This window comes from Manis pentadactyla, chromosome 5 (assembly GCF_030020395.1).
Source record: "Manis pentadactyla isolate mManPen7 chromosome 5, mManPen7.hap1, whole genome shotgun sequence".
NCBI classification, from domain to species: Eukaryota; Metazoa; Chordata; class Mammalia; order Pholidota; family Manidae; genus Manis; species Manis pentadactyla.
In genome coordinates, this window is record NC_080023.1 from 31,998,000 (window position 1) to 32,070,088 (window position 72,089).

Below are 72,089 nucleotides of genomic sequence, written 5' to 3' on the forward strand. Positions count from 1 at the left end.
GACTTTATTTGGAGACCAGACCTTTACAGAAGTAATCAAGTTAAAGTGAGATAATTAGGGTCATATTCCAATATGACCAGCATCCTCATAAAAAGAGGGTAATCTGGACACAGACATATGCATAGAGGGAAGATGATGTGAAGAGACACAGGGAGAAGACAAGCCATTTAAAAAACAAAGAGAGATGCCTGGAACAGATCCCTCCCTCACAGCCTGTAACCCTACCAACACCTTAATGTCAAGACTTCTAGCCTCCAGAACTGTGAGATAATATATTTCTGTTGTTTAAGCTACCCAGTCTGTGACATTTTGTTATGGTGGCCCCAGCAAACTAATGTGGGGCCAAAGAGGAGGGCTGAACCCAAATTGCCCAGAGCAGAGGAAATAGCGGATGCTAAAGGAGCTCAGTTGGAAGGGTATCTTGGACTGGGTGGCTTATAAACAGCAAACATTTATTTCTCAGTTCTGGAGGCTACAAACAGTCCAAGATCAGGGTACCAGCATGGTTGCGTGAAGACCCTCTTCCAGCTTGCAGACTGCCGACTTCTCCCCGTGTCTTCACGTGGTAGAAGGGCAAGGGAGCCCTGCGGGGTCTCTGTTATAAGAACATTAATCTCATTCATGAGGGCTCTACCCTCATGACCTATGCACCTCCCAAAGGCCCACCTCCTACTACCAACACATTGGGCATTTGAATTTCAACATGTGCATTTTGAGAGGATACAAACATTCAGCCAATAACAGGGGGCAAAAAAAAGAGCAAAACTGTGTAGGCTGATTTCCCAATATTATAAAGGGGGAAAGAGATTTGGGGTTTCCTTGATATCCTTGCCCCACCTGCACGCAACATCCCAGACATGAAGATACTGTAATGGTTGGACCCTACAAGCCACGGCCTCAAATCCGAGAAGAAGCTCTGTGACAAAGCTTGCAGACAGCGAAGCGCGCCACTGTGAAGTAAGACCACCCGGTGTTCAGTGCCCCAGAGACAGCAGAGACTGGCAGCGAGAAGGACAGCTACCACCAGACATGGATGAGTGGTTTCCTCCCTCATTTCTGAAGCACCATGTAAGCTCCCAGAAACATTTCACAACCTTATACAAGAGGATGGTCTCTCCAAAATATGGTTTTGATAAAATCTTTCTAACCCTTGAAAGCAAAGGCACAGATAAATAGTTCATCTGATTTAGGAGTATAACATTTTGACCCAATGGTTGAGGGGCAAATTCAAAATTGTTAAAAAGTGTTAAGAAAATTTAAATCACCTGTAATTCCACCAGGTTATACCCTGCCAGTTACTTTCTAGCTCTCCGGATCACAGGTTGATTCTTGCAGATCATTTTACACTAGGCAGAATGCTGGCACCGGAGTCTGGGCTGTGGCACGCTTCCTCTGGGTGCTCTGTGCCAGGTGCGTTCATGGAGAGTCCAAAATCAGGACTTGAATGGGGAGTTTTTGCTTGAGGCTTCATCCAAGAATTGGGTCCCATTAGCCCAACTACAGGTAATTTCTCAGATCTTTCTTTTTATCTGCCCCAGTGTTCACATCCACTTTGCAGAGAAAAAAGCAGAGAACCCCCCGGGAGCACCGACACCACGTGAAATACTGAGCTGTGACCCCATCTGTCTTTTCCTGAGCCAGTCCCTCAAGACCACTGGATCATCACTGTTGATTCCAGGTTCTCCTTATCCCAGACTCTACCACTGTCCTGTGTCTTCCACAAGGTGGGTGCACAGCACCCAGGCCTCCTCATTTTTCCCATCTGTCAGCACATACTTGTTCTCACCATTGGAAGTCAAGGCTGAAAAAATCTGACTTGGTTACACCTGGTTTACTGGCATATTTTCTGGTGTGCACAGCAGATTTAATTTGCGATAAGTATGTTGAAAATGTCAATTTGGTGCTTTGAAGTGTGGTGGGGGTAAGGGAGTAGGTGCTGCATTGTGTTCTGGAGAAGACGGTAGAACTTCTGTCCATGTGTTTGACATGAGGAATAATTAAACCCACAGTTTGGTTCCAGAGTTAAATCAAGCCAGATAAAAAAAAAATCACACAAACAGACATTTGCAAGCCTTTTTTCTTTTCCAGGAGCACCTCGAGTTAGAGCTTTGGAAATGAGTGCAGTATTTCCAGGGAAGTAAAAGTGAGCCTTCCTTGTCAGTCCTCTCTCTTCTCCCATGTCTCTTCCTCTTTTCTCTTCTCTTCCTTCCCTTTTTCTTCTTCTTCAGCCCTTCAGCTGCCATTTGTCCTTCTGAGGGAAGAAGGAAAGACCTAAGCTAAATCAGCACTCTACCCTACTCCTCATAAACTACGGGGAAAAAAATCCTTTTTAAAAAGGTATCGAATGAATGTATGCAGATCCAGACCTCTGCAAAAGTTCTAATTCTGATAAAGGCAGAGTTTTCAGAGGTCGTGGGATAGCCCAAGTAAGGAAATTCAAAAACCCTGCCAACCACCAGTCTTGTTTCATGTCATGATTGCACCATTGGTTACCCTGATGTTGAATCAGCATTCTGCAGACCACAGAAAGATCAGCTCTGTCTTCACAAAGTGAAAGTGCTGAATTATACTGAAACTTCAGAAAAAAATTAACCAAACTTGCCTCAAGTCTCAGCTCTACAAGTTTTGTTTTTATCTGGAATGACAGTAAACTCATTTCAGAATGGTTGAGGAATGTGGTATTCTGAGTCATTTACTCTTCCACTTAATTGCAAGTTACCACATTTACTATCAGGCCCTTCCTCCTTTCCCTGGCCTTTGCCGAGCCTAGGCTAGATCTCCTAGGGTTCCATCCGCTTGCAGGCCCAGACATGCCTCGGTTTCTGGTTGGGGCAAGCAGTTAGTGGCCTCAGATACACCAGAGTGCATAGGACTTACTAATCCACTTGTAAAGTCAACCACAGTTGGATGGTAGGTACCCTGGGTGTCCTGGGGCCCCTTGTGGTGCTACTGCGAAGAGGGCGAGGCAGGTCTGTGTTCAGATTCAACCCTGGCCTCAGCTGCACCAGCCGCAGTGCTCTGGGCCACAGTCTGGAATCCTGACTGACTCCCACTTGGGAGATTGCATTTGCCGGTGCCAGTTCGTGCCAGTGCTGGTTCAGCCTTGGCCATAGTGTGCACTCGCCTCTGACCACTGTGCCTCAGGTCCCCCCGCCGCCCTCCCCAGCAGGGCTTCTACAGTCAGAGCAGCACCCAGGGCACTCCCTGGGCCCAGAGGAGCCCCACTTGTTGTGTCACCTCCCTGCCAACCAGCCCCCCCCAGGCTGTGGGTTCCAGCTGTCACGGCCAGCCTGCTTCTATAGTCCCATGCCCTCCAGGGATGTCTAATTTCCAAAGAATGAAAAACACACCTACGACTTAAATATATTGAGTCTAGTCATCTTCTTGATCATCTAAAAGGCACTTTGGGACCTTAGTGAGCCTTAGACTCTGCCTCCTAGGTGCCAGGGCTTTTGGAGGAGGGAAGATCCCGCAGAGTTAGGAGAGTGATCTGAAGGGTACCGATCCCAAGACACCCCAGAAACTTAGGTGACTTCTGGCAAATTGCTTAACTTCTCTAAGCCTCAGCTTTCTTATATGAAAACAGGACAACTATATTTAACTAATGAGGTTTCTGCCAGGGCTAAGGATCATGTATATAAAAGGACTTCATTAATTAAAAAATTCCTAACATTAGCTTGATATTTCCATTTGCATAAAAGCAGAGATTTGGGCTTCTTTAGCTATTTACATCCTGAGTAAAAAGGTTTCCCAAACTGTTATCCCACTAAAGTGTTCTGTTCACTGTCTGGCTTTCCCAGGAGACTGTTAAATAAACTTCTTGAGGCCAGGTAATCATGTCTGGTTCTCTGTGTGTCTGCACCAGCCCCAGAGTAGTACCTGCTGTGTTAATGTTTGTTGAGTACATGACTTCCATGAGCTATGTCACTCTCCTGGCCAAGGCTGGGGATGGTGTCTCTAATTCCTGGATATCTCTGAGAAACGAATTGTGCCAACTTGGCAAGAACTGCAATGAGTGGAGAGAACTGTTCTCTTCGGCCTACTTCCTACTGACAATAACATTGAGACAGGGTGAGGATGTCTGGCCAATGCAGGTGAGGTCAATAAAACCAAGGAGCTTTCTGATGCCTCTGGTGGCTACTCCCCACCATTCTGCTTTGAGCTGGGCCAACTGGGCCTAGGCCAAGCAGAAGGGCCCGCTGAGTGGCAGAGACCCCTTTTCCCCACCAGCCCAAACTTCTACCTCTTGAGCCTCCTTGCTTAAGGCACTGTGTTTCCAGGAGAGCCAGTTAAGTGCAATACTGCTTTTTAAAAGACAACTGGGTGAAAAAGAGGTCTTCCATCATTTCTTCATCAGTTCTTTCATTCAACAAATATTGATGAAACACCTACTATGTCCCAGTAACTGTGCTAGATATTGAAAAGGCAAAGTCCAGGCCCTCAAATAATTCCAGGGCTCCTGAAGGAAACAAACAAGGAAAGAGACAGTAATGATACAGTGTGATGAGAGCTAGAACAAGGAAAGCAGAGGGCTGCATAAACGCAAGGGGTGTCTGCACACAGGACTGTGTAGCATGTGGAGAGGAGGGCAAAACTCAAGAAAGCTTTTTGAAAGACGAGGAGGCATTAGGCAGGTAAATCAAGAAAGTGTGCAGAGTGGGGAATATTCAGGCAAACTCAGGTACAAAGACAACAGAATGTGCAGAACGAATGGGGGGTCAGGAAGTGGGAAATGGGGTGGCAAGGATGACAGGAGTTCCAAACGCCTGGGGACAGGGAAAAGAGTGGCCTTTGTGGAGACTCAGGGTACTAGAAAGATAGGGGAAGGTGATGTGAAGCCTTTATCTGCCTCCAGTTGTACACACAGGAAGCTAAAGTCTGGAGAGAGGAAATCATCAATGTCACACAGCATGTGGTCAGCATAGCCTGGAGCTGGTCGCCTGTATCTCCAGGAGTAAGAAGAAATCATCTTCCCACAAGGGTGTAGATCTCCAAAGAGCTCCCTTCTCCTCAACTTGTGAGAGACAGTGAGGACAGCCTCTGGCTGCTGGAGGTCATGGTGAAAGTTTAGAGAGATCCTTAATAAAAGAACTAGAGGACTGCCCAACTGACCGTGCAAAGCTTGCCAGGAGATCCTTTGGAGGCCTTAGAAGATCAAAGCACTGACACAGTCTCTCTTGAATAGTGTCCTTGAATTTACAAATGGAATGTCCACACTTGGAATCTTTTTCCTTTGCAATTCATTCTTTTCTAATATTGCTTTTACTACCCAAATGTATATTCTTGATGATATTCCTGCACCTTAAAGAGCTACTAATCTAGGTAGCATTCGCTCTTTGTAGAATTTTTCCTGCTCCTTTGTCCTTCTGTTTTCAGAAGTTATACTCATCTTTCCAATTATAATGAATCAGGAAAAAGACAAAGCAAATCATTCTGTACTAGATTTATTTTTAATTCATAAATGTTGTAGTGGAATAAAAAGTAATTTCAAATGAAAATACATCTCACAAAACAAAGTGCATATCTTTCAGGCATTGCTTCTGTTTTCTCATATGAACAAACAATATTTTAACAGAAAAATAGATCACAAAGGTTTCTGCATTATACATTTCAATTCCTTCCCCAAATATTTTTTCTTGTATGAAATTAGGATTTTAGAAGCCTTAATTTCCTTGGCTCAACAAATTTTGAAAATTAATATATAGTCATTCATTCATTTATTCATCCATGTAGGATCAGCTTCACAATCAGTTTGTGAGACCCAAAATGAAAATGTGGGGCCCCTTGTTCAAAGTTATCAAGAATGTCAAAACAACAATAGCAAATCATTAAACCAAACATTAAACTCACCTTTCTGAGCATGAGGCCCTGGGCAATTATATAGGTTGCATGGAAGTGAAGCCTACCCTGCGTCCACCCAGTTATGGGCCAGACCCTGAAATACAGTGGTGAGCCAGATGTGGTCTGTGCCCTCCCTCTGGAGCTCACAGAAGAAAGGAGTGAAGGGCATAATTTATGAAGTTTGATGAGGACTAAGATAAGGAAAATACTAGATCATCTAGGAGCTCCCTCATCTCAGGTCAGTGAAGAACTCCCTAAGGAAATGGCATGTCAGCTGAGGATGGGTGAGTGATCAGGCTTCAGCAGATCCAAGAGCACAGGGAAAGAGCTTTAGGCCAAAGGAAGCATATAAGTAAGAGACTGGAGAAAAGACGGGAGAGTGTGTTGTGGCTGAGGAACCGCACGAGTGTAGCAAGGCTGTAACTAACAGAACATGATGGGCTGTGGCTGAGGGCAAGACGGAGAGGAAGCCAAGGGCCAGCGCTGAGGGGAGGTTGGGTTTTATCCTACAGGCAGTGAGAATCTCTTACGGGTTCCTCAGAGTACTCTTCGTTGCACAGTGGGTCAGGAAAGGAAGGAAGTAAGTGGTGCTGTCAATGGAAGAAAACCAGGCTCTCCTTCCTGGCTCCTGATGAAGAAGAGTAAGGGGAAAACAGGAAGTTAGCCTGCAGAGTTGCATTGGCAGGAAACCCTGGTTTGACAAGTCCTTCAGCCTCTGCCCTGGGCCATGATCTTACTACCTTGGAGCTGGTGCTTCTCCGCAGCCTGATCAGCAGATCGGAAGGGGAGGAGAGGCGGATCCTTCCTCTTTACCACCAGACCTCTGTCAGTGGAAAACGTGCTCCAGGCCCCCTGGTTTGTGCCTTAGCAACAGTGCCCGTGTCCTTGGTAGGCTGGTAACCAGTGCTCTCTGGGACGGCTCCCTGGCCCTATTTGGCACCCACTGTGCCTAATGGCAATTATGGGTTTACTGATTTGCCTTCCGTACCAGACTCTAAGCTGATTGAGAGCAAGAAATATGTCTTATTCATCTTTGTACTACAGTTCCTCACAAGATAGGCAATAAATGTGTTAGTAAATTGAATTAAAGAATATCAAATATATGTAGACCCAGGTAGGAAGACTGAACTTGAAAATTATTAAACACAGAAAATTTTTATAAGGAAAAAAACTTTCTGGGTTCTGAGTTATTGGCTTTAAAATATACTTTGGGGACTCAAGATTTTTCTAACTTTGAGGATGCCCAGAAATGGCCAAAGCATATGTCCATTTGACTAAGTTCATTAGTAGGATTATGTGTTTTCAACCTTGATCTCCCAGAGCGCATGGCATACAGTATGTGGCTCATTATTCAATGAATGTATCGATCACACACACACATACACACCAAGTCATGCATATTTTTGCACCATTAAAGGGTTTTACTGGTACAGATTCAAGTGTTTTTCTTGTTTCAATGTACAATAAAAGTATAAACAGGAAAACATGCCATAGTATATATGATCTATATCAAAGGCATGTGAATGTACAGCTATGATGCATCAAAAATCATAAAGGTGGATGATATATCAGTTTTTTAGTAGGAGCATTTCTCCACATGGTGTTTAATAGAAAAATATATAAGGAAAGGAATGGGATGAAATGTCACATATCTCCAAACTTCAAAAAGAAGTGTGGAGTGATTTAGATAAAATGCTATAACTATAAGGTTGATAACAGAGAGGAAATACTCAAGAATAAGTGATTTTTCATGAAGTATGATTTTATGATCTGATGTCAGAGAAACAGCTGAGGTAAGAATTGCCCTACCCTGGATTGTTATTAATAAGCAAATGGGAGGATGTTTGGTGAATCACTTGTCACTAGAGAGCCACTGGAAAAAGAGGGGGTGGAGTTTCTGAGGCACCAGGCGGAACCCGGATTTTTTCAGCTGTGTTTGCAGTTTCACTTAGGTTCTGTTCAGAGTAATCTCTAACATTTAATAAAAACAGATGCAATTTTTCTTACCGCTCTTTAATGTGTGGAATAGAAATCCCTCATTTTGTCACTAAGTAGCTTATTCATCCTTAGGAATCCCTTCTACTTCTCCTTCGTCCCTCTGATCCATGGTTACCCACAGGCTTTGTTGAACTCTCCCCTACCTGATAACTGGCTTTTGTCTCCATGCCTACAGCCTCCCAAGGACCAGTATAATGGGCTCCTTGATCACCTGCCTTCCACTGGAAGACAAACACAACAATTCCTCTAAATTGGAAGAGACCTTGGAGATCAATTGATTAAAGGCCAGGAAACTTACAGGGACTCCCATGACATCACTGAGCTGTGTGAGTCACAAAGCCAGCCTAAGAACCTTCTTCCCCCATCTCCTGGGACCTCTACAACTTCTCTATGTCAAATGCAGGAGCAACAGGTACAACTGTCTTCCAAAAGAGAGTTTTCAAAAATTTCAGGTATTAATAACTGAACACTAGACCACTGTAAAAGGTAACTTTTAAATCCACCTGGTGTGTTATTTTCCTGGTGGAAATAATTTTAATGCTTCCTTGTCTTGACTAATCTTTATCCATGCATGAATATGATTTTTATGTTGGTATAATAACTCTCATGCTACTTTTGTTTCATCTGAACAATCATGTGTTCTGCTGAGAACCTCTGCAGCTTTCTAGAGAAGTGCTAATAGAACTTTGCTGCGATAATGGAACTACTCACTTACCTGTGCTTTGACAGTAGCCTGTGGCTATATGTGGCTCTTGAGCATGTTCAATGGGGCTGATATAACTAAGGAACTGATCTTTTTATGTTATTTAAATTTAACTCATTCAAGTACCCACTTGTAGCTAGCAAAGACTCATCATATCAGTTTCTTACAATGGATATAATATTTTATCGTATTGATATCTTGGTTTATTTTATTGTTTGTCTGTCCTTGGACATTCAAAATGCTTTTCACTTTTGCTACTACAGCAAATACAGCATTCTGTACAATTACATACACTGCCATAAAAATTGTTGCTCATATGGCATGTTTCTTCCTTTGATTTACTTATTTAGTTTAACCTTCTGCAAATGAAATTACAACTGAGTAATGTTTTGACTGAGCTGTCCCTCAAAATCCCCGAAGAGCCCCCATCTGTCTTCCTTATCCTCCCACTGTAGGCCCTTGGGAGCAAGAACTCTGTCAAGAACCCAGTACTTCTGTTCCTAAATCTTCTGGTGGGGCCTCACTCCCACCTCTTTTCCCTGCTTCCCCATCATCTTCCATTCCTTTTTCCCAAGCTAGTTTTATCCTTTTTTGTTGTCCTTAGGAACAAAGACACAGGCCATTTTGATTTAAGGGATTTGCTGCTGATCCAGACAAAATAGAAAGCACAGGGACGTTCCAGAAGTTCAGAGTCTGGGACCTGTCCCACAGCCCTCATCCCAATTTCCTGCTTCTAGTTGGGGAAGCAAAGGAACTTCAAATGTGGTGCTTGAAGTCAGAGACATCTGGTGACCCCAAGCAACCTCGGCTCAATGTGGTGATTGCCATATTTTCCCAGACCCCAGGCTCACATACCACAGTCATCTCCACAGAGAGGATACTCAAGAAATGCTGCAGAGTGAATATAAACTCAACCCCATCACTTAGAAAAGATTAACAGACCACTCTCTGGATCATTTTAATGGTGTGAGTTGCAAAACCTGTCCGCTTTCACCCAGATTTTCAGGTTGGACACTATCAAAAACAAAGCCAGCACTAAAGGGTCATAATGTGGAACCCCAGAATCATGAGGCACTAGGAAAAAATGACTTAGGTAATTCTTCACCAAGAGGGATATAAAGAATAAGGAAATTTACCACTAGATCATATAAGATAATTAAGTTAAAGAGATACTTTTAAAATGGAAGAAGCATAGGCATGGTAAAGAGAACATTAGGCAGACACCAAGAAGACAAGGTAGCGGCCCTTAGAAACAAGGATAGCTTCCTGCAGTTATTAGAGAATAGATGGGCTGATCAGAGCAAAGGTCAACATTATTTCAGGACTACAGGATTTTCATGCTTATCTCCTCACACAAGTATGATGCTGAGAAGCAGACTGAGTTAGCCCATGGAAGAGAGCAAAGCTTACAGAATTAGAGCCCTGATCAAACCAAACCTGAAACCCACATACCTGTGGAATTTTTAGTTGCATTATGTCCTTTTCCTCTGTGACTAGAGTTTACAGCCCTGGAGCATTCCTACTGCGAGGTTCCTAGGTGAGGAGCTGTTCCAAAGAAACCCAGTCTTACAGAAATGAACATTTGGAGGAGATTCCCTGTTTCATAATCTGTGGACATTGAGCATTAATTCAGGAAAAACAATATACTGGGAGCAGGAAGGGAGGGTATCGGAACTCAGTTGTAGTCTGCCGCTTGCTCAAATCATTTGAACTTTGCTGGATGTCAGCTTCCTTATTTATAAAATGAGGATGTTGGAAAAAATAAGTGGTTTTTAAACTTAATTTTAACTAAACAAGTAATTTTAAATTTCATTCGACAACATGAATTAATTGTTACAAGGAATCATGGAGGAGAGCACAGATAAAACTGGTTATCTGGTTAAATTGGGGAGGGGACTGGAACCCACTTATTCAGCTTCTCTCCTTTCCATTCCCCAGGGGAGCCCTGGAAGCACCCCCAGGGAAGTTCTGGGAATGCAGTCTGAGACCCTGTGGACTAGAGGCTCCCCAAGTTCTCTTCCAGCTTGGACATTAGGAATAGTGAGGTTATGGATACAGAGGTCCATTCTTCAATTGTTTTGTCTTCCAGCCTGTGCATCCCCAGCTCCCATTTAACTTTTAAGCTGTATTAATACATCCTTCATAAAAGAAAGTTAAAGTATATTTAACTCCAAAAACATTAATCTGCCTTAGATGTCCGAACATGTCAAGTCAAATACTCATCTCCAAAAGAGTATTTTAAAAATTAAGCATAGTTTCTAATAACCAAAATCCCTAGGCTCTCATACATAGTATCTTAGCCCATTTGAGCTGCTATAACAAAATAGCATAGTTTGTGTGGCTTATAAACAACAGAAATTTATTTCTTACATTTCTGGAGGCTGGGAAGTCCAAGATTTTCTATCTGGTGAGGGAGAGCTTCCTAGTTCTTTTCCCTGTGTCCTCACATGGTAGAAAGGGCAAGAGAGCTCTCTGGGGTCTCCTTTATAATGGTGCAAGTCCCATTCATAAGGGCTCCACCTTCATGACCTGAGCATCTCTTGAAGGCCCCACCTCCTAATACCATCATCCTGGGATTAGGATTTCAGCCTACAAATTTGGAAAACACAAACATTCATAACATAGCATACAGCAAGGATCACACATCATTTTGGGGATCTTTGAGATAACTGGTCCTGATCCCATAAGTGCACCACTCAATGTCGATAGGGATCCAATCTCTTTCCAGCTCTCTCCCACGTTCTTAGCAGAAGGCTGCTTTCCATCCTTGAATGAGTTGCCTTCTGGTCACAAGATGACCACTCTCCTTGGGGCCCGTCTTCACATTCCAGGCAGGAAGATAAAAGAACAAAGGGCAGGAAAAACTTTCTCCTTTAGAAAGGCACTGCCTTTTACTCTGGCATTGGCATCCTCCCCAGGAACTTCCACATAAAGATCACAAGGCCACATCAACTGAAAGGGGAAGGAAGGTAGAAGGGAACTGCTCAGCCATCTAAAAAGATTGCCATGGAGCTGATGTACCTGAAGGCGAAAGAGGGGACTCTGGCTTCTAAGAAGCCTCTGCCTCCATCCAGGCAGCTGGAGGACTGTGAAGGGAAAAGCCGGAGAAACAGGAGATAGTTCCTGTGAAGATGATGGGGAACTTCCCTTGAGGTTCCAGTTGATCAATGTTGGGGCTGAGACAGATGGGGGAACCTTATTACTCACTCCAGGCATCTCCTTCATGGGGAAGCACATTCCTTGGTATGACCTCAGCCTTCTTTTAGGAGGTAGAGCAAGTCTGTCTCAGTCCAGTTCTCTATCATCTGGCTCCTCCTTCTTCAGGCTTTATAGGGGCAAACCCCATGTTGACCACCTAAGGTCACTGTGCTGCCTAAGACTGGGTGTGATGCCTGCGGAACTTGAGGGTCTGGTATTAGGAACCTCACCATGACCTCACACATCAGCCACAAGGCTTTTATCAATGATAAGATGATCTTTAAATTTTCATCTGCCCTACTCCTTTATTTTATCTCTGAGTTGATTTTGAACTCAGGCAGTGAAAAGAAGTGATATTTACTGGATTTCCTCTCTGCATGTCTAACCAATGCCTAATGTAGAGTAACAGTAATACTTTGTCAAATAGAAAAATGCTCCATCATTCCTCCAGGACTTCTGTGATTGTGTACATTTATCTTCCCAGAGATGAAGATCAAGGCAGATGGTAGAATGGAAAACCTTTGACAAATAAACAAGAACATAGAATTACACCACTGTCAGTGTTATTAATGAGACACCCAGCCCAGTACTTGGAATTTTTTATTGAATGAATGAATATTCAGTTATACACATTCTGGCTCAGATTTTGGCACAGTATAAAGGAGAGCATCAGAAGCTGGGAAACTTGTTCTTTCATGGCTTCTAGTCAATGGTTAAGCAAGAAAACAATTATCAAAAGGACACAAAATCATGCTTGTTAGAATATTCAATAGCAGAACCCTCTTCCCATATTAGTATTAAAGGCAGGACTGACCGATGTATAGCAGACAAATGATAATGTTAAGCTTTTGCTTTATGTAATGCTAGATTTTGGGCTCTAATTCGTTTTGTGAAATGTCTGAATGTATAGTAAGAAGCAACATTTTAATAAAGTTCTTCTGAGTTGATTTTTAAAGCAATGATTTGTCTATTATTATATGTAAAAATATAACATTCTGATATTCACACATATTTTGGGAAAGCAAGCTGAAAATATGACATCAGTGTTATTTGAACCACTCCCATATTTACTCTCCCCTCTTCCTGAGTTTTAGCTGAGCACACAGTTGCCCAGAACCAAGGCTACATTTCTTCAATTTCCTTGAAGCTAGGTGTGACTTTGTGACTAACTTCAAACCAAAGGGATGAAACAGATTAGTATGTGAATTTCTACCTGCTAGAAGGCAGATGTGTTAACTGGTGCTCCAGCAGCCATACTGAGCCATAAGGTGTCTTAAAAAATAGAAGCCATACATTGGCAGAGCAATAAGATAATGGAAGTCTGAGTCCCTAACACCAGAGAATACCATACCAGCTCTGGACTGACTTCCTCCAGACCCCTTAAGCAATCTGCTATTATTTTGAGTTTTCTGTTGTATCTGATCCTAATGAATATATAGGCAAGTCTTTATAATCATATTTTATTTAAACAGGCTCTGGACTCAAACAAATCTGAATGCAAGCTGTACATTAATTAATTAGTAGTTATAATACTGAGTAAGTTACTCAATCTCTCCACATCTCAGCTACCTCATTTGTAAAATAGGAAGAGTAGAATTATATACTTCTTATTCCAGGATTGCAAGTAAATGCAAGTAAAGCATTTGGTATAGTGTCCAGCATAAGCTAAATAAACATTAGCTCTTAGAACTGATGTTGATGGTGGTGAATAACAGTTACTACTGTAATTGACCAAAGCAAATGCACTTGCAACCCTATCATAGGGCATTTGATGGTGATCCTTCTGATAGAGCATCATCTTTAAAAGCACTGGGTAATTTTTATATTTATCCTAAACATCTTAAATTTATGCATCAGTTTAAGTCCTGAAACAAACAGCTACTATTTCTACAATAATAAAACAATTGACATTCCCTTGGTAATAAGTAATGGATTTAAGAAGGGTTAGAAATAGGTAGAGGTTTAAATGATATGTGACTGTCCTGACTCATTGCTGAGACCCATGGAACTTTCTTAAAAATTAGCAATTGCATTTGAATCAGCTGAGTAGGACATCTGTTTATTTGGTTGTGGGGAAACAACTGAATTAAACAAAAAGGTTAAATGAAAATCCATATAATTGACTATTATCATTGATTACCTATTGATAAGGGCAGAAAAAAAGGTGGTTAGCAAAAGGAAGCATTATGTGACTACAGGAGGAAAATCTGCCAAGTGATATACTGTTGTGTCAGCCTCAATATCTCCTGTGTTTTCTCTGTAAAGGACAGAGTAACAACTCCAAAAATAGCAGTTCTTGACAATCCTCAGAACCAACTGCAAATATCATTATGCTGGAACAACTAAGAGAAACAAAGGTACCAGTGAAAAGATATAGATCCAGGAATCAAATTTACAGTTACATGTAAATATTTAAAATGTATAAAAAGAAAGCTCAGTAATTTACTATTATTCATTCAGAACATCTTTAGTAATAATAAAGTAACTAGGCAATACTTTGAAAGGAAAAAGGAAACATTTCTAAACAAAACTATATTAACCTCTATGCCCTACCCCATTTCCTAGATAAATGTATTTCAGTCTTCAGGCATTAAATCAGGATGGGAAATACATACAGATCCAAATCAGTGATAGTGGTTTCCTGGAGCTCTATGCTAAGAAAAAATAAGGCTGCAATAGCATGTCCTGGCTCCATAGGAAAGAATTCTGTGATTGATTAATGATGCCTTCTTTGAGTGCAGGACAGGAATGGTTGGTCTGCTTGTTGCCTAAATTTTATGTGCTCTCAGTTCAATACTGTGCTTCTGATCCTATCAGACCCAGGTTTCATAGCTAAGCATCTGCCTTCTTCCCTGGGGCCTGAGATCTTGTCCTGGCAACCTGCCTAGTCACATCAGTCTCCTAGAATGGAGAAACAGAGTGTTCATTGTTTGCCAATGAAACAAACCCAACTCAAACTAGCTGAAGCAGGAGTGGAAATAAAGGTATTGGCTCACTTAACTATGAAGTCCAAGGGTACAACTATTGTCTAGCACAAGATTCAGAGGCTTCATCACATTGTCAGTATTCTATTTCTCTCTTCCTTTCTTCATCTCTTAGACAGACTTCCTGCAGAAGGCAAGATGGCCACCCAGAAAGCTAGACTCACATCCCATGACCTCAGTAACCACAGCGGAAGGTACAAATCTTTTCTCACAATCCTTGAAGAAAATCATGATTCTGATTGTCCTTCTTTCAGTTACAGGGACATACTAAAACCACTTAAACCTGGAGGGCTGTATACTCAGATTGGCTAGATTTGGCTTCAGTACCCACTAAGGTGGCTATTAATTCGAAGAGGGCTTTGTTAAAGGGGTTGCCTAAGTACAGGTGGTTTCTTAGGAAAAAGTACCTGTGGACACTGAGGATTTGGAAATTACCGTAAAGTCATTCATAGTCACAGATCCTAAGAAAGTCTTCACCTGCCAGAGTATATACATCCCAGGATTGGGCCATTTTAAAAGCTTCTCAAGTGATTTTGTTAATCAGCCAGGTTTGGAAACTGTTCTTAAGGTGCAGAGGGAGTCTTCTTTCACAGAGAGGTTTCACAGGGAGGTTTTATTCTTCTTTTGGCAAAGAAAGCTTGTTTTAAGTTCACCAGAGAGAGAAACTTCTATTTTAAGGCCCAAGATCCAGGAAAAGACATGAATCCAGAGAAGTGAGCCTGGCACACACACTGCTTTTGCGGAGGGAACATTTGCCAACCTGGAAGAAAAGGCTGAGGATGAGTGTGTGACTGACACATGGAGAAACAAACAGTTGAAAATAGAAAAGAGAAGATAAGACACAGAGGGTACAGTGAAAAGTACTAATAAATATTCAATTGCAGTCACAAAAGGACTACTAATTAAGTCTGGAACAGAATAAAGAAAGGCATATCAGACTGAACCTGAAAATGTTTTAAGCAGCGCTGAAGACAGTCCCAAGTCTTCAAAGTTAAAAGACCAGCCACAATTAAAACAGAATTCTATATGTTCTTAAATGTCACCTCATCTTAGGGAGCTATACACCCAACCCATTGCTCTCTATTGTAGCAACATGTTCCTTTCCTTCTTTGTACATTAATTACTTTGTTTATTCATTTGTTTACAGTCTTGTGTGTCTCAGCTCCAACCCTCAAATGTAAACTCCATGCAGGCAGAAACCATACTTACCATGTAAACTGTTATTTCTAGAGAATAGACAGTGCCTGGAATAGGGGCTGGGCCTAAGGCAAAGATGTAAAGAGGCACTCATTCAGTGTCATGTGTTTGCACCATGAGGATAAAGCCTAAAAGTTTATAGAGAGGGAAAAGTTGCTTTTTTAAAAAAAAACAGAAAACTAAGATTTATCCATTTGATTGTATATACCTCAATACAAATTTTTTTTTAATTAAAAAAAAATCCAGACCATTTGGCAACAGCTTTCTTATCAACAACACTAGATGACAGAAGATTATTTCAATTCTAATGTAGGTATTTTTTAATCCATAAGACAGAAAAATTGTATATATAAAATTTGGTTATAATGCATTGAAAAAGTTTTGGGGTACTGAATGAGAATGGCCAACTGGGTGCTCATGAATATTTTCAAATCTTCAAAATTCTCAGACAAAAATAATATTTAATCTAAAATTATATACCCTGTTAGCCAGGATTCAAATGGGAGCACAAAATAAAGACTGTCTTGAACATGAGAGGATTAAGATAGTTTACATCCTCAGCTCCTTTCTGAAACAATTGCTAGAGAATGTATTTCAGAAAAATGAAACTTTCAAAGAAGATAAAAAAGTGGAACACAGAAAACCTTACATAGAAAGACGGGTAATTAAGTCTAAATAATTGAGATATACAATGTAAAAAAAAATTACTGAAAATCTGGAATTAAAACCCCAGATGATTTTGTTATGGTAGGAAATGGAGGGAAAGGAAAAATAAAAGCTTTCTAAAGCTTTGTATCATTATTTGTAAATTTTCAGAAATTATAAATTACATAATGTATAGAAGGTTTAATATTATGCAACTATGAATAATTATTATTGCATGTAGTTTTTAGTAAAATATTATTTTATTAAAATATTTCAATTCTAATGTAGGTTTATTTTAATCCACAAGACAGAAAATTGCATATATAAAATTTGGTTATAATGCATTGAAAAAGTTTTGGGGTACTGAATGAGAATGGTCAACTGGGTGCTCATGAATATTTTTCCATTCTACCCAACGTCTCTAAAAAATGACCAAAAGTTTCTTCGTTTTGGGTGGGGGGCAGAAGAAGTAAAGTCAAAGCCACAATAATACTATAAAAAGCATGCTATCATCAGATCAGAAATTTTAAGTAATCCTTCAAGTAGAGAAAATCGAGAAGACTAAATTGACAAAGCAAATTACATTCGGTGGAGACTGGTACATATGTAGAAGTGGCTCCCAATGTACTCCAGTACAAAGGGAACAGAGACAATGGGCAGGAGGGTGTTGTGGAGCAGCCAGGGGGAGATTATAATGACTCAGTCCTGGTCACCAGCTAGTAGGTCCCTTCCTCCACCAAACTGTGCCAAGAAGTAGGCCTGTAGGGTTGTTTGCTGCAGGCTAGAACAGAGAGGGTAAGCACTTAAGTGGAAGAGGCAGGAAAATACCTCAGGGAACTGGCAACACCCAGAAGGAACAGGGAGGATGAGTGACTGGCATTCCCCCTCAGCACTGAGGCCCTGACTTACCCAGAACCACTGGAGGTAGAAAGAAAGAACATCCATAAACAGGCAAAAACAGATTTTTTTTTCATATAAGAAAATTTCAAACATATACAAATTAAAGAGAATATTCCAGCCAGTACTCACGGTCCAGCTCTAACAACTACCAGCATTCTGTCATTCTTGTTTTATCTGTGCCACCACTGCCAATACCTTTAATTTTCCTGGAGTGTTTTAAAGCAAATCCCAAATGTCATATTATTTCACTCATAGATACTTAGTGTAACTCTCTAACACATGAGGACTTAAAAAAAAAAACAAATCCCTGGAAACATTACCATACCCCAGAAAAGATGGCAATAATTTATGAACATCATCAAATGGCCAGCTATGGTAGACTGAAATTGCAGCAATATTTTCCATGTTCTACAAGGGGAGCCCATGTAGGTTTTTTTAAATCCACAAGACAGAAAATTGTATATATAAAATTTGGCCCATGGGTCAGTTTTCTGTTCCTGATCTAGAAGAAACAAATATTACCAAATACAAAGAAATGCACAATCTCGAATCACCAAATATTTAAGGAAAACTAAAGTCATGAAAGGTAAACCAAAACAAATATAAAAACCAACATCTGAACAAACAGTATAAATAAAACAAACAGAAGGAAACTTTGAAAATGTGCTGCACATGCAATATTCTAGAGAATTAAGAGGTGATATCACATTTCCTTAGCAAGAAAAGTCTCTTGTGACAGTCAGTATTTAGAGATCCTAGAAATTAATACAAACATCAAAATAAAAATCTCAATAGATATATTGAATAACAGAAAGGACACACTGGAATGCAGCACTTAGCTAGCAGAGTAGGCTGAGAAATTGTTCCAGAACACTATGTTAAAGAGAAAAGAAATGAAAATACTGAAATAAAAGTTAAGAGACATAGAAGTTACACTCAGAAATTCCACTATCCACTAATACAAGGTACAGCAAAGAGACCAGAGAGACAGCAAAAGAATTAATAGAAAGCAAAGAAATAATTTTAAAAGTCTCCCCTAAGCTAAAAAAACAAATGTGATGGCCCACTGGATAACAACCAGGATGAATAAGGCAGGAAGCTCTCATACATGGAAACATGATGATAAAGTTTCAGAATTCCTGGTGTTAATATTCTGAAATCCCCTCCACATATACTCAGTGTCATTCAGTGACTTCAGGATGGAATTTGAAAATCTGACTTGTTTGTTCATGTGGTTTCAAAAACCACTGCTTTGAATGAATCAAATTTGCATACAAAATGGTAACTGCCAATTACACTGCCACTTTCTAGAGAAATAATCTGTCACTGGAACAAGTCACCCTTTCCTAGTTTGATGTGGTTGTATAGCCCATTTCTTCCAGACCCTCTTATGCTAATGGTCCCATTCTCCTTCCTTGTGCGTGAGTCACTGCCTCGATGTGTGGTCTTTAACCCCCATCCCTTCCACCTGCATAGATCCTCCTTCAAACTCAGGCCCCATGCCTAACATCTTGTTGACAATCCCTCCAATGCACCCCTTGTATCTCCAACATTTCTTCACACTGGATCACTGCTCTCTGGCCCAGCTGACCCTCTGTTGACCTGACTCTGGTCCCTGACTCCTATCCCTGCTTTACCTTCAGGATACTGGCTTTGCTGTAATTCATTTATTCACTTCAAAAACATACATACAGAGCTCAGTGTATGCAGAGCATTGTGCTAGGTCCTGGGGAAACAAAGTTGGAAAGACCTGATGCTCACCCTCAAGGACTGAAGGCAGATGTAAAAGGAAAGATAAGTGTTACCATACAGTATGGTTCCAAAGGCAGTTGGGGGACTACTTGCACCTGACTTTGCCAAAGTTCTTATGAAATTTCCAGTTCCCAGACCTGGCCTTCTGGACCATAATCTTGTGAGGCTACAGCTCAGGAATCCGTTTTTTAAACAACATCAAGTAATTTTTATGACCATAAATTGTGATAAGCACTGACCTTAAAGAGCCATGCCTGAGGTCTCTGATTTGACTTGGAAGGAACTTGAGGGGTGTGGGAAAGGCTGGTGGGGGGGCAAAGCTGGATTGGTTGTTAAGAGGAGTCAGGTTCCACAATGTCCTGCCATGCTAAGGAGTCTATGCTTTATAGGATGAGCTATAGGGAGCCAATGAAAAGTTTTAAGGGAGGGTGTGGCTCAGGGGGTGGGTAGCAAGGTGGAGGATGAATAGAGGAGGGTTGGGGACAAGGTGAGGGGTTTGAGCCTAGGGGAAGAGAGTTCGGCACAGGTAAAACATAATGGCAACCTGAGCTGGCTCACTGGCAAGGCAGACAGAGAAGGAAGAGAGGGAAGTCTGGTTGGGAGGTAAAAACAACAGCGCTTGATGAGAAAGATCAAGGCTGGACTTGTAGCTCATCCCCGGGGCTTGCCCCAGCCCCATGCTAGCGTTGAGTTCTCAGTCCCAGTCGTTTTCTGTCTGCCCTGACCCGCCATGGTCAGCATAGCCATACCAAGAGTGGACCTAAGATATGCCCATCATTGGGAGGAAAACATATCTAAAGTATACTCTTTGGTAATTTTATTTTCACTGCTCTAATTGTTACAGACCTTATCTAATTAGGCTCAATAAATTAATTGCCCTTAATATTTTGTTATTACAAAAATCTAAACACTGTGTGCTATTTCCCTGGGGGTTCTTAATTTTATAGCCCTTTTAAAGGTTCATGCCTCAACCACTCTCTCCAGTTACCAAACAACCTCAGGGCAGCAAATCCAAGAAAAAGCAAGGGCAGAACTGGCCAGCTGGTCCTTCTGGGACACACCCAAACTTTCACGCAGTGAGAGGAATGTCACACACCCACTCTCACGAGCTGCTCCAGATGGCAGTGAAACCACAGGTTTACAAGTGAGTTATGAGTGGTCACACAAAGGGTTACTCAGTTCACTTCCACTTGGCTGACAGTTTTGAGGTAAATCTTCTCAAGCTCACATAGGTCATTTGGGACTTCAAAAGTAAATTATTTAGAGCTATACAGAATGAAATAATAGCATTGCTTATCGATCTTGATGAACACTCATGATACAGCAATGAAGCAGGTATTCCAGAACTGTACATTTGATAAAATAAATTATTTATATGTAGGAGAGACATAAAACTGCATTAATAATTTAAATAAATTATATGTGTGATAATAAGATTCAAATAACTGCTTACAATTTACAAAGAACTTTTTCATTTATTATTTCATTTGATCCTCACAAAAATTCCTTAAGGTAAATTATTTTAATAGTTCCATATTACAGATGAGGAAACTAGGGATCAGAAAGACTAAGTGCCTGGCCCAAGGACACACAGTCAATAAGACATTTCTGTTTCAAACCTCATGCTTTTGATTGCAAGTAACAGAAAACCCAAATCAAAATGCTCTAAATGGTAAAGGAAATGTATAAACTCACACAGTAGAGAAAGTCGAGTGATACAGTGGGCTTCAGGCACAGAAATGTTTAATCAGAAATCCAGCTCTGGCCAGAGGAATTCCAAATACTGATTGGCTCAGGTCTGGGACACATACCCATGAATGAGCCAATGACTGTGTCAATCAAGGCCGCAACCCAGAAGCTGGGGATTGGATCAGTCCCCTCTCAATCCCACAGCTGATTTGCCATGTGGGAGGGGTCAAATGGATGCTACAGATCAACCACAATATCCACCACAAGCCAGGAACTCAATTCATGACTTTGGACTCTAAATCCCATGATGGTTTTTTGTTGTTGTTGTTTTGTTTTCCTGTGTTTTACATATTGTTATCCTTCCTTTCTGGAGCTGACCACTGTAAGTAAAATTGTTGTTTGTGTGCAAATGTAACTAAAAAGGCCCTTAGGTGAGCAGAAATCCTTTCCAACCAGTGTGCACCCAAACTGGACCCTCCTTTGTGTGTGATGCCCTTATCAGTGAAGCCTTTTTCTTCCTTGGTTATTTCTCCAACTCACATTCCTCTAAATCTTTTGCCCCATTCATCTTTATTTCAAACACATTTTCATCTCTTTGTGCCAGGGCCCAACTAGGAAGACAGGAACCACTCTGAATATTTAAAACAGAGGAAATTTAGTGCAATGAGATGAAAGAAACATAGAAGCCAAACAAGGGACTGTGAGGCAATCCAGAGACTAGCCACAGCAGGAAGTCGCCGCCACTCCTAGGCTGGAGGGACAAAGGGAGGAGATGATGCCACCCAAGCCCAGGGCCTGGGATTACCCAAAGGAAACTGGAACTAGGGCAGGCTTCCGGTGAGGGCCAGAGTCAAGGAAGAGAGGCAGCAGCTGCCAGAGATAGCACCCCAGGACAGAGGGAGAGGAAGAAATACCCTACCTTCTCCCTTCCTCCAGCTCTCCAGACTCCCACCAGAGCCTCCTGTGGGCTGAACCCAGTCAGAAGCCAGCTGACAAGAGGCCTGAAAACATCAGCCTGGAGGGATCAGGCTGCTGGGGGAAAAGGGTGAGGACAGGATCTCAGACCAAACAGATCCAGAGCTAGCACATTTGCATGACAATGTCATACATGCTCACTGTGGAAATTTAGAAAATACAACTATACAAAGAGAAAAAGGTAAAAATCATGATCCTATTAGCCCCCTTCCCCAGTTTTATTGAGATATAATTGACATATGGCACTATATAAGTTTAAGGTGTACAGCATAATGATTTGACTCACATATTATGAAATGTTTGCTACAATAATTTAGTACACATCCATCATCTCAAATAGATATAAAAGAAAAAGAGAAAGAATAAAAAAAGTTTTTTCCTTGTAATGAGAACTCTTAGAATTTTGTCTATAAACAACTTCCGTAAATACTATGCAGCAGTGTTAACCAGAGTCATCATGTTCTACATTATATTCCTAGTACTTATTTATCTTGTAATTGGAAGTATGTACCTTTTGACCACCTTCATCCAATCTACCTCTGAAAACCACAAATCTGATCTCTTTTCTTATAAGTTTAGGGAGGGATTTTTACTTTCTTTTTTTTTTAGATTCCCCATTACATGAGATCATACAGGATTTGTCTTTCTCTGCCTGACTTATTACACTAAACATAATATCCTCAAGGTCCATCCATATTATTGCAAATGGCAGAATTTCCTTCTTTCTCATGGCTAAATAATATTCCATAACTTATTTTCCATTTATCCATTGATGGACACTCAGGTTGTTGACCTATCTTGGTTATTGTAAATAATGCTGCCAAAAATATGGTTCCAAGGTTCTAGAGAAGCAAAGAACATCATCTATGAACACTTATGTAATAGGAATATTTTATATATTAATCATGTTGTTTGTTCATCATTTTAATTTCAATTAACCTTACATTATGCACTTAGTCTCAGGATCTTTGCTTAAATACAAAGTGTGGATGTGGCTTGAGGGATTATTTTGTTACTATTTTGGTTTTTATTGGGCACAACACTTGTTTGGTGAATGTGAGTTTTTGTAAGTGGGCATATTGTGAATACAGTGAAGAATAAATTGGAAAATATTTCTAATGATTGTCCTCTTTTCCCAGTAGAAACGAATGCTTATTTACATCTGTTATGTTTTGCCTATCAATTCAAAGAATCGCTGTAAAATAACTGCTTTGTGTTTCTAATATGAAGACTCTCAGACTTGGTTTTACTTTTGCTGTATAACTTTTGGGTTTGAAAAAAAACATTCAGTAAAATAATGCTGCAGTGAACACATGGGTGCAGATATCTCTCTGACATAGTGTTTAAGAGATGCTAAAAGGTAAGGTCAAATCAGCCAGTTCCAGAGATCTACTGAATGCTACCTATTTCTTATTTGTTTTTAGTTACTGAGGGATCAATGTTCTGGTGCTTTTCCTGTCGATAGGCCAAGCACTCTAGTGCTTTAACATTTTGTGATATATATCCTAAGAAATTCAGTTTCTCCTCCCTATCAAGTCAAATGTGAAAAAACAGACTTGATAACTATTATTAAGAAAAACATGAGCTGTATGATTTATCAGGTTTCCTCTTTGCCCAGGCTACCAGGAAACTCAAAGTTATCTCTCATGCTCAAGACCAGACACTTTTAACCCTGATGATAGGCATGTACTTCTTCCTTCTTCTGATGTTCCAAATTACATTGTATCAGATCAGCTCCATGATGTATGTGTATGTGTGCAGAAGACAGGGATGAATATAGGCACATAAGAAAGAAGCCCTTGAGTTATCTGCCCAGAGGGTTGCTGGGGTATCACTGCCCTGCCCAACTTGGTTCACTCTAAGCCAGCTGGCTAGCCCTGGGGTCATCTGCTACAGTGGAACAGATCCTGTCTACTGTCCTCCTCAACAGATAGCTGCTCTGTACTAACCCACATCATACATCATTGCTAAGTGAGACACCACCATCCATTGTACAAACCACTGACGTCTTTGCTCCAGTTCAGTATGTGTGTGCTCAGATAGATAGTCTCTGCTTGAAGAATTTTTCAGCTGTGGGGCATCTTGACAATGGAAAGGGGTGGAGCAAAGGGACACCAGTGGGATTATGGTTCGATTTTTAGTTAGATTGGGCATTTTAATTAGGTTGGGCAAAGCTTTTTAAAGGAGGTGAAAGCATTGTCTCGAGTGAGCACCTCTCTGGCCTGTTTAGCTTCCTTGATACACAAGTCAATTCCTCTTAAAATGCTTGTCTTGCACTTCATTTATTTAAGGCTGACTGTCTGGCATCAGGCCCAGTTTAATATAATTTTTACTGCTGCTATCACATCCCCAGTTCTATCAGGAGGGTTATTATCATGTTGTCTGAGACACCTTACCTTGGCAATTACCTAAGCCAGGTACACACCCATACTCATCCCACCCCACCCAACCCACCCCACCCCTTTCTACTTCAAATTTCAGAAATGAAGCTGATGCCTACACTTCCATTCCATTGAGACAACAAGAGTTTGTGACTCTATAGCATAGTAGATATTTGGCAATTATGTAGATAATTTGATTGGGATAGCAAACAGTTCATGTAATTGAAGTCCTAGAGTGTATCTGTGAGTCTAAAGAACATAAAGAATCCCCCAGTTGTTTATAATTGTTTCTGAGTTCCATAAACACATAGTCTGCTTTTATAACAAATTTGCTTCCCTAATTAGGTTTTGTATAATCGAATGTGTTCCTATTAGTCTGTATTCTCTAAGGATATACCAGCCCAAAGGTATGTTGCCAGGTAGGCCAGAGAGGAAAACTGACTACAGATGATTGTCAAGGTAGAGCTGAAATTTGGCAATAATAATAAAGACCCAGCACTGACAAATGAAAGGAAACATTGAAACATTTGGCTTGGGAAATGGTGTGTGTGTGTGTGTGTGTGTGTCTGCAAATGTGTGTAAGTTCCATTCTAGTTTCAGTGCAGAGATGGAGCAGACCCTTAGCATGACTGTAGAATTCAGGTGTTGAAGGTGAATGATTGTAATAATAACCCACTTCGGGGGTGTGGATATTGGCCAATAGACATGCATCTCTGGCTTCTCACCAAGAGCTGAGATGGTGCCCAGGCCTGGACTTGTCCAGGAGGTTTATGCCTTCAGCAGATAGAGGCTTGCTGCAGAGTATCACACTAACAGTGAGACTTACAGGGGAAAAAAAAATGCCTTAAATGTTTAAATGCATTTCCAAGTATTCATCCTCCAAATATTTAGACTCTGAGCCAAGAGTCCAAGCTTCCTGTGCTTGCTGGATGGTTCCAACAATCTCCCCAAGATCAGCAAATATATAACGACTTAAAATATCATCCACTCACAGCCAAAAAATTATTCCCCAGGTATTGTTCCAGGAAATCACTTAGGTATCTGTCCAAAGTCCACCTTTGTAATGTCTATGGGAGTTGATTAATTTTTAATAGTTTAATAAATTCTTACAAAGGCCTCCATGAGACCATGGTCTGTGTCTTCTGTGAGGCTGCAGCATAAACAAGGGTGGGAATGGAGATCTGAGAGGAGAGAGAGGGAGAGGAGGAGAGGGGGGGATGCAGAAGGAGTAACAAGCTGCCCATAGAGGAAACTCGTATCCGTGGAAGGATTTGATGCCCAAACCAAGCTTGAAAGAGGAAGCTTGAGAAAATCAGAGATTTTGTTTCTTTTTTTTTTAAGGGGTTGGGGGAGAGGAGGGCAAGGGCAACAGACTCTGATTTCCTTTTGCATTTAAATTCCTCTAAATTCAGTAGTCATATAATTCATCCTTCTTTTCTCGCCATATCCATTCCAAAGCTTCCTCTTTTTTAAGCCTACACAGCACAAATAATAATTATCACTGGTGTTGATAGTGTCATGAACCACCACTGGCAGGAATCTCAGCACTGCCAGAGAATTGATCTGATTCTAGAGTTTAGCCATCTCATCATTCTCAAAGAAGCTCCACCAAATGAGATAAATATCCTTAATACAGAATTTGATTCTGGAATACTTTATTAGTACATCGTTCAATCTTCCCTGTGGACTATGTAGAATAATGGTGTCAAAGAGTCCATGCATTTAACTTTTGTGAGTGTGATTATATAGAAAGAGAGAATGGATATTAGTCTTAAAAAGTGTGTACTCCAGAGTGAGCGTGAGAGGGGGCAATGGGTCTGACCCGCCCTAGGCTTTTCTCCATGCCCACAAACCATTCACTGCACAGCCTTTTGCTTAAAACACACACTCCTCATATACATGACCCCAAGTTTCAAGCTAACTGCTTCAGTGGTCCTCAAACAAGAAAACAGCCATGTGCTCCAATAATGGAGAAACAGTATGCCCGTCTCTAGCAGGGTAACTAACTCCTTAAGAGAGTTACAAGGACAGTTTTGATTGTCTTTGATCATCTTGTGCCTCTCATCAGGGCCTCTGTCCCTCTCATCAGAGACATCTCTGCTGAATGATTACCCCTTGGCAAATAGAAAAATAAAAAAGAAGCAGGGTCATTTCTTTGATGTTTCTAAATTTGTGCCAGAACTTTGCTTTCTCAGTCTCCGTGCCCAACTACAAAGGCGCACCACAATCTCCTCCTTTTTCCTAATTTGGGGCACAAAAATGGTCCTCAACCAGAAAGGTATGGGAGACAGAGTCTTCCTCCCTCCCTCCCTTCTTTCTTTTTCTTTCTCTTTCTTTGTTTTTTTCTCCTTTCTTTCCTCCCTTCCTCCTTCCCTCCCTCTCCCTCTTTCCCCTCCATCCTTCCCTCCCTCTCTCACCCCTCCCTTCCTCCCTTCCTTCCTTCCTTTCTCCCTTCCTTCCTTTCCCTCTCTTTCTTTTCTTCCATCAAACATTTGTGAACTGTCAAGAATGTTATCAGGCACAGGATTCCACAGTGAGCTACTGCTGAATCGAAAAGGGAGTGGGACTCAAAAGACCCCCCCAAACCCCACTCCACCCCCAGAGCCACTCAGGCTGTGCCTTGCTGACTTCCAGCTCCTGCTAAACTAGAGCCGCTGTCTCCCTCCAGCTGCCATCACGATCATCTACAAGATCTGGGGGACCAAGATGTGCTGTGCCTGGAAGTGAAGGAGATGGTCAGGAGGACAGAGGGTGTTGATACTGTCATGAACCATCACTTGCAGGAAACCAGCTTCACAAAGGACGCCTACAAGGAGGACATCAAAGATTATTTGAAATCAGTCAAAGGCAACTTGAAGAACAGAGACCAGAAAGAGTGAACTGCTTTATGACAGGCGCTGCAGAGCAAATCAGGCACATTCTTGCTAACTTCAAAACTACGAGTTCTACATTGGTGAAAACATGAATCCATGTGGCATGGTTGCTCAGCTGGACTACCATGAGGAAGGTGTGACCCCACATATGATTTTCTCTAAGGATAGTTTAGAAGTAGAAAAATGTTAACAAATTTGACTATTTGGACCTGTCACCAGTCATTATAACTGGCTGTTGCTTTTCATTCACACACCAGAACTTAGACAAATGGGACTGATGTTATCTTGGGCTCTTCCTTTATTTGGACCTTTATTTATTGGAGCAGAGGCATTGTTTTAAATAAAAAACATGTCATGTAGGCTGTATAAAATAAAATGCATTTAACTAAAAAAAAAAAGATCTAGTCTTGATTTGATTATATGTTCCACCTGCTTTGTGACATTAGCAGACTGATGATCCTCTCAGTCTCATGGCACATTTGACCCAAAAAAAGTGAAAAAGCCATGTAGCAAATCCATTCTACAGTTCCTCTCAGTAATATGATTCTGTGAAATCAACTCAGAAATATTTCCTAAAAACTTAGAAGAAATATAATAAACTTCCCCATAGCAACTTTCTCTGTTCCTAACAAGCACTTTGCCCCAGCAGCTCCTGTCCTTTAACTGGGCCCTTCCATGTTACCGTATTTCATCTACCTCTCTCTCTCCTTCAGAGTAGGCCATCTCCTCCTGTCTGGCTTGTGGAGCAAGTAGACACACCAACAAAATGAAGGGATTTCTTCCTAGACTGTCATAGACGTGGTTCAAGACCTGGCCAGGGTGATTCAGGCTTCAGTATTTTGATTAAAATAATGATAGCAACATTGTGCACAGAAGATATGGAAATAGATCTCTTGTAAGATTAATCATACTTTCAGATTGTGCAAATGCTTCATTTTCAGTGACTGCACCATTTGTAGCATGGCTTTTGTGCTTTTATCATCACGCATATGGACCTGTTCACTCTTAGTTGTTGAATTTGGCATAATAATGGTTCAAGCACTGGTTGTCTTTATTTAATCTAATCTGAAAAAAAATAATAAAATACTTGGTTGCTCTAAGGATGAAAAAATACTCTTATAAAATGCTTGAATGTTATGATGTTTCATCAGGGAATGTTGACCAAATACTACTTTAGGCAACACCTACTTCTTAGTTGTTCTCGTCAATCAATAAATACATATTTGAAGAAGGCCATTCAATTCATAGCTGTATTTAATTTACTGCCTGAGCATTAAGGAGATGAAGTGTAACATTTCCTGAAATTAGGGAGATAGGGTGAAAAGGCCAGAACCTTTGAATTTGAATTCTACTTTGGGAAGTACTTTGATGAGCCTAGGAAAATATGACATCTTGAGCTTTACATTCCCTACAGGTGATATATAAGAAGAGGAAGGATGGATCACACTTACAGAATGTTGAAATGCCAAGCCCTTCCCCTGTTCACTTATTTAAGCCTCAGAACAACCTTATTTTACAAGAAACCACATAAATGAGAGGTTAAGAGACTTGCTAACAAAAGGGAGCTGGCATTCAAACTGAGACAGAATCTATGTGTTTACCCCTAAATAATTATACAAAAGTAGCTCCTAAAATTTGTTAATGCATAAAAGCAGGGAAAATTTTTTTTCTTTACCCTCCTGCACTTTTAATGGAAATGTGGAGGGGCTGAGGGGAGAGCAATGTCTGTAATATTTTTGGTGCACATTATATGATTAAGATAACTTTGCTGGTTAATAGCATGACAATGGCTCACATGTGGTTTTCTCACAAAGTTCTAATGCTTTTGACTTATTAGGCTTAAAAATATCATGCATTTATGCAACAATTCCACATTTTCCTCTTGAATTTGCATCCAACAAACCAAAATAACTTTTAATATCGTGGCACTTCAACTGCTGACTCTAGGGAATCAGCATCTCTTGCTTTCTGTCCGTGTCTATGAAGCAGGCAAAAACTTGAAAACCAAAGGCACCAGCAACCTTGGAGCAAACAAAGGCAGTCATTATGTTTTCTGCACTTAGGGGCTTTCACTCTGCCAGGCGGATGCAGAGAGCACTCATCTCCTTCCAACTCCCAAATCTTCTGACTTCCTCCTCCTCCTTCTCTGTGTCTAGCGCCTTTTGAGCGAGATAGCCAATAAAGCCCTTGTTTCAAATCTCTGCAGGAACAAGTGGATGTTACTCTCACTGTACACTAACCCATAAGTGCTTTGAGGATACAGGAAGGCATCCACCAATCTCAAGATCAAAATGCAACAAGAGGAAGTCTGCAAGCAAAGAAGGGGCTGCACACCACTGCCTTCTTTTACAAAAATGCCAGGATCTCTGGGGAGAGTAAGCCATTTACTTTTGCATGGTATGTAGACTTAGCAAAGGTTCCAGAATAATACTGTTAGTTTTATTTTTTCCAGTGTTCCTATCAGACAATAAACTACACTATCAGCCATCAGGTACTCTGATACATATTCTCTCTCTGATCCTCACAGTAATCCTTGTATCCACATTAGCAGGAGCTAGTGATAGGATTTGAACCCATGGCCAGCACACTCCAATACTCCTGCCCTTTTCCTTAACAACAGACTGCCCCTGAATGATTCCAGAGACCCCAGAGAAGTCATATTTTCTTAATTATTTCATTTTATACTCTAAAATACATGTAATTCTGCATTTTCAGAAAAACAATAACAACATTCTAAAGAAAATGGGAGGGAAAATTTTTTCTGAAATTTTTAAGTTTTAATCACAAAAAGCAATACAGCCACTCACTCTTAGCCTCACTCTCCCTCTTTCATTTTATGACTCCTGTAATGTTTCCCTGGCCCCAACCACTAGGAAGGGACAACTGGGCAAACCCAGAGAGGGCTATAACAGAAGATCAACTCAGCAGAAAAGATGAATTTGAGAAGAAAATGGCTTAAGATGGGATTGAATGCTGGAAAATCAGAGTGTCCATCTCTTTTTGACATGTCAGTACATGTCCCAGATAGTGTTCTCCAGCCTATAATTTCCCTGCACTGTCTAACAAAGTAGAAATGCCCAAGGGACTGGGGCCTTGTCACACCTCTTGCCAACTTCCTCCTCACTCCCACTGACTGTGCAGCAGCATTCAGTCCCAAAGACAGGAGTTTAGCCTTGATACCTGGGGACTGGCCCTGGGCCATCCCAGCAGCCTTAGCATTTGTATTGTTACTCTTCGCCACATGGCTGTTTTCACACAAAAAAAAAACATTCCTAATAACATTCAGTAGAAACTGGGTCATCACAACTACCCACCAGTTAAAAGAATGAGCACTGCTATGCAAAAATTCCCTCCCAAGTGTGAGGATGGCTTGATGGTAGTGTCCACAGTCATAGTCTTCCTCAACAGGGAGGTAGAGGGGTGGGGTGCTTGATCCCCAAGAGAGTCCATCAGGAAAGGAGAAGGCCAGTTTAAGAGCATTTAATGTTGTCCAACAAGTCCAACTTAACCTGGGAGTGGCTATTTCTTGTAGCTATAATATCTATCATTAGTTATTCAGGGAAGCAGCAAGCATGGGAAGTCACTACCAGGTCAGATGGCCCAAAACACATAAGTCAATTAAGCACCTGACGAAGGTGACATGAGGCATGAATGATGCCCCAAATGGGTGACACACCCAGTATGGCTGGACGCGAGGCAAGCCTCCTGATAGCTGAATGTGTTTTGAAATACTTGTAAACTCCTCAGGTAAGCATCTCCCATTATTGTGATAAATGGGGTCTACCAAGGAAGAGTGTGCCCAACAACCAAGCTATATACATATTGGTGATGAATGGTTGCATCCACCAAACTGAATGGCCTTGGAGGCTCTTTGATCTGTGAATATCTACATTTGGCTCAAGACCCCATTAAAACCATGGAGTTTATGTTTTGACCAATAAAGAGAGCTAATAAAAGTCACCCTTGGACTGGGACTCTTTGAATGGGTGGAACCTGGGTCATTTATGGTGTTTGGTGACTGTGAATGCTGACAATACCACTCCTAAGTATATACAGCTACTTTGAGAAGGGCTTATAGCATCTAAAAGAGTTAACGGGAGTAAAAGCCATCCCAAGCTTCAACACTGAAAGTTCATTTGACAAATATGCATTGAGCATCTACTAGGTGCCAGACAGTTTAAGCATAAGGTATACACAGATGAATAAGAAGTAGGTCATGCTCATGAGACTCCAGACTAGAATGAAGACAATCGTGTACCCCCAGCAATAATACAGGTTAGACTGTTGATGGCTAAATCAAAGAAAGAACAATTAATTCTACATGGGGAGATTCTGCAAGGTTTTACAGAGGATGTGCTATTTAGCTGAACCATAAAGAAAGAGTGAAAAAACCAACAGGGTGATATTCTGAGCAGAAGACATATGCAAGACTCAGAAGTGAGGGGCAGAGGCGGTTGGAAGGTGTGCTACAGTTCTGACAAGGAGCGCTAGGCATGCGCCTAGAAAGGTAGAATACATGCACTTGACCTTATTTTGTTGATCAGGGGGTTGTAAGCATTTTATGTTTTCAAATTTTATATTTATGTTTAAATGCTTATATTTCAACAGAATTTTTGCCAATGATTCTTAGATGGAACTTGAATGTATATAACAAAGAGAAGCAATGCTTTATTAGTATAAAATTACTTTTATAAGCTCAGCTTCATTGCATTTGCTTCTTCTTAACCAATGGGAAAAATTATAATTGTTTGCAAATTAGTCAAGATTTTTTTCAAGTGCAAGTAACAGAAAACCCAATCCGAAGTCAGGAAATTTTTAAAAAGTGGGGAAGTAGAAAGATTTATTGACATGTAAGACCTGGAAATGGGTCTGGGATTTAATAATCAGTTGATTGAGGGTCTGAAAGAATGTGATCAAAACTTTCTGCCCATTTCTCAGCTCCATGTCCCTCTATGTTGGTTGCTACATTCTCAAGAAGAACTTCCTTCCTGTTGTGATCCCCACTGCTCTGGGCTTATCACCATATTTACCAGTTGCAGTCTCTTTCTCACAGGGTCCTACATGTAGGAAAACTAAGCCTCAGTAGTCTGGCCTGTGTCACATACCCATCTCTGGACCCATCACTGTGGCCTGGCAATGGTTACCTACTAGAAGGTGGTAGTGAGTCCTGCATACACCCAGGGCCTCCATGGACTGAGCATGAAGGTGGATGGTGTCTCAGAGGGAAACTGAGGTGTTGGTACCAGAAGAGTCAGGAAGGATACTGGGCAGGTAAAAAGATCACATCTACTCTATTTTACATATATAATGCAAAAATGTTAAATTTTGGATAAGGAAATGACAATTGCAGCCTTACATCAGTCTCAACATCCAGTTTACTTCTGTATTTTATTTTATTTGCACGGCATTGAGAATATCCTGATTCACATAAGTGAGCAGTTACACACAGTGACTATTTTTTAATCAGCATACCTGGAGTACTCAGGGTACGCCTCAATTGAATTGGTGCCAAATTTGGAAAGTAGGCCAAGAGTTTGAGTGATAGGAAATTCTATTTCAAAGTTTAATTACATAAACCATGGAGAGGCTCCTCTGGTAATTTAAGTGTTCACTGGGAAATGGTTTTCAAGTGTATCTGTAATATATGATGAGAAATTCAACAAGATAATTTGTTTTAAAGCTCAGTTATCTCAGTGACTATGGTTCAAAGTTTGAATACAGTAAATCTTTTTTTTGCTATACGAGCCAGAATTATAAGTTTCAACTTAACTGCTGACATGTTATTAGCAACTAAGCATGGAAACACTGCAACCCCACTTTGCCAAAATTGAACTCAGTTAGTAAAAACATCAGCCAGCTGATGCAACTCTTTTATATCAAAGTACTATTTTGCTAAGTTTACTTTTGGGAAAAAATTGTGATTTCTCATCTCAATTGAAATAGTAATAACACTTGCTTTAAGACAGTGGATACACGTTACCAAGAAAAAGTAAGTTCTGAAGCTCCCAACCTATTACATTCCAGATCCCTTTGGAAAGCCTAAAATTTTGAAGATCATTCGCTACTAACCTGACAATGTAGAAAGTATATCATCAACTACTGTTTTAAAGGATGCTTTGTAGCTAACACTTTTCTGTGCAACTTTCTAGTGTTTTTTTTTTGCTAAAATCACATTTCAGCAATGAAATTCCTCAGCACTTTGCCCAATTGTCGTCATTCTGTTATTTCATTTTTGTTGGTGTGGATGGCAAGCTTCCTGTTCTAGACTGAAAGCCCCGTAAGGGCTGGGACTCTAACATGTGTTTTCTCCCATAAAGCTTAGTATAATATATACAAAGAGCTTAGTGTAATGGCTGATATGAGGCAGGAGTCAATCAGTATTTAGTGAAAAATATATTTTTTAAAAGTATTTGATTTACAACAAAATTAAAGGAGAATTTTTTCCTAGCCATCGTTTCTAATAAAATTCATGTGATTAAAACATTTTAAACTCCATATTAACATCAGACAAAAAAACAAAAGCAAAAATTTATCTTCTTTGGGAAAATGCTAATTGAGCTCTCTGTATTTCAATGGCTATTTTGGCCACACGCACTCATTCATTCACTCATCAAACAATTACTAAGTGCCTACTATCTGTTAATGCACTACCCCAGCTGCTAAGGATGTTTTTAAAAAGTAATGAACACAGTGGTTGACCTTAAGGAGTCGAGTCAGGGAGAATCATAAAAACAAATCATCAAATGCCACCTGAGTTGTGCCATAATAGAGATATGAATATTACATGGTGTTGATTAGGCTCTTTCAGGTTGCCAGGAAAAGAGACATGCTCTGGTGCTTTGGGTTAATGTGGTTCATAGTGAAGATACAGGAGGAAGGAAGAGCAGGAAGCAGTCTTAGCAGCTGCCTGGCAGAGCTGGGAATGTCATTCAGGACATAGTATACCTCCAGCCACCTGTTTTCCTTGACATTGCTTCAGCAGTAGGCATCTGTTGCTTCCTCTCTAATGCTCTGCCAGTATCATGACTCAGCCACACTTTGCCTTTGCTTTCTCTGCTCATGCTGCCAAATCGTCTCTGCATTTCTTTTCTCTACTCCATTGCTCCTGCTTTGTCTTGGCTTCCAATGCTACATGGACAAGGCTTTCTAACTTCTCTCAGGGTATCTGCCTATTTCTGCCCAACGTTTGAATTAGATCTTAAATTCAAACTGCGTGAAAGCAGCTTTGATTGACTGGGTAGTCATCATCCATGATACAGTGACCTCACTGGGTGGAGCTCTTGCATCGGTCTTTGACTGGCTACTGGACATCCCATGCGTGGCTGGCTGCCTTTGGGTCAGGCATCAATCCTCAGTCCAACCCACTATAGCTAGGAAAGCAGGGCTTCGGGTTTACATCATGTGAACCCACGCATACAGCACTGTCTGCAGCAGCCTGCTTCACAAGAGGGGTGTGTTGGAGGCTGGCAAACCTATCAGCTGACTTTTCCCCAGAATGATGTTCCACTGTATTGTTTACCATCTTGAGTTTGTGTCAACTGTTCAGCTTTGCTCCAAATAATGTCAGAATTATGGAAGATTTTTTAACATTATTTTAAATAACTAAAAATTAAAAACAACTTGAACACTTGATAGGAGGAAAATACTGTCAAATAAATTATACTGCTAAGAGGGAATATTATACAACCTTCCAAAAGAACCATATTGGAGGATATACCATAATAAGAGAAAGTGCTCACTGACACAATGTTAAATAAAAATCAGTACACACAAGTTATGTAGTATTATTAGGGAATTAATTATATATTCAACTATGGAATTGAGAAAAACAAACTGGAAAGATAAGATGACAGAGACTATGGATGGTGGGGTGATGTGTGAGTTTTATTCTCTTCCTTATGCATTTTTGTATTTCTCAACCTTTTTCAAAGAGAAAACATTTCTCAATTTTAAGATATATATAAAGTAGTATAAAAGGCCACTCTTTCTTAGTAGGTAAAACCCATAAATTGATTTCACTAAAGAATACAAGACACTTTGAATCCCACTTCCAAGAAAAAAAGAAAAAAAAACAAGATTTACTTTCTTATTCATGACACATAACAGCAAAGAAAACAAAGATGACAATGAAATCAAAAGCATGACAGACTAACTGTATGTATGGTGGCTAATCAGACATCCTGTGCTGTGTATTCTTGGGAGGATATCTGGGTTTCAAAATGTAGTGCCTGCTTGTCCCAATCATTTATTCCTAGACCACAAAGGAATGGGGCTCAGGAGGTTTGCAAAATGGGAGATAGCCTGTGAACAGCTGTAGCCCAGGAGAAAAGAAGTACCAGCAGGAGATAATACAGAGTGTAGAGGCCCAAGAGAGATGGCTAATTCCACCTGTGATAGTGAGGGAAGTATACAGAAAGCGGCAGACACTGAAAGACATTGAAAGAGCTGAGCCTTAAGTATTACTAACTGAATTTTCAAGTTGGTTGGGTAAAGGAAACCCTTCTTCCATTCCTGAATTCTAAACTAATGGAGAAATAGAATAGAAGAATAGGGCAGATGGGAGACCAAACTATCACCTTTCCTTGATAAAGTTGATGCTGAAAAATAAGTAAGAGTTTATGGCTGCAACTTATTGGGTTTCCAGTTCTGAACCCAAAAGTAGACAGATTTACCCATGCAGTCACAAGGACTGCATTGCCATGGTAGGCTCTCTGACAGCGGGCAAGACTCCTTTAAGACCTACAACAGTAGAATCCAAGCAGGACACATGTTCTCAGCAGGCACGCTGACCCCAAGAAGAAAAGGGGAGGAAGAGGCTAGAATGCACGTGCTTGGTGTAGTGGCTTGAATGGTGGCCCCCAAAAGACACATAAACCCAAAACGTGTAACTGTAAACTTATTTGTAAAAAAGCTCATTTTTGCAGATGTAATTAAGGATCTTGAGATTAGATCATTCTAGATTAGGGTGGGCCCTAAATCAAATGGTAAGTGTCCTCAGAAGACAGGGTGGAGGAGGCCATGTGACCACGGAGGCAGAGATCAGAGTGATGCATCTTACAAGCCAAGAACAAGGAGCACTGGCCACGGCTAGAAGCGGGGAGAGGCATGGGACACATTCCTCCTCAGTGCCTCCAAAAGGGGCCAACGCTGTCCGCACCTTGATTTTAGACTCTGGGCCTCCAGAACTGCACAAAATACATTTGTTGTTTTAAGCCATTCAATTTGTGCTAATTTGTTACAGCAGCTCTAAGAGACTAATACACTTCATTTCTTCTTATAAACTCAGCCAACTATGAGTAGAAAGAGGAGGGAGAGGCCAGACTATTCCCCTAGTGGAGCTTCCTCCACATAAAAGGAAATATCATAAAAGACACATCTTCCCCTAAAATAATAATAGAAGCCACTAAGATTTTGTTGAGTGCTTGTCGTATCAGCTCTTCTTCTGTATAGCTTCATAAGGAACCCAGTAGGGGATTTTGTGAGGGAAGGGAATTCCAGGCTAAGGGGAAAGCTCCATGGGTATTTCCCGTCCACACACTTCCTCACATGTTCCTACACAACTTCCACCCGGTCCATGGACATTTGGCCCAGGCTTGCTGTGATTTGCAACTTTGGGTCTTCTATTTTTCCACATCTTCTAGTCACAAGGATAGGAGGGTGTTTGTTTAATTATAACATTTATGTAAATACCATATAATGTTTATGAAAAACGTAGCTATGTTAGTCAGGGTTCTCCAGAGAAACAGAACTAAAGGCTACTGATTTAAATGTTAATTGGATCTAAAAAAGTACCTTCCCAGCAACATACAGACTGGTGTTTGACCAAACAACAGATAGCACTGCCAAGCCAACACATAAAATTAACCCTTACAGGCTTAAAAAAAAATTACGATTTTTTTTAAAACTGTGGTAAAATATCCATGGCATTGAATTTACCATTTGAACCATTTGTAAGTGTACAGTTCACTGACATTAAGTACACTCATATTGCTGTGCAGAACTGTTTTCATCTTGCCAAACTGAAACCCATTAAAGAGTAACTCCCCATTTCCCCTTCTCCCCAGTCCCTGGCAACCACCGCTCTGCTTTCTGTCTCTGAATTTGACTACTCTAAGTACGTCATGTACGTAGACTCATACAGGATTTTTCCTTTTGTGATTGGCTTATTTCACTTACAGTGTCTTCAAGGTTCATCCATGTTTTAGCTTGTATCAGAATTACCTTCTTTTTTAAAGTTGAATAATGTCTATACATATACACCTGCCACATTTTGTTTCTCCATTCACCTGCCAGGGGGCAGTTGGGTTACCTCTACCTTTTGGCTATTGTGATGCTTCTGTGAACATGAGTGTGCAAATATATATATTTGACACCTTGTATTTAATTCTTTAAAATACCTAGAAATGGAATTACTTGATTATATGATAGTTCTGCTTAATTTTTTGAAGAATTGCCATACTCTCTTCCACAGTGGCTGCACCATTTTGCTATGCTCTAGTCATCATTTTAAAACTGGTATCAAAAGATAGGATTCACAGTTACTTAAGAAAACACATTACAGGCATACCCCGAGATATTGTAGGTTCGGTCCCAGACCATTGTAATAAAGCCAGTCAAATACACTTTGGTTTCCCAGTACATGCAAAACTTATGCTTACACTATAACAAAATATATTAGGTGTGCAATAGCACTACGCCTTAAAAAATGTTAATTTTTGACTTGATTTTAAAACACCTTATTGCTAAAAAATACTAACCAGCACCTGAGCTTTCTATGAGTCATAATCTTTTTGCTGGTGGAGGGTCTTGCCTCGATGTTGATGGCTGCTGACTGATCAGGATGGTGGTTGCTGAAGGTCGTAGTAATTTCTTAGAATGAGACAACAATGAATTTTGCCACACTGATTGATTCTTCCTTTCATGAATGATTTCTCTGTAGCACTTCACCCACAGTAGAATTTCTTTCAGAATTGGAGTCAATCCTCTCAAACCCTACAGCTGCTTTATCAATTTAGGTAATATTACTAATCCCCTATTGTCATTTTAACAATTGTCACAGCATTTTCATCAAAAGTAGATTCCACCTCAAGAAACCACTTTCTTTGCTCATCCATTAGAGGCAATTCCTCATCCATTCAAGTTTTATCATCAGATTGCAGCCATTCACATCATCAGGTTCTACTTCTAATTCTACTCTCTTGCTATTTCTACCACATCTCTGGTTACTTCCTCCCCTGAAGTCTTGAACCTTCAATTTACAAAAAAAAAAAAATGCAGATCTGTGAAGCACAGCAAAGCAAATCACAGTAAAATAAGGTGTGCCTGTATGTACATTAATACTCAGACTGCAGCCACATACCCAAAAGTGAGCAAAACTCAACAAGGTGGCATGACAAATTACAGCTACTGCAGGTTGACTATCCAGCCTCTATTCAATCGTTTTCCTTCCTAAGAGAATTCCAATTTTTTTTTCAGTTAGTTACCCCTCACTTAGAGTGTCATGTGCCTCACAGGAAACTAACCCAGCTCTAGGAATAGGTCTGATTGGTCTAAGAATATTATCCTTGTTTGAAGTTAGGCCATGCTTAGGCATGGGACTCAGTTTTGGCCAATAAAGTGAGAATGAAATCAGCAATGGGGATCCTGGAAAATTGTCCTTATCCTTTAGAAAGCATCATAGGAGGAGACTGTCTTTCTCTAGACATAATCATTTCTGCATGTAATTCTTGAAATTGCTACAGCCAGGTTGCCACCAACCTGAAGAGGAAGCCAACATTAACCATGGAACAGGGAAGAGATGGAAATAATGTAGATCCTTGATGTTAACTTCACTGAATTGCTGAATTAACCCACTCTGGAGGCCACTTTTTATACTTTAGTCTACCTGAAGACAGAACAAGTTGCTAAAAATATTTACCTGTCCATGAAAAGGTAATCTGGTTTACGTAAACAATGAAAACATAGCAAAGGATAAAGGGAAACAAAATGGCTCACAATCCCACTGTGTTAATCAGGGCTCTTGGCTGCAAGCAACAGAAACCAACTCTGGTTTACTCCAGTAGAAAAGAATATGTTGGAAGGGTTATTAAGGAGCTGACAAAATCAAAGGCAGGAGAACCAGGAGTCTTTCCCATGAAATCCAGAGCCAAGTCATCCCAATGTACAAGATGCCACCACTGGAGTCAGCAGCACCCAGCCATTGCCACCATCATCATTGTTTCTGTTGTCACTAGCACAACACTACCATCGTTCCATTGTCATCTGTGATGATCTTCCTGCTGATTGTCCAACTGTCATATCAGGCTGAGACTTGAGGAAGCAAGTCAGAAGCCTAGGACACAAAATAGAAGGAGGCACATACTCTCAGAGTCGTGCAAATGCAGAAACCCATTAAAGAGTAACTCCCCATTTCCCCTTCTCCCCAGTCCCTGGCAACCAGCCAGTCACAGAACAACATTTGCACGACTCTGAGAATGGGTGCCTCCTGAAGTTTTACACTCTAGCACCTTAGATGCCTCACCTGCTTCACCTTACTCCAGGTCCCATGTCACACACCCAAGTTTTGAAGTTCCAGGTGGAAACTGCAGGGCCTAAGCCTTGTTCATATGACCACACTGTGGTTGCTAGGCAATGAGCAAGGAAGGTGCTCCCCTTTCAGCTTCCACAGACAACAAGGGCAAGGCCATCTACCAAAACTAAACCCAGTGGGGCATTGCTCCCAAGTAGGGACCACCCAGAAACAATCACAGATAACACAGCTTGGGGGCAATACTTTCAGGCTTTCTTCCGTGTATATATTGGGGGTGGGGGCAAAAAAATGATCTTATGTTTCTTATGCAGTTTTTTGTTCTTAGAAAATATCTAATATTCTTAAATGAAATCTACCCCAAATTTCCTCCTAACCAGTATCTTACCCTGATGTCTGAACTCTATCACCCTTACAATATGTGACTTTTAAAAATGGTATATTCTAGGTCAATCATGTTAGATTTATACTTTTGTTGCCAACATTTGATCATTAACCAATTATCTGTGTTGTTAATTCTCCCCTACAAACATCGTAGTTTACCTTCAAAAGTCCTGTCTTAGATATTTTAAGTTGTTATAGGCGAGAGGATTGACAACTCCAAACCTTCCCTACCCGCAAGCTTGCCAAGATTTTACCAAAGGACCAAAATACTAATAAAAGAAACCCTGAGAGTGGAATTCACTACATGCACTGGATGATTTCACTTTAACAGGATACTTAGGGAAAGAGGAAAAGCTTTTCAAGTGTAAGCAGTTTAACAAGGAGAAAAAATAGATATTCAAACAAATCATAAATAGAAGGAAACTGTAGAAAAATGATTTTCAAGCTTGCCTTTCAGGATAACTTCTTCTTTTTTAAAATTTAAACTCTATTTCCTTAAAAGTTACGTAGCTAGTCTTTCTCAAAGGGTGGTCAGAAATCATTATGTTTTTTAAATTTCACATTATTGAAATTTACATTTAAATTAAAAAAAAAAATTACCCAGGCCTTCTCTGTAGGTTTACTTGCAGGTTTTCTTGCAGTTTTGCTGTGTCTTCATAAAGCTGATTCAGTTGACAGTTGCTAAGGTGAGGGCCTTTTTACATGACATTTTATTTATGGAGAACAGTTAAAGGAGAGGCACATTTTACCTGAGACTTTCTAGAAAAAAGATACTTTTATTTGCCATATATGTCCCTCCTGGTCAAATTGTAAAGACAGGAGAACTAATAGAGGTTGTGAAATTTAATTAAGGACAAATGTACTCCGTAAACAAAAGCTTTAAAGTTTCCTAGCTGCTGGCTATTTTTTCATCCATTTATTCTTTATTTGCTGTTTAAGACTGTGAAACTTAAACCTCATCAGTAGCCTCTGAGATTTAAAGAAATATACTTCCTATTACATGGCTTAAGAAGCAGACAAGTTATCAAAATAAGAACCACGTAACAGGTGTTTTTAAATTATTTGTTCTAATTTACTTGAAATTCCATGAGCCAAAGTCATCACCTCCTACCAGCTGAATTGGTTTTGTTTGCACAGATATTCACCATCTGTTGTTGTTAAAGAAATCACTGCAGTGGTAGGAATATCCAGAAGGATAAACCCAAATCTACTTTCTGGGTAGAAATAGTTGCCCTACATTCAACATTCCTAAACTGCTAGAAATGCAGCTTGAGAGAAATGTACACACAGCTCAGCACCCGATTCCCGTTGAACTACCTTAAAAGCCAGTAGTATGAAGCTAACAGGCAGAGTTTTTCGATCTATGTCTCCTCAGGCAAAGGCTCATGCTGTAATGGGAGCCAGTGGAAAGACCGCAAGGGCCTCTGGGTAGATTTTCCTCATTTCTGAAAGGAGACACAAGACAGAAATATTCCATTTCTCTCCTCTGGACTTTGTCAGCTGTAAATAAAGACTGAAACTGTCATGAACATCTTGTTAAAATGTGGACAAAACCAAACATTCTAAGAATGACAGAGTGGAAAGCTGAATAAAAGAAAACTTAGGACCACAATGGCATGACATTGCTAAGCAGTTGAAATAACCCTGTAATCACTTTTTCTCCAAACTTCTGATTTTGTGAGATAATGTATCTTTATCGCTTAAGCAAATTCAAGTTCAATTTTCTGTTACTTAAGGCAAAAGCACACTGATTGCCACAGATTGCAAAAATGGCTACAATTCTTCAACCCTCCCTGTACCTGTAGCCTATGCAATGCAACTTTGTTCCTCCTTCCATCAGGAGGAAAAGTCTCCACCCTCTGAATCCGAGCGGGGCTTGTGACTTGCTTTGGACAATAGAATGTGGCAGAGGCAATGTTGAAAAGTTCAGAGCCTGGGTCTCAAGAGACTTTGAATAATTCCTTTCTCACTTGTGGAATCTTGCTGCCACCATATAAAGTAAGTGAACTTGGCCAAAATCAGCCACAACCAGGCCAGATTTCTCAACTATTCTAGCTCACATAGCCAAACTACAGGATTAAGAATTAAATTAATGGTTGTTATTTTAAGCTTCTATGTCATGGGATTATTTGCCCTGTAGCAAAAGCTAAGGGATACATGGATAAAGGTAAAAACACAGATTATTGCTAAGAACAACTTCCCTTAACTGCATATTTCATTAAGTAATCTTTGAATATATTGGCATTGGAAATGGATGCATATGTATGTGCTGCCAAAATTAAGTCATTAAATATATAGTCCATGAGAATATTGTGTAGTTGTGGAAGTGGAATCATTGAAGGCAATACTGACATTCTACCATCACTTCCTGTTTTTGACCTGTTGTAAAGTTGTCTCTATTATTTGAAGAGGGGAAAGAGTAGAAAGAAAAGGTAGGTAGTAAAAAACTGCAAATGATCTGAAACAATTCATATCTGGCATCGGAAAACCATCTTTGCATCTATAAACCCAATAATTCCTTCCAAATTAGGGTGTTTCCTTGGGCTGCAATTGAAGGTAGAATGCATTCTTCATGCATTCCTTCAAGTACAGAGCTATGCAACCTAGAAACCTTCTGAGTAGTAGGGACGACCAAACTACAATCAAATGAATTGTGAAATCTTAGAGCAGGAACGAGCCTCAGAAAATACCTACTGCAAATCCCCCACTCAATGCAGTCTTCTCCATAACATTCAACTGATTCAGCAATCGTTTACTGGGTGTCTCCTATACGCAAGTCACTATGCAGCAGAAAATTCAAGAAGAGGATACATATTTCTGCCTTCAAGGACATTACCATCCAGTAGAGAAATAAGGCACCTAAATAAATAAGGTCCAAAAGCAAACTATTAAAGAGACAAACACTAGCCTCTGTGGAGTCAAAAAAAGAAAGATCTCTCCTGTAGTGAAAGTAGAAAAGAGGTGACATTGGAGACGGAACTTAAAGGATGGATATGAATTGTACCCTGGACAACAGTGGGGGAGGAGGAAGTCCCAAATGGAGGAAATATCGTGAACAGAGATTTGAAGATGAGAAATAACAATAGTCCAGTGTGTCGGGTGAGTCAGATACTGATAATAATCTTTAAGCATTTATGAGGTGAACATTCTGGATTTTTACCTTCCAAACCATCTTTTTCCTATCTCTTCATGTAAGAAAATGGCATGTCCATTCACCTAGTTGCTCCAGCCCTAGCCCAGGAGGCATCCTTTATTTGTTTCTTTCACTCAAATCCCATATCCAAACCATTATAAAGTCCAGTCAGTTCTAACCCCCAAGATATGTCTAGAATCCAACTCTTTCTCACCACCACAATCACTACCCACTAACTCTAGTCCATCTTTTTCCATAGTGTCCTCCTAATTTGGTTTGTTACCTCCACTTTTTAACTCTTTCCAGTTCATTCCCCACAACACAGCCTGAGGGAGCTTTGTAAAATATAAATGAGTTCATATCACCCCTCTCAAATGGTTCTTCTCCAAAGGTTTCCTATCACACTGGGAATAAAATCCAAATGCCAAAAGCTTGCAGAATCTGCCTTCTGCCTTGTGTGATCTCATCTCCTACTACTTTTCCACTTGCCCACTATGCTTCAGTGTCTTGCCAATGGGTTTCAGCCCTGGGCAAGTTCACTATGGATTCAATGTGACCAAAGAAATGGCAGTAGAACATTCTTGGGGTGAAAGGGTTATTCCCAACTTTATTTCCAGGTAGCAGGTCAGTCACTAAAATCCCATTCACTCAGAGCAAGCCTGTATGCAGCAAGCCGATCTCTGCCTCTGGGCTCCTCTGTCCACACAGCCGTCCTCTGGGCCTCTCTGCACAGTCGTCCCGCACAGCTGCCCTCTGGGCCTCTGTGCTCGGCGCTGCCATTGCTCCAGCCTCTGCTCTGCTCTCCTGCAGCCTTGCAGCCCTGCCACCATGTTGCATGCAGAGCACTGGGCGGAGCTCTTTATATAGAGTCAACAGCCATGTCTTGCCCACAGGTGTTCAGTGAGCTAGTCAACCAGGGCCAGGTGAGAATCCTGGCCACAGGAACTCTCATTTTATCCACACTTAGCCACGCTGACCCTTCTATACAAGGTCTTTCTCTCTTTAAGGTCTTTGTAGGCTCTATCCCCACAACCCAGGATGCAGAGCCATGGCCTCAGCCTCTCATTTCAGTCAAGCCTCTTGAGTCTTTCAGCTGATCATCTAAGAGTCTCCACTGCCATCATTCTCTATCCTTGAACCTACTTCATTTTCTTCCTAGTACATATCATTACCTGAAATTACAGTATATATTCATTTGTTAACTTATTTCTCTTCTATGTTAGTATTAGTTTCCTATTGCTGTTGTAACAAATTACCAAAAACTTGGTGGCTTGACCAACACAAATGTATTATCTTAATGTTCTGGAGGTTAGAAGTCTGAAATGGGTCTCACTGGGCTAAAATCAAGATCAGTAGGGCTGTGTTCCTTTTGGAGAATTCATTTCCTTGCAGGCCACCAGCATTCCTTAGCATCTGTCCCTCTTTCATCTTCAAAACCAGCGGTCGAGTCCCTCTCACACAGCATCACTCAGACACTCTTCTTCCCTCTTCTGTCTTTAAAGGACTCTTGTGACTACAGTGAGCCCACCTGGGTAATCCAGAACAATCTCCCTGTTTTAAAGCCAGTTTAGCATCTGCAACCTTAACTCCCCCTTGCCACATAACCTAATATAGTCACCAGTTCCAGGGATTAGAACATGGACCTCTGGGGGGCCATTATTCTGCCTACCACCCCGCCATACGCAGTGAAGTGTAAGTTTCATAGGGAGCCAGAGCCAGGTCTCCTTCACCTTCTGCACCTGGCACCCAACAATCAGTATTGTTGCATATACCTTTGTTAATAAATTCTTGAATACCACATATGGCTCTAACAACTTTACGTGTGTTATCTCAATTTCATCTTCACAACTACTCTGTGAAGTAAAACTATTATTATTTTCATTTTACCTTTGAGAAAATGGATGCACAGAGAAGTAAGTAACTTGCCTATGGTCACCTAGTAAGTGCAAGGCCAAGGGCACAAACTGAAGCAAACCCTAAATCCTTTGTTCTGGTCCCTGTGCCATGGCCCCTCCCAAGGAAGTCATGGAAATGGAAAGGTGGGCCCCTCCTAGAGTCTGCCTAGAGTCAACTATGTGGTGAGCCTACGTGAAGACAAACTCACTAGTCTGAGGGAGGAGCTTATTTCAATCTTTCAGCCACATCTGGTTTTGGTCCAACTAAGTACAGCTATCCACAGGTGCCTGAGGATACTTTCAAACTAAATGCAAATGCTTTCATTTTTCCTGAGTAGGCCTTCTGTGCAGAATCTCCCTCTGCTTTCCTACTCTGATGAGCTGGGCTGAGCCCTGAAGAAACTCAGGGACACCCCCCCTACCAACTTTTCTTCCAGGCTAGATCAGAGCCAGCCTTAGCAGACCACTTCTGTACCTCTTCCTGGATCTCACCCTGGTCTCACTCAAAGACCAAAGACCCCTCCACACAGACGAAACTCAGCCCCCAGAATGCTTCAGAGGAGGGAGAGTAAGTGAGGGCCTTTTATAATCATTTCCCTCCATGCCTCCCTCAATTTTCCATTTCCTGGGCCAAGAGAGGGGGTGTGTGAGGCATTGTTCTAAGAGGACTCCATTGTATGCTTGATGGGTGTGAGGGGCCCTCCCTCACAAGGCCAGGAAGGAAAATGGAGAGTGGGTGGCCAACAGGCAGTGCTTTTCTTTTTCTGGCAAATAATCCAGAAAATGGTTAATTCCCACAAACATAATCAAGTTAGCAATCCATGTGTAATTTGGCAATATGCTTGCTGGTCAAATAATGACTTAAATTGTTTGTGGGATTTTTTTTTTAATTTATACATTTTTATTTCTTTGAAGAACATTATGTTTACTAGGCTCTCCCCTACCCCAAGTCACTCCCACAAACCCCATTACAGTCACTGTCCATCAGCATAGCAAGACGCTGTAGGATCACTACTTGTCTTCTCTGTGCTGCACAGCCCTCCCCTTTCCCCCACCCCCCACATTATACATGCTAATCGTAAGACCCCCTTTCTTCTTCCCCGCCCTTATCCCTCCCTACCCTCCCATTCTCCCCAGTCTCTTTCCCTTTGGTAACTGTTAGTCCATTCTTGGGTTCTGTGATTCTGCTGCTGTTTTGTTCCTTCAGTTTTTCTTTTGTTCTTATACTCCACAGATGAGTGAAATCATTTGGTATTTCTTTCTCCGCTTGGCTTATTTCACTGAGCATAATATGTTTGTGGGATTTTTAAAGGAAAATTTACTTAGTCATTTTAATAAGGATGCTCCTCAGAGACAAATATTTGAAAGAATTTTGACATAAGTAAGACTAAAGTCAAAGTATTATCTCTAGGTCTACATCATAATAGCCATTAGAGTACATTATCTCCCTTTTAAAGATCTAGGTACCATACTCACACATTCTCTCTCTCTGTCCAATCTGAAAACCATATCCACCATACACATACATACATTTATATAGACATATACTTACATACTCCTAATATTTCCAATTACCAAGGAATTCTCCCATCCCTTCTCCTGACTTCTGTCCTGTTCTCCACTTCCACACAAAACTACACTTGCAGAATGACAGCACTGGATGCAATACTGCCCATGTAGACTGCATGTGTTAGTCCCTATGCATGCATAAGTTGGCATCCCAGCTCCAGCACTTACTATCTTTGTGACTTCAGGCAAATTATTTAACATCTCTAAATCTCTTATTTGGCATCTGAACTAGCATAATAGCACCTATCTCAGGCTCAATATTGAGCATCAGCTATGCACCTGACATTGTTCCAGGTACTGAGGATACAATAAAAAGATGAAATTCCCCAGTAAACTTATATTCCAGTGGGAGGAAATGGGTCTTAAACAAACAAATTAGATAATTTCAGATAAGCACCATTAAAGGTAAAATATAGCAATATGATAGAAACTTAGAAGATGATAGCCTGCCTCAGATATGACCACTGATGATCCTTGACGCTCCTGGTATACCTGCCTTTGTGTGGACCTTGCCACACTGCATAGAGCTTGAAGGGAAAGGAGCGACACACAGCAGCAATTCACCGGAGAATTCCGCTCTATTAGGGAAAGGTGCTGGGTTATATAGGAAGGGGCATGGGGTGATTGTGGTGTCACTTCTACGGGGCTGGTGGCTATTGGCTAGGTGCTGGGAGTGGGAGGGGGGAGAGAGGTGATTGGGCTTCAGGTGGCGCCTGCGGGAACCAAGGACTCGGAAGAGAAGCAGGAGGTTCGCCATCTTATGGGTGGGGGCCCTTCATTCCCCCCTTTCTCCTCTATGGGGTTGTGGATGTTGCTTTCTCTCTGACTGCTTCCTGCTGAACGGGGGCAGAGAAGGGAGTGAGGGCTTGAGGACTGGGAGGAAAGGGTTGATAGGACTCCCCACAGTAAGGACGAGTAGATGTGGACTTCTTCAGGTTGGAAATCAATGAAGGTTCCCTGTAACCATAGGTCGAGGACTTGTTGATTCTAATGGTGCCAAGAGGACACGGGTGCCAGAAGCCAGGCATCTGCAGCCATTGTTTCCAGGAACAGTTTCCAGCGGAGAGAGGGGTCCATCTCAGCGTGTGGTGAGGAGGTTACGTGAGGGTGAGGGATCTTCTGTGGCTAAAAGCTGGTAGTTCCTGAGTAAAAGCTGGTTGAAAGTTTGATTAGAGATTTTGCCAACTTGGCATCAAGGGCAAGGGAGGTTGGAGCTCAAGGAATTCTGCCATGCTGTAAAGTGTAAGCTGTGGGATTAGGGTGACGAGAATGCAGGGTGTGCTGCAGTTGGGAGGCAGTGAGTTGAAAAGACTGCCATTACACCAAAAGAAGTGTCCCAGTTGCATAAAAGTCTTAGAGCCGGAGGTAGGGGTGTAGATAGAGAGGCAGTGAAGTGCGCTGGAGGGGGCAGGGGTTGGGCCTACACAGTGGTGGATGGTGAGATTGTTTACGTATTCTGGTTCCCATAGGGGTATGTTTGCCAGGGGACGGAAGGGTTGTCCTTCTGCATGGAAGGAGTAGTTGGAAATATTAAGGGGCATGGCAGCCAGCAGTGGGTGCTGTAGTGATGTGCACAAGAAACAATTGGCGGTGTTGAGGGTGTGGTTGAGAAAGATGGTGGTGTCTTGAATGAGCTGTGACCAAGAGTAGGAGCGGGGGTAAGAAGATGAAGAGGCGCCGTCAAGAGTTTGGACAATGACTGTTTTCGGAATGTCCGATATCTGATGCAACTTGAGACATCTGGGAATGAGAGGGAACATACTCTCGAGAGATATGAAGGGTACTGTGGGAGGTCAAGGACCCCCCCATAGTAAACTGAGGCTGTGACTCCGGTGGCCCATCGAGAGTTCCAGGGATCTGGGATTGATAAGGAGAATGAGTTGTTGGGATATTTTATGAAATGGTTGGAGGAGTAATACTGTGGGTACCGGGAGTTACCCATGTAGTGAATGGCACAAGACCTATAGGGACATCCCCCATATGTGTCTGGCCATTGCCTGCAGTAGGCTTGTTTTTGGTCATAGAGGAAGCAGAGGTAGGGAGAATAAAGGTAGCTGCTAGTGAACACTCGGTGGAGGGAGGAAAGTGGAGGTATAAAGGCTCGGAGCAGCCTTTCAGAGGGCAGTCTGATGTGGCAATGAAGGTAGTAACTTTTGTTTGATGCTGTGTGTAAGTCTGTCTGACTTTGAATCACCATACAAAGGAGGCTGGGGTGGTGGGGAAGACAATAGGAATGAGGAAAAAAAGCGAGAGAGCAGTAAAGGAGGAAAAAGTCATGGTTCGGGTATGGATGGCAAAGGGGGTGAATGGGAGATGCGGAGTTTCAAGGGTTCAGAGGGATGAGGCTTGGTAGTGTAGACAGTGTCTTCAGCTGTATCCGAAGGACTCTGGATTGTGACTGATGGGTCTTGGGTGTCCAGAGAAGGTGGGTCCTGGGTGTTTGGTTTCAACCTGGAGATATGAATCCAAGGGGTGACAGAGTTATCAGGCAGTAAGAGCTTGGTGGCCGAGGGGGTGCAGAGAATAACTGGGTGTGGACCTTCCCATTTTGGGGTGAGAAAGGGCCGATCCTCTGGTGGCTTATAAAACACTAGTTGGCCGGGCTGTAAGACAGGAGGGTTTTGGGAGGCGGATGGATCAGGAAGGAGCCAATCCTGATATTTCCACAATTCGGTGTGGAGGACAGAGAGTAGCAGAAGGTCCATATTGGGAGGAATTGGTCCTTTGTGGGAAGGGAGCCCTGGGGATAGAATTGGGCGGCCATACATGATCTCAAAGGGTGACAAGAAGGAAGGTTTCTTTGGGAGGGCCCGAATGCGGAGTAGAGCTAAGGGAAGTAGGCAAACCCAGTCAAGGTGTAGTTCTAGAGACAGTTTGGTCAGGATGTCTTTTAGAGTCCTATTGGCTCTTTCTACTTTTCCCGAAGCCTGTGGTCGATAAGGACAGTGTAGATGCCAGGGGAGTGAGAGCGACTTACTTGGAGAGGTTCTGAATGATTTGGGCAGTGAACTCAGGGCCGTTATCTGATTGAAGGGAAGTGGGCATCCTGAACCTAGGAAAGATCTGGGTGAGGAGGATAGAGGCAACTGTGGACGCTCGTTTGTTAGTGGTGGGGAAAGCCTCGACCCATCCTGAAAATGTATCTACTAACACGAGTAAGTATCTGGTACGCCGTACGGGTGGCATGTTAGTGAAGTCTATTTGCCAATCTGCGGCGGGGACATTACCCCTTGCTTGATGAGCCGGGAAGGGTCGGGCCTTGAGGGGGGTATTAGGGTTAGTGGGTTGGCAAATGGTGCACCTGCGGGTGATTTGGTCAAGTAGGGTTTTGTCTTCAGGAAAGAGAGAAAAAAAGGATTGTAAAAAATGGATTAAGGATTGGGGGCTAGGATGGAACAGATCGTGTAAGAGGCGGAAGAGAGACTCTTTGTCCTGGGAACAGAGGGTGTCTTGTGATAAGGCTAAAACCACAGGGGCAGATGGATCACTGTCTGGTGCTTCTTCTGATAGGGCAATTGACTGGGCTACTCTGTCAGCTTTATTGCTACCTCTTGTAATGGGGGAGTCATCCTTTTGATGTGATTTGCAGTGGACTATGCCCAGTTGGTGTGGGAGTTGTGAAGCCTCTAGAAGTTTAGTAATTAAGGCTGAATTAGTAATGGAATTTCCTTTTGTGGTGAGGAGGCCTCATTCTTTCCATACTGCCGCGTGAGACAAGAGAATGTGGAATACGTATTTGGAGTCAGTGTACAGTGTGAGAGACGTGTCCCGGGCCAGAGTGCAAGCTCTGGTGGCTGCAATGAGTTCGGCCTGTTGATTGGTTGTACCAGGGGGGTAGAGCTTGTGCCTCGATGATGTCTTCAAGGGAGACTACTGTGTATCCTGCGTAATGGGTGCCCTCATGTTTAAAGGAGGACCCATCAGTAAACCAGATGAGGTCGGAGTGTGAGAGGGCTCCTTTAGAGATCATGGAGTGGCATGGAAGGAAGTTGTGAAGGGCTTCCAGGCAATCATGCGAGGGAGTATGAGGAGAGTAGGGTAGAGGAAGAAGAGTGGCCGGATTCAGGGGCGGGCAGGGAAGGAAAGAAATGTCTGGATTTTGGAGGAAAGAGGACAATAAGGTCAGGAGTCTGGAGGGAGGGAGAGTCTATAAACTTTTGTAGGTTAAGAGATCCTTTAGGTGATGTGGGGACAGAATGGTAAGGGGCACCCCAAATGTCAGTTTATGAGCTTCCTTCTGCAAGAGCTGTCTAGCGGCTAATGCCCGTAGGCAGGGGACCCATCCCCGAACTGTGGGGTCTAACTGCTTGGAAAGATAAGCTACTGGGGCAAAGGATGGGCCATAATATTGGCCTAGGACTCCTAGAGCTTGACTGGACCTCTCATGAATGTATATAATGAGAAGGGCTTCAACAAATCAGGAAGATGGAGAGCTGGGGCTTCCACAAGGGCTCGATGGAGCTTAATGAAGGAATGTCAGGGTGAGGAGGGTAATGGTTCTTCAGGGGGGCCCTTGCTGAGGTCGTATAGGGGCCTTGCCAACAGGGAGAAGTTAGGGATCCACGCTCTAAAATACCCAGCCAGACCTAGAAAGGAAAGGATTTCTGTCTTGGTTTTGGGAACGGGCAGGTCAGAGAGGAGCCATTTTCTGTCTAAGGTAATGGACTTTCTTTGTTGAGATAGAAGGAATCCAAGGTAAGTGACAGAAGGGGAAGAGATTTGAGCTTTGACAGGGGATGCCTGGTAACCTCTGGAAGCTAGAAGGTTAAGTAGGGAGGCAGTGTCAAGTTGAGACTGTTCCCACAAGGGACTGCAGAGTAGAAGATCACCCACGTATTGTAATAAGGTGGACTCAGAGTGATCATGATGAAACTGTTTGAGGTCCTGAGCTGGGACCTATCCAAAAATATGGGGACTATCTCGGAAGCCTTATGGCAAAACTGTCCAAGTGAGTTGTTCAGAATGTCTTGTGTATGGGTCCGTCCAGGTGAAGGCAAAAAAATCTTGGGAGGAGGGGTCCAGAGGGATAGAAAAAAATGCGTCCTTGAGATCTAGGACTGAGAAGTGGGAGGCCGAGGCAGGGATCTGCAATAAAAGGGTGTATGGATTTGGGACTAAGGGATGGATAGGGACAATGGCCACATTGATGAGGCAAAGGTCTTGGACGAGGTGGAAAGATCCATTGGTTTTTTTAACAGCTAATATGGGGGTATTAAACGAGGAGTGAGTGGGTCTGAGGTAATTTTTGTTTAAAAGATCTTGAATGATGGGTTGGAGGCCTATGAGGGCTGAAGTGGTTAGGGGGTATTGGGCCTGACAGATATACTGAGAGGGGTCACTTAATTTGATAGAGGCAGGAGGACAGAGAGCCACGGAGGGGCTTGTAATGTCCCAAACTTTGGGATTTACAGGGTGTATGAGGGCGGAACTGGAGCTTTCATTGGGTAGAGGGGTGTCGTCAGCTATGAGGGCCATTAGAAAGGGAGTACTGGGGCCTGTGGGAGTGGATATAGTTATGGAAACATGGAGGAGAGAAAAGATGTCCTGTCCTAGTAAGGGGATGGGACACTGGGGCGTAACCAGGAAGGAGTGGGAGAAAGGTATGGGATTGTCCTGGATTGTGCATAAAACAGGGGGGTTTTTAATTGGAAAATCTGTTTACCTCCTACCCCGACTATAGGAGTAATGGCAGGTGTGGTATGGCCCCGGTATTCCCGCAAGACTGAGAAGGTGGCTCCTGTGTCTAGGAGGAAGGAGATGGGGCGACCGTCTACTATTAAAGTAACCCTGGGCTCCTGTTTGGTGATGGAAATGGTCGGGCGAGAAGCCCCTGGGCCCCGTCAATCTTCTTCTGCCAGCCCCACCACGGCGGGCTTAGGATGGGGGTTGTTGTCCAGCCTCCCCTTCGGGTGGCTGGGCAATCAGACCCCCAGTGGCCCTTTTTGTGGCATCTGGGGCGTGGGGTGTTGGGAGATCTGGGGGAGGGGCACGCCCTTGACCAATGTCCTTCTTTTCCACACTTGAAACAAGCTCCTGGGGGGGGCTTGTTTGTAGAAGGGCGCCCAGGTTGTGGTTTTATCAGCTGGGCCAACATTTGGAAATTGGCCTGATCAGCCTTTTGTTTATGGCATTCTTTCTCCTCCTCCCGGTTATGGAAGACTTTAAAGGCCACTGTTAGGATCTCAGTCTGTGGGGTAGCGGGGCCCTGTTCTAACTTTTTGAGTTTAGCTTTAATGTCGGGGTAGCTTTGAGCTAGGAGGTATGTCATAAGGACATGTATGCCATCAGGCGTTTCTGGGTCCAGGCTGGTAACTGTAATAGGGCTTGGGTGAGTCTGTCTAAGAACTCGGAGGGAGTCTCCTCCCTCCTTTGAATTATGTCTTGGAGCTTTTGAAAATTGACTACTTTACGAGCTGCGTTTTTCAGACCTGCTATTAAGCAGCAGACGAAGATATCTCGAGAGCGGAGACCCACGGCGGTGGGGCACTGAAGGGTTCTGGGTCAGTCTGTGGGGGAGAAACAGGTGATGGGGGCAAAGACGGAGGAGGCTCCTGGGACTTAGTTAGAGGGGGGCTGAAAGGCTCAGGCTCAATCCGCTGGGGAGGGGCAGGTGAGGGGGGCAAAGGGGGAGGAGATGGTGGGGGAGGAAGGGGGAAGGGCTGTTGTAGGAGAGGAGGGGGAGGTGGCAGCACGGCGGAAGAGGGTGGAGGGGTTGTAGGAGGGGGAGGGGCTGAAGGGGGAAGCCTGTATGGCGGAGGTTCGTCAGCTGGGTCAAAGGTAATCGAAGAGGGACTGGGAGTGTGTGGAGGGGAGGGAGACGGCTTGCAGGCTAGGAGAACTTGGGGTGGGGAACAGGTGGTGCAGAGGCTGGGATTTTGAGCTAGGAGGTGAAAAGCTTCGATATAGGGAATCTCCTTCCATTTTTTCAGGTGCTGGCAGTAGGTAAAAAGATCGCGAGTGATGTTAGGATCAAGAGTTCCCCCTGCGGGCCATTGGTTGTTATTGTCTAGGGGGCATGTCAGCCAATCTTGGGAGCAGTATTTACGGAGAAGTTTTGGTTTTATATCAGGTGTCTGGGAGAGGGTGGCTAGATACTTGAGCAGGCATTCAAGAGGTGAGCTTCCAGGGAGGGATGAGGAGGCTCCCATGGCTCAAGGACAGAGAAGGAGACAAACAGGGGAAGACGAACGGAGATCCTCGGACTGGGAGCAGACGGCAAGGAGACAAAGGTCGTCCCCGATGATCCTTGGTGGTCTGCGGAAACTCGTATACGAGTCGGTTTCTTAGGAAGTGTGGGTCGTCACCCAGGCTTCTCTAAGAAGGCAGAGTGCCGGAGTCACGAGGAACCTAGTACTAGGAATTTTCGGTGGAAGGAACGGAAGGAGGGGGGGGGAGAAGGGAGCGTTCTCATCCGCAAAGGAGTCACCTCGTTTACGGCTGTTGGAGGGGGGCCTGGGGGTCCACCGCAGCCGTGGAGGCCTGAGGAGGGGAGAGTTCCCTCCTCATCCCCGAGCGTCAGGGCCTTGCAGGACGATCACAGTCAATGGCACTGCGAAAGCTTGGGGAACAGTGGCCCACTCGGGGGAAAACTTACCCAAAGGCCAGAGAGGAGTGGTGAGTGTGATGAGCCAGCGCCAGAAAAAGAGGACGAGGGCAAGCTGCTGCTGGTGTCGGGGGGAAGACGGGGCCCAGTTGGGGTATCCTGTCTCCCGGGTTTCGGCACCAATGAAAGGAAAGGAGCAACACACAGCAGCAATTCACCGGAGAATTCCTCTTTATTAGGGAAAGGTGCTGGGTTATATAGGAAGGGGCATGGGGTGATTGTGGTGTCACTTCTACGGGGCTGGTGGCTATTGGCTAGGTGCTGGGATTGGGAGGGGGAGAGAGGTGATTGGGCTTCAGGTGGCGCCAGTGGGAACCGAGGACTCGGAAGAGAAGCAGGAGGTTCGCCATCTTATGGATGGGGGCCCTTCAGAGCTGACCAGAGAAGCCAATAGGATGTCATGGAAATGATGGTGTGTAGCTTCCAAAGATAGGTCATGAAAGACATCACAGCTTCTACTGCACTGTCTCTTAGATCACTCAGTTTGGAGGAAGCCAGGTGCCACATTTTGAGAATATTCAAATAGTCTCATGGACAATCCCATGGCAAGGTGGTGATGAAAGAAGTCTCTTGCCAATAGCCAGCTCTGAGCATGCTAATTAGCCAATGCCTACCTGCCCTGTGCAGTGATGGCTGCAGCCCCAGCAAACTCCTAAAAGGCTCCAAACTGTAAGCTGTCACTCAAGCTGCTCTGGAATTCTGACCCATGAAAACTCTGACACTACATTTTTATTGTCATTTTAAGTAATTTGTTGCATAGCAATAGATAACTAATACAGGGAACTGTAGATAGGATGATCAGGAAAGGCTGCAGTGAGATTCACCGAGCTTGGCTTATTGTGAGGATTAAATAAGTAAGGTGTACAAAGTGCTTACTTAGCACATGGTCAGGCTTTTAGTACATGCTCAGTAAACATTCGCTGTGGTTATTTTTATCATCTGTGGTGAATTTAGTCTTCTTCACTAATTTCTGCTGGGAATTCAACAGCTGTTTTTAATATTTTGATGCTAATCACCTGAAAGTTCATGGGGTGGAGAAAAGAGAGAAAGGCAGATTGTCTGTAAAGCCCTCAAGCCTATCTGTACCTCAGCCTAGAAGATCTTAGAACAAGCCGGCTCCCATATGCTGCTGTTCTCATCCTTTTTGGGGTCTAGGATGTGGCCCACTTTCCTCTCTTGGTGGCCACCACACCCATTCTCCCAGGGCATTCCTTCCTCTCTTCCACTCCCATGACCAGCTGTGGAGTAGCACATGTTCCCCATACTTCCCTCTTTCCTTGTATCCTTCAGAGATAAGCTCACAGGCCCTGCTTAGTACAAAGAGTTCACTGCTAGTCACTACAGAGAAACAGGCAGCAGGCAAAGAGAAATAACCGAAGTTGGGGAAATTACTAAGGTGACAGAATCTTTCCATGTGACCATCATTCCCTTACTGAAAACCTTTGGGTCTCTTCACATCACCAAGAGAACAAATCCCAAGCTCTTTAAGGTTCTCCAAGATGTTGCCTGGTTTCAAACCCCTAGTCCACTTGTGCCCTTGAGCAAGTTACTTATTTCTTTGTGTCTCATTTTTTTCTAACGTAAAAAGAAATAAAAATATGGAGTGTGAGAATAAAATGAGCTAGTATATATTAAACTTTCTATCAGTATCTGGAAAATAAAGTGTCCAATAAATGTTTTCCATTGCTACTGTTATTATTACTGTTATTATGAATGCCTCTGCAATCTTATCCGTTACTCCCAGCCTTACATTTGCTTGAAGATCCCTCATATATGTACCATGTGCTTAATCACCTCCATGCTATTTTATTCTGTACCCTGTGCCCAGTCAGCTTTTTCCTCCCCTAAGTGTGGCTCAAATGGAGATCTTTGGAGAAGATTCTACTCAAGTAAACTTCCTTTGGAAAGCATTCCATTACCATGGTCTCACCTCCACAGTGTACTCGGGTACCTTCTTCTTTGCTCCGATAACATCCTATGCATACTTCCATCATTAAGAATACATGTATGTGTTTGAATTATCTATAGCTGCAAAACAACCCACTCCAAAACTTAATGGGTGAGAACAATAGCCATTTTAGGTGCTCAAGAATTAAGGCAAGGCTTGGTTGGGCAGTTCTTGTGCTCCATGTGGCATCAGCTAAGGTCACTGGCTCACCAGCATTCAGCCAGCCACTGGACTGAACAGGAGGCTCATGAAGGTCTCACTCACGTGTGTCACGCCTTGATGCTTCTCTCACACTCTTGCTCCCTGTGGCTTGCTTGGACCTCCTCACAGCATAGTGGTCTCAAGGTAGATGGGCTTCTTGCATGGTGGCTGACTTCCAGGAAGAAACATTCTAAGAGTAGCAAAAGCCGAAACTATAGATTTCTTAAGGCCCAGCCACTGAAGTTACACAACGCTGTTTCTACCACATTCTATTCATCAAAGCCAGTGAGAGAACAAACTCAAATTCAATTTATAGCCATCTTGAAGTTACCACCAGATTCTGAGCTCCTTGAAGGCATGGAGAGAATTCTATTAGTCTCAGTATTCCCCAGTACCTAAGTGAGAAGAGTGCCTGGTATAGAGTAGGTGCCTAACAAGTTGTGGTTGAATTGAACTCCTGCACAAACATAGGAAAGCTCTAGAGGAGGATGAGCCAGCCTAACAAAACCTGGGAGCTGCCAAAGCCTCCCACCCACAACATCTGCTTCTTGTCAAATCCACCTTCAGTTCGTTCCTCGCGCAACAAGGTGTGCGAGCAATGCCAAAGTCACTAATCAAATACCAGAGTCTCTAACTGCCTTTAACATGGATAAAGGGCAGAAGTGAAAGAGGTTAGCATAGTTGGAATGTTCCATATGACTACCTAAAGGACAGATAAAATATGAAATGAATCTGTGTAAACATGTTCAACCCTAGTGCTATAGGGATCCAGAGCATTCTCAACCAAGAGGACTCTTGATTCTCCTTATTTGGCAAAAACCCTGCCCTAAACATCATGCAAACCGCAGTAAAAGCCAGTGGCTGGACCATATGAATTTCACTCCTGAATTCCCTAGAGAAAGCCCTGTTGTTTTTGCCTATAGCTCATGGCAGCAGCTTGAGATTACTGTAAGAATGCCAGCCTCCCAGGACCAGGCGCCAGCGGCAGAGCCACGGGGAGGTGAAGGCATGGGAGTGAGTCAGCTCAGACCACCGGCAATTGTCTGTAAAGAGAATATCCAGGCCTCATCTGCAGCCAGCATTAGCAAAGGCATTCAATTTTTAATGAGCAAACCACTGGGAAGAAAACAAATACAACTTTAAAACACCTGAGTAAGCAGGTCTGCTTCTTTGTTGATCTTAGTGACCCTTGTCCCTGCCAATGGGATGGATTAGGATACCCTGTTCCTAACCCGGGATACCAAATAGCTGGAGGTACCTGAGAGGAATACTATAGACAGAGGCTACCTGGCATCCACAGAAGTAGGGAATCTACTCTCCTTCCTTCACTTGGGGACAACTTGGCAGATGTCAGCCATCCTGAAGAGAACTCCTTTTCAAGTTAGGAGGATTCTGGATGCATAAAAAAGTGGCCCATTTAGTAACTCTCTGGAATCCCTGAGCGTGAAAACTATTGCCCAAGTCACCATCTTGTCTTCTTATGAGGCAACCAAGGGTGTAGAAAACACTTCAGGGCAGAGAAAAGTACAAACCCCTTTCCTTCACATTACAAGCCAGGCAGAATCCTGGCAGCTGTGACATGTAGGAGGGCAGATGGCGAAGGGGCCATACTGCATTTTCCCTGGGTTACTGCTACCTTTTCCGGTGTTCATGTCCCCTCAGAAACTAGGTTACGAAGTAAGAGACTCGTGCCACTGACATTTCCAACCAACAGATATCTAACTAGCACTGACAGCACACCAGGCCCTCTTCCAGGCTGGCAATAGCAAAGAACCTAACAGACAAGGCATCTGCTATATTGGAATTTTCCAACAAGCAAATAAAAAGACAATTTTAGATCATAAGTAAATCATGAGAATAAATAGGAAAGAGGGAAGAGTGGTAGAGAATGGCTTCTTTAGGTAGAGAACACCTCTCTAGAGAGGTGACATTTGGAGCTGGGCCTTCAGTGATGACACAGAAAGACCTTTCATCTGGGAGAGAAGAGCCCCAGACAGAGGGAGCCTTCAGACAGAAATGGGCTTGGTGTCTCTGAGGAACAGAATGAAGGCCAATGTGAAAATAAGAAACAAAATATGAGATAAAGTAGATGAGACAGAAAGGGGTTACGTCATGCAGGGCATTGTATGACATAGTAAGGCATTTGGATTTTATTTCCCTCCATATTTTGCTTAAATATTACTACTCCTGGTTCTCTAACTTCATAATGCTTCATTTATCAAAGATAAGTATGTTCCAAAGCAGAGGTCCGCAAAATGTGGTCCCCAAACCAATAACATTAGCAACATCCTGAGAATTTGTTTAAAATGCAGTCTTAGGCCCCACCACAAACCTGCCAGATTAAAAACTCTGGGTGTGGAGTCCAGCATTCTGTGTTCAGTAAGTCCTCCAGGTGGTACCGATGTATGGTAGTTTGAGAACCACTGCTCCAGAGAAAAAAGCTGTCTGGATTACTGAAACGTCCTTAAAGAAGACAAGGACATATATATGTTTTAGTGTGGTTCCTATCTTTTCAAAAAATGGAAATAAAATCAGTACATAGATTCTGACTGACCTTTCTGGACATTCATAACCCTCATTATGTGAACTTCAACACAGTCATGCCCTAGGAAAACAGAGAAAATGACTTGCCAGAGGTGGCTGGTCTTTGTGAGGATTTGTGTTTACTTTCTTTCTTCTTAAGTGTTCACTTTACTTAATAATAAATAAACTAAAAATAAAAATAGTTACTTATCAATAACAATATATCCAGAGAGTGCTTCAACAGGACTGTAAGTAGATAGTATTACTATTTTGAAAAACAAGAAAACAGGCTCCAAAAGGTGAAGTCATATGTCAAGGACACAGGCTAGTAAACCCAAGTGTATTTTGTTATCTACTGTGGAGTAATAGTGATTCCAAACTAAACAGTGTAAAACAACATTTATTGTCTTTTATGTTTTCTCTTTATGAAGTAAACAAGTGTGTAAAAGACATCACAAAGAGCAAGGAAGTACATAAATCCCTTTCCTTTGCACTGCAAATATCTGAATACTCAAACACATGACGGAAAAGCAAGGAGGCAAGACCACATGAGTGAAAACCAAGAAAACACAGGCATAGAGCACAGAGAGTCAGACAGTAGAGTTTTTAGCTACTGACTTTAAAAACATATATATATATATATATATATGTATATATACTTAATTTGTTGAAAGGGATGAAAATCAACCTTTAAAATTTTGGCGGAGAACAGAAAACTGCTGTTTTAAAAAGAGTCACTGAAAATGCTAGAACTAAAAAATAATAAACAATTAAGACACTTATGACATATGTTAAATCCACATATGAACTGATTTAACAGTCAGTTACACATAGACAAAGAGAGAATGTATGATATGGAAGAAAATACCCAGAAAGAAGAAAAGAGAGAAAAAGTGAAGGAAAAATTAGAAGAGAGTATAAGAGACACAGAAAAACACTTCCCAAATGATTTTTTTAATATCCAAAATAACACAAACTGATACTTTTGTAAACTGAAATTTAAGTATATTAGAACAATGAAATAAGAAAAACATATAAATATAAGCCTAAACTTTTATTAGATTCATAAGACATAAAATTACTCTGCCAGTTGCTATAAAGCCTTCAAAATGCTTACTCTAAATTTCTGTACTTACCATGGCACTGACATAAAAGATCAAAGAAAAGGCTTAATTTATGTTTAGTTGAGGTCCTAGAAGGTAAGGACAAAGATAATGGAACAGAAATACAACTTGAAGTGTTAATAGCTGAGACGTTCCCAAAACTAATTAAATACTTCAGTTGGTATATTCAAGAAACGCCAAACTAGCTAAATAAAGGAAAACCTAAGTACTTTATAGTAAAACTGATAAACACCATAAACAAAGAAAATGTCTTAAAAGCAGCAGAGAGATTGCCATCAAAGGACCTATAATTAGACTAGCAGCTAATTTCTCAAAACAACATTGAAAATCAAAAACAATGGAATAACAGCTTCAAAGTGCTGAAAAAAAATAACTGCCAACTCTGAATTCTATTCCATACATAGATGGATGATAGATGATAGATAGATAGATAGATAGATAGATAGATAGATAGATAGATAGATAGATAGATAGATAGATAGATAGATAGATAATCACAGTCCTCTGAGCTACCAAGCAGGATTCTTTAAATTAGCCCTGACCAGCAATTGTGGTCAAGTGGTTCTAGAAACCAAGAATGGAAGTGTGTCAAGAAAAGAAACTAGACCAGACATTTTATAACTTCTCCTTTGTGTGAACACACAATAGGCAAGAGTGTTTTTATTTCATCTGGACTCCCATAGCACCCTGCACATTTGTCTATTCTAGCACATAAAAGGTGATAAATAGTAAGTGGTATTTCTGTCCACTTCCCACCACACTCTGAATTTCCAAAAAATAAAGACAGAGCTGTATTCATCTTTGAACTCAAGCACCTGGCAGAGTGACTAGTGTAAGAGGCTTTCGATAAATGTTAAATTAATTAATAGACAAATGAAAGAATGAATGATGTAGTTCGCTTGCAGGAATCTGTGTTCTGGAACTGTATAACCACCTGTGAAAACTCACCAAATGTAGTGCATTGAACCTTCTTCCCAGCCGTGCTCTCCAGCCTCACCCATACTTTGCCACCAGCAACTTCTTCCCATTCTTGCAGGGAGAAGCCTGGAACCAGATAGTACATTCCTTGGCTTCTCTCACTTCATCCAAAACATTCAGGCAGTTGGCTGATATTAACCTGAATATTGCTCCTGTTTTCTTCTCCATATCTGAGTGAGACCAGACTCTTGACAATGACTGTGACAAATTATGTTTCTCTCCTCAAGATCTACCTCTGTGTCCATTCACTGCTTCTGGGCCAGTAACTGGAGTTATGTCTCAGGGTAGCTAAGTGGAGAAATAGAGTGCTTGATCCAGAAGAAAACATCTTATCCTCAGAAACAGCTGAGGACTTGGCTAAGGTGTGTCAGCATGAACTATGGGGACACACGTGGGAGCGATTTCAAGGATGGTAAATAGGAGTGAGAGGAGTGGAGGGGAATACAGAGGCAAGAGAGGGGTTATTGACTAGGGAGCCCCCTTCGAGTTCATTTAGTGCATTTCTGCACAGCTCCTTGCGGTTTGGACATGATGATGCCTTACGGTAAATTAAAGAGAGAGTCTGGAGTGGCATGACAGAAAATTGAGGGTGGAGTCAGAATGTTCAGGGAGACAGAAATGTTAGAACAAATTTATTATACGAGACACACTTGCTGGGAGGGTTCAGGGGACATTCTCTTCTGTAGGCAATAAGGAATGTATCAGTGAGGGGCAATGGCATCTTTGAGAAGCTTTGGGATGACTGTTCACTGTAGGCCAGCATGAGAACAAGTGATTCTGCCATATAACTGGGCTCCCTCATGCAAATGGGAATGATGAGATTCCAGAATAACAAAGGCTACATGCTGGTGCTTAACCATCAGAGCCAAATGGACATAAACCAAAACAGCAGCACTACTAGAGGGAACACTGGTGTGCCTCCAGCCATGGAGGTTTTGATGATAACCAATAGACCAATAAGCTTTGGCTCCACCTGAACTTAGGATATTCCCTTATATCAGAGCTTTGACACAGATCCATTTGCTATAGCAAATTCAGTCATTAACACCCAAATCCACATTTATTTTCTGCTCCTCTGTGAATGGGAGCATTCCATGTGGCTGGGTCTGGGCTTACAGATAGGCAGTGGAGTTTGTTGGATGCCTGAGTGACACCACCCACCCCGTCTCCTGCCAACCCCTCCAAAGTCTTCCCCACCATGTTTCAGCAGAACCTGAAATTACACTATTTACAATTCATTGACCTCCGAAAAAAGCGAGTCACGCCCCAAGAAGTGCTGCAAACGAAAGCGGTCAGGAGCCAGATTCCTTGTTGATGCTGGTCTCTGGTTACACCCCAGGCCTAAGAAGGGAGGAAATTCAGTCTTCAAAGCCAGTGCTTCCCCACTTTTGTCTGTCCCCAGCAGAATCCCTCCCCCACCCACCCTCCCACAGCAGGCACACACTAGGAGGTCAAAAACTTAGATGCTGCCAGGGGAGGCGTTTCTAGGTTACACACTATGTATTACTTAAGTAACGTACAGGTCAGGTCTGTTATTCACCTTGGCGTGGGTTTAAAGCCTTAAACAATTCCTCTCAAGCATGCCCTGCTGTGAGTCTCCTTTCCTGTCCAAAACCCTTTCTTGGCCCAGACCCCAGGAGTCACCTTTCCGAGGAATCTGGCCACTCCCAGCCCACCCTTTCCAGCCTCCTCACAAAGCAGAGACTTCCGCAAGGGCCCAGGTCTGCCGCATAGAGGCAAGGTCACGTGGTTGACATCTCACAAGCGAGTACCTGGTCCCCAGAATTCCAGAGAGGCCTTTGCTCAGACCCTTCACAGTTGCCTGGATTGTGGGTCTCCTGTTTCACCAGGTGAGAATCAAGAGGGGACAGATGCTGGGTGGAGTGTCTCCCCCAACACACACCAACAGCCGGCTTCACTCCCCACCCTGCCCTCTGTCCTCCTGGCCTGACTTCCCTCCTCAACACAACGTCCCACCTAGGCCAGGGCTGCGAGGTCACAGTACTTGTCACTCCCAGTTTGGGCTGTTGGGTTTATCTATGCCAACCAACTGCATCATTTCTATAGAAGTAAAGACTGAGGCCCAGAAAATGGAAGCCCTGTGTTAACAGTCAAGGAACCTGTTAGGGTCAGAGGTGGAGCCGAACTCTCTGAATTGCAGACATGGACCAGGGCTCCTCCCATGGCACCCACTTTACTCACATTCCTCAGAGTTTTTTTTCTTTCTAGTTCCTCTCTCTTGTCTTACTTTTGACTCTTTCTTAGGAAAGTATTCTTCCAGGGTTCCCATCTGTGCCCAACCCACAAGCACATCTCAGTGACCGCCTGGTCACTTTACAAAGCTCCCAGCTCTGTTTTCCTAGCACCCTCAGCCCACTTGCTGGGCTCAGATCCTTCCACTGCTCCCTTCTTGCCTTCATACGCATTATTTCATCAAGAACTTTGGAGTTCTTCAAGCATCTTTATAATAGCATCTCACTGGCGATCACAAACAATCTGATGAAGCCATCAAGGAAGGTGGGTTCTTTTCTTCATTTTGACAGATGAAGAGGTTGGAACACCAGGTAAGGAGCTTGTCCACAACCAGCAGTTAAGTCACAGAGCCAAGAGGCCGGGTCTTCACCCACCTCTGCTTCCAAGCATCTTCCGTTCTCAGTCTCATCTCCCTCCACAAAATGGTCCCCAGGACACCATCCTCACCCAACATTTTTCTCAATCATTCCCAATTCATATCCTTGGACTCAATCATCTGTCAATTTCCAAGCTTCCAGATGTACAGATTTCTACTTTTTTTAAAGACATCTCCACATGTGGATGACACCTCAGGAGCCCGATGCCTCGCCAAGTGTGCCCACCCCACTGACTTCAACCCTCTGTCAGTTTATGGGTCCAGAGTCTGAAACCAGACAGGTCTGTATCCAGGCCTGGCTCTGCTGCCTACCTGCAGTGTGACCTTGGACAAGTTATTTAACCTCTGAGAGCCTCAGTTTCTTCATTTGTAAATTGGAAGTACGACAATCTATCTCATAGTGTAATTGTGGGCATAAAATAAGGATACAGTGGCATATACTAAGCACTCAGTAAAATAGTAACTATCTTCGTCATCATCATCATTGCCAATGTCAACATCTCTCACCTGGAATGGCAGTGGTCTCCTAACTGCTCTACCACAAGCCTACCCTTCCCCACTGTTCAGGCCTTATACAAGTTACCTTTCACATTACACAGAGGCCTAGAAGAAAAATTAAGGAAAAAAAATTTGCTTCTATGCAAATGTAAGCAAAAGAACAACAATAAAAGGAAAAATCACTGAAATCCCACCTACACACTCCCACACTTCACCCTTCACCCTCAGAAAAAAAACTCCAAGTGTAAATTCTGACTAAATTTGTAATTAAGAAACATAACTGTCCCCAAATAAAAATCCAACAACCTCCCTCCACACCTTCAGGGCCGATCAAGGCGTTCAATAGTCTCCGAACAAAGCAGATTATTTCTGCAAAGAGGTCACAAGCCTGGACTCTGGAGTTCAAATTCAGGCTCTGCCATTCACCAGCTGTGCAACGATAGTACCCTTGCTCTGCCTCGATTCTCCCTTGATTAAAATAGCGAGAAAATCTGCCCCAAAGATGTTCTATAAGAATTGAATTAGAAAATCCATGTAAAATAGTCAGCAGTTGGCTGCACACAATAAACTCTCAACGAGAGAGAGATGCCCTTATTATTATTAGTGTTCGGATGCTTTTTCCCTTTGCCTGAACTAGTGCCCCGGGACCCCATCACCACTGCTCCCTCCTCACACCCTGTGTGTCTACTCACCTGCAAGACCCCTTCCACAAAGCCTCTGAATTCCCTTTGTGGCAGATACACACGCTTTCTACTGCCTTTCCCACTCTGGGCTATCTGCAATTTTTGCCTGGAGGCCTCCTTTACTACATCATGAGCATCTTGAAGAAGACAAGTCTCCCATCCATTACAAGAGGGAAGTGGGGAGAGAGGAAGTAGAGTGGGGGCGGGGGAGGTGGGAAAAAATGCTGATACCTGAGATGTAAACTCTCCAAACCTGAACCCTTAACCTTAACCAAAACTTATAATGTTAAAAAGCATTACGTTGACCCATAGATTCTCAGTACTATCTTCTCAAGAAATATTGTTAAATATGTAAGAACCCCCATTTGTATCAGATCACATCGACCTCCGACCGGGCCAACCCAGTACTATTTTGGCTACACCCTTTCCTGACATTCTCTTTTTGAATGGTTTTTAAGGAAGTTCTATTGTTAACTACTATGAATTTATTTATCAGATCTCTTCTTTACCCAAAGATCCTGGTCCCTGAGCAAGCCACTTTGCTTTAGAAGAGCACATTTTGCAGGGGGAGAGCCACAGACGCCAGTGCTGAGACAGCCCTCTACATACGCACAAACGTGCACCCAGCAGCTGTGAGACTTACAACACGCACACACAACACAAATTCTTGGCCTCAAAGGCCAGGACATTTTATTTGTCATTACATATGTTCTTTCTCGAAATTAAGTCTTTATGACAATAAGAAAGTAGTCATTTTCCCACATCACCTCCTTCCAACACCTCTACCAAATTCCTTCTTACTACACATCTATTAAAAATACGGGCTGTGGTTTACATAAACAACTCAAAGGAAATGAGGAAAACTCAGCATCTTCTGGAATTGATACTTCTGCATTTTACAAAATAAACACATCTCATATCCTCTTTTGTTTGTCATGGCACCAAAGAAAGGGTTGGAGGGGTGGGGGTCTAGATTCTGCTCTTTTCTATCTGGAATGCAAATGACAGGCACCAGCCTTCCCATCTCACAATGAGTGCCTTGGAGAAATGGTGATGTGCCAGGGGTGGGGGAAGAGCTGTTTTTAAAGAACCAAAACAAAATTACAGAAACTGGAACGCCCAAATGTTTGTTTAGCACCTAAACTGGCCGGGAAACTGTGGTGTGAAAGCCTCCAGCCTGCGCTTACGGGTACCTGAGAGGCGGGAAGTACAGAGCCACCTGGACGGAGCACTGCGAACCACAGGTGCAGGTTACAGATGGAAGGTTCCGTGTGGGAACACGCCAAGGACACAACAAAACTCAGTTGAAGGGAGTCAAGTTTAAGTTCATAGCCCAGACTGGAATACAGTGGCAAATTCCACAGGATTCAGGCAGAAAAGGAGAATTGCCATGCTTTTCCTTAGGAGTTAAATACTGAGTAGGAGAAGGTAGCATCATATTTATTTTTCACTGGATATACTTTCATGAGACAGTCAGCTCTTTAGAGACAAAAGTCTTTTGCATCTCATTTACTTCTCCAAACATACCAGAATCAGTCCATCTTCACCAAAATAAAAACAGATTAACTTTGTTCAAAGAATGTTTATAGAAACTTGTATATTTAAAGTGCAAGTATAAAATGAAGCAGCCAGAAATATCCTAACACTAAAACAACACCAACCTAACTTAGATCACAGTTGTACCAATGTTAATCTCCAGACTGACTTGTACTGGTGGAATGGATTGGGGAAGGCAAGAAAGGAACTAACATGTTTTTAAGCCTTTATAAAACTGTTGAGACTTCTTACAGACACCTCTCCTCCTTGCAGCAGCTGAGCCAAGTACCATTATTCCTATTTTACAGATGAGGACAACAAGCTCAGAGAAGCTAAGTAAATTACCCAAAGTCACACAGCTAATGGAGGACAGAGGCAAGATTCAAATGCTTATATTTAGGATTTTTCCTTGACACATTTAGAGAGAGCCCTTTTATATCACTGGATTTTATAGAGAATATGATGAGGGCTTTGGTACTAATTGAAACCTTGTTAAAGTGAGGTGGTTTTACTACTCATTAAAGAATAATTTCTGGGGAGGTGTTTATATGTTGTATTTTTTATGTGTCAAATATGAACTTGGAATTTATTATCAAATCTGCAATATCTTAGAAATATTATCTACTCTAATTTAAAGACATTTTCATGCTGCCTTTTTTATTGTGTATGGTATAGTTCTGGAATTGAAAGTGAAAAAAGAAATTCTATTTTAGCATGCTCTCTGCACCTCCACATTTTCTTAGCTATTACTAAGTGGCTCCTGTATACCAAAGCATAAGAACTCTCTAAAGTGAAAATTCTGTTTTGAAAAGTAGCTAATTACATCAAAGAAAACCAGATACTGGAACATAGTTTCTAGAAGACAGTATTAATATGTAATTATTTTAGGAAAAACTGTGAATCTGTTTAAAGCAAAACAATTTAAATGACCTTATCATAATTACTTAGAAAAGTAACTGCTTTGCTCGGCCCTACCCTAAGATCAGATTGCTACTTAACCTGCTTTTAAACAAACAAGAATTTTTAAACATTTTCTATCCTTTAAGCAAATGTTCTTTGCTTGGCTAAATGACAATGTTCAAGAAATGTCTACCCCAGAAGCATAAAAAACCCTTGGCAACATTCCAGAAGAAATTCACCCTGCATAATGTGTTCCAGCAAATGTTCAATAGCTTTCTGGTGAACCTGCTGGCTCAGTGTGCACTTGAACAGGATCTGGAAAGAACAAAAGAAAAACTCATAGACATTTTCCTTTTTGTTAGTCTGGTGAAGTAGCCCTCAGCTCATTTTAGCAAACTTCCCAAGCTTGGGACAATGAACACATATATAGTTCACTTATAAACTCTACCCTGGGCTCTTGTGTAAACTTTGTTTTATTACCTTTGATTCCCTGAAATTCAAGTATAATTATATTGTTTGTCTTTTCATCCAGTAAAATGTGCATTAGCATTTGGTTCACTTTGGAGTGTATTTGTTTAGATGAATGTATCCTTTCAAATGACTGGTAGTGCTGTCATAATGAGAACACTTTAGATTATACATAAACTCTGAATATAATATTAAAAAGAGGGATGCTGGGGAGACATACCTCTCCAAAAGCATTTAAAATAAAAAGTATGTTCCTCATTGGCTAACTCTATTAATATCTCTAGCTATTTATGCAAGAATTTCACCAAGCACAGAAGACTAAAATGAAATACATTTCCTTTCTATAAAGTGAAATAGATGTAACGTTTTCATATGTCATTCCCTTTTGCAACTTTTTCTTAGGATGAACACTTCTTACTTAAAAAATAAAGTGGCTGGGCCTTTTACAGGCCTATGAAACTGTTATGATACATTTGGCCCCAGTTCTCAACTTGGGCATCGGTGGGGGATGGAGCAGGGGCGGGGGAGTAGGGCGGGGCCGACCTGCACAGGGTATATACCTTGGAAGTCTGTCTGGCCCTAAGCACCCCAAGTGGAAGAAGGACAGGATGGTTGAAAAGGTACATTTTTATCTATCTGATGCTCTACAACAGTTGCATAGTGCTAAAATTGAATGCATTTTGCAGAAGTGCTATAGACCCCAGTGACAGGCTTGGAAGGGAAACTTAAACCTTGCAGAAACACTGAAGCCTTGAGAACTTGCCTGCCGAGGCCCTCCCATCATCCAGCTCTCCACCTATTTTGTGCACAGCTTTCCTCTGGTTCCCGGCGGCCACTTTGAGGAGAGCAGCAGGAGGACCACTGACTCAGCTTAGAAGGTAGACTTTTGATGGTATCACAGAGATATGCTGACAGGATTGAAGAGAAAGGACTCATCACACAACCAACTTTAATAGCTAAATATAAACATTTAAACTGTACTATGCTCGTTGTAACATTCTTTTGGCATTTCTTCATTTATTATTGTGCTGGAAGCCTCAAAAAATGGATGAGACCCAGCTCTCAGGACCTCTGAGAGGCCCTAGATACCAGGAAGCCATGTGGTATATTAGGAGAAGGCAGATATTTACACAACCCACAACTGTTTTCCCAGTCACCAGAGTAAATTACCTAATACAAACCAGCACAAAACAGATGAAACTAAAGATATCTTTGACTCGGCACCCTTAGCCTAATCTCCCCTCCATCCTCAAAAAGTAACCATGACTGTAAGTTCCATGTGTTTCCTTTTAGATCGTTAAAAAGAAATACACACACACAAAGGATAAATGATGTTCTTTTATATGTGGGGTTTTTTTTTTTACATATTTGGTAGTCTGCTTTACAGATACTAAAAACTGTAATTCATTCACTACTATTTTGAAACTTATCCACATAGCTACATACAGATTAAGTTTAATACTTTTGGCTGCTGAATAGCACTCCATCATTTGGAACTAACACTTTTATTTAAACATTCCTTTACTGAAGGACAGTCAGTATTTGTCTGTTGACGCTTTGATGCATCCTTCCAGCCCACTTGATCTTTCCCTTCTCAGAAGTCTGACTGCATTTTGTTCTCTTCAGTTGTTCCATGTATGTGAGGTCTGTCTACTGGACTAGAAGGTAACACTTCTAGAGAGCAACCTCTGTTTCCAGTTTCTAATATGCCTTAACAATAATTTGGTGAATGAGGAGCTTTGGGCTGTGAAGCCCCACAGAAAGCTTAATAGCAGCTTTGGACTCACAGAGGCTCAACAAATCCTATCTATTTATTTAGAAGAGAAGCTTTGTATTTTCAAATCAGGTTCATCTCAAATTCACTTCCAATCTAGATTTACGGTGGTCAACATCTTCTTAAAATGTTCCAAATCCTGGTGCTGGTGATATAATAAAAGTCGTACCTTTTAAAGATGTGTCTGTGGGAGGGAGAGACTTTAGAGAGAGAGATAACAGAGAAAGAAGCACTGAAACAGAGAGAGAGAAGGGGAGAAAAGGAGGAAGAGGAAGAGGTGGAGGAGAAGGAAGAGGAGGAGGAGGAAGAGGAAGAGGAGGAGGAGGAGGAAGAGGGAAAGATGCAAACCTTGCCCTGGGGTGTGGCCCCACAGCCCCTGCTGGCCTGAGCCAAGGCCGGGCACAAAGGGCCATTCTCTCTGCAGTGCCACCTGGAAAACAACTACTTCTCCTTTAGTTTTAAAAATCTCATCCTGCCACTTTTACTTTACAGTTCTAGGTTGCTGATGTCAAATTCAGTTTTCATTTCTTTCCCTGGAAAGTTTCTTCCCAGACACTTTAGGCTTCCTGAACATTTTTTTAAGCACTTCCTAGGATCAGTGAAGAAAATGCAAATTCTCCACATCTACTCACCAGATATCTTCCAGACCATGGGTTATGTCATAAAGAGCTGGACTGAGACTGAAAACCTTGCCAAGGAGACTCAACCATTACATTTTTTGTTAGAGGAGAGGAGAAAGTGTGCAAGTATCACAGCTGCAGAAGCAGGGGCCTTGAGGGACCTGTTCATGTTTGTGCTGTGCCATTTCTTAATCTTATGAAGTCGTTCTAATTCTTTCCTATTCCAAGACATCCTCAGCAGCAGTTTTTGGTTTTTTTGAGTCTGATGCCTTTGCTCTGGCCAGAGCCTCCACCCCACCCCCAAATGCACATATGCTCACAGACATGCAATTCTGCAAAGAATTTCAAGGGCTTCAAAAATTCACTGAGACCTAGGGGAGCCCAGCTTAAGAAGTTCTAAAGTAAGGTGGGATTGCCAAGAATACAGATGTCTGTAGAAACAGGAAAAGTGACAGGCATGATAAGCATTACTAGCAGCTGCAAAATAAAGCCCACCTCCATAGTTGGGTATTGGAGAAAGAACTTCTGATCCTGGGGTGGTATTTTCAGATACAACCCTCCACATCTATTACAGATGACAAGAGCAAATTTACCATCATCTTTCAATACAAAGAATGAGTCTGTGTCTGGAAGATAAAATGTTGGACAAGACCCAAGACTAGACTGATAATAAGACTTTTCTCACTGAAAACATCTATACCTGTAACAAGAACCAGAAAAGCGAATAAATGATCTTGCCCATCAGTACACTTAGCCTCAATTTCTTTTCACATCCTTTGCCTCTTTCTTTCAGTAACTATTCAAACCTCAACGTCATTCTTAGTCCTTCTTCAACTTCAAGGATGTCTTCAGATACCATCTCCCTGAGATAGAATCTATCATAAGCCCTTAGCTATTCCAAAAAACATATACTCACAAGATTACTGTCATCATAATAACTTTTACCATTTACAGAATCACTGCTAGACACAATTTCGCATGTAGTACCAAAATGTACTGTGTACCTAAAGATAGCAGTACTCCCATTTTAAAGAGCCAAAACCTAAGGATCCGAAAGAAGTAATTTACTCCAGGTCACAGAGCAAGGCATTGGCAGACCTGGGTTCAACATTGGTTCCATTTGCCTGCAAACTCTATCTCAGTCTTGTTGGCTGGTGCCAGGGTCCCATTTTTCCAGATGACTCTAAAATTACACAAATACTCAGTTTATATGTGTTCTTAGGCTTCTTGGTCTCATAAAATGTTTGAGCAGAAAAGGATATTAGGGACAATCTTATCTGACACTTACACTTTACAAATAAGGAAACTGACACTCGGGTAGGATGGGTAACTGGTCCAGACATGGCCTTCCCTTTTCTGGTTCTGAAGGGGCAGGAACCTTTGGGAAGTAATTTCATGCTTCTCTTCACAGAGCCCTAAGTGCACCAAAGTCTCTCCGCCGATATTTGACGACCATTCCAAAAGAAGTAGAATCTTAAATCCAGAACACCTGAATAACCAGGGCAAAGGAGGGTCAAATTCAGACGGCATCTACCTCAAAGGGCATAGAACTATCCAAGGGGTGTCCCTTCCCACTTCCCCCACAGGGAAGCCAAGAATATTGCCTGGTCCACAAAGTTAGTGTAGCAATGAAAACAAAACATGTAAAATTGCAGCCAAGGAAGCCCAAAAACCACCACCTGAATCTTAAAGCCATTCTACAGACAGCAGTGACATGCAGTCCAATTAAGCAGGTAAGTTCAAAGGCCTTCGCTTTAAGTCTATAGTAGCTGGAAGGAGGAGGGAAAGGACAGTCAGTGCTTGAAAGCTTGCTTTTAGGTTTGTTATCAAGCTAGAAAAACAAGGGATCGCCATATTTCAAATGTATTTAAAAAGCCCTGAATCACATAACTCTTAAGGCTTGCATTGTCTTTGAAAATGCAAAATAGTAAAGAAAGAAACTGTCAAAGGGCAATAAGGGA

The 72,089-nt window shown here is 42.1% G+C and overlaps 2 long non-coding RNA genes across 2 annotated transcripts; both read right to left on the reverse strand.

The window, feature by feature from the left end:
- Window positions 1–13,778: 13,778 nt before the first annotated feature.
- Window positions 13,779–56,735, reverse strand: LOC118924049 (uncharacterized). Its single transcript, XR_008997721.1, has 3 exons — window positions 56,459–56,735; window positions 41,364–41,491; window positions 13,779–15,484 (listed from the first exon to the last, which is right to left on the reverse strand). It is a non-coding gene; the product is annotated as an uncharacterized LOC118924049 (long non-coding RNA).
- Window positions 47,199–54,610, reverse strand: LOC130683778 (uncharacterized). Its single transcript, XR_008997722.1, has 2 exons — window positions 54,238–54,610; window positions 47,199–47,796 (listed from the first exon to the last, which is right to left on the reverse strand). It is a non-coding gene; the product is annotated as an uncharacterized LOC130683778 (long non-coding RNA).
- Window positions 56,736–72,089: the final 15,354 nt, after the last annotated feature.